Raw genomic sequence first — 50,511 nt, 5'->3', positions numbered from 1 at the left:
CATCCCAGATGACGTCGTCTAGGTTTTTCTAATTTTGCAAGTCTACTTAATTCCACGTAACCCATCCCTTTCTCAGGCTCATAAACAAGACTAAAACCTATCCCTTTCTCAGGCTCTTGATCCACTAAATCAAATAAATTTATTTTAGCCTTAACTTCTTTCCTAGATTTCTCATACTCTTCATCATCCGGTACAAGCTCATCATCAGCCAACTCATCATCAGATGACTCACCACCTAGAGGGAGGTATGTTGAATCTTCAGATTCATCATCATCAAAATCATCTTCCTACCCATCAACATCACCCTCTGCATTAGGTTCATCCTCCCCATCAACATCACCCTCTGCAATAGGTTCTTCCTCCCCATCACCACCCCAATCACCCTGAAACCTATTATCACTCTCATAACTTGTGAATTCTTCATACACCGAAACATCCTCACCATTTTCAACCAGTGACTTATTTCCCTCAGCATTCCCCTCACCTGCCTTACTACTACTCTCACAGGCAACTTTCCCCTCACCTGCCTTACTACTACTCTCACAGGCAACTTTCTTAGCAGAAACATCCACACTCGAAATAACCCCATGATCAACGTGAACGTGTAAAACCCTGATATATGGATTAAGGAAAGAAAGCATGTCCATGCAATTTTTATCATCTTCGAGGACATGAAACGACTGACTTCTAGGAATTACATAGCACAATCTCTCCCAACTAGCATATCCTAGATTTTTAACTAGTTCTTCCACATCAAAATACCCAAACCTATCTGGATCATGTTTGAAGGTTGCCTCACATTCCCCTCCCCCCAACATAAATGTCCTTACCATCAAAACGCACAAATCTACCACCATGGTGAATGTAAATTCTAAATGAAGTGCAAAAAATGAAAAAAAACAACAAATAAATCACTGTATACCCTAAAATCGACTACAGACGATAGAAACCCAAGCTAAAAAAATTTAAAAGCAGAAAAGAAGGGAATAAAGCCCTACCTATCCCCCCATCTCGCATTCACTATTATCCTCGTGAACCAGAATCTGGGACCACCACCACGTTAATGACGAAACTAGTAGAAATTTGAGGTATGAAGAACTCTACAACTATGGATTCCACCAATTTTTTAATCTGAAGACTGAGATTAGGTTTCGATTTCTGGAAAAAACGTCAACTTTGGATGCTCTACGTCGTGAAAAAATCAATTTAACGCCCTAATTACATACGACGTCGTTTCCTCTCTTGTTTCCCTCCCATCCCAGACGACGTCGTCTAGGTTTTTTTAATTTTCTAAGTCTACTTAATTCCACGTAACCCATCCCTTTCTCAGGCTCATAAACAAGACTAAAACCCATCCCTTTCTCAGGCTCTTGATCCACTAAATCAAATAAATTTATTTTAGCCTTAACTTCTTTCCTAGTTTTCTCATACTCTTCATCATCCGGTACAAGCTCATCATCAGCCAACTCATCATCAGATGACTCACGACCTAGAGGGAGGTATGTTGAATCTTCGGATTCATCATCATCAAAATCATTTTCCTCCCCATCAACATCACCCTCTGCATTAGGTTCATCCTCCCCATCAACATCACCCTCTGCAATAGGTTCTTCCTCCCCATCACAAGCCCAATCACCCTGAAACCTATTATCACCCTCACAACCTGTCAATTCTTCATACCCCAAAACATCCTCACCATTATCAACCAGTGACTTATTACCCTCAGCATTCCCCTCACCTGCCTTACTACTACTCTCACAGGTAACTTTCCCCTCACTTGCCTTACTACTACTCTCACAGGCAACTTTCCCCTCACCTGCCTTACTACTACTCTCACAGGCAACTTTCTTAGCAGAAACATCCACACTAGAAATAACCCCATGATCAACATGAACGTGTAAAACCCTGATATATGGATTAAGGAAAGAAAGCATGTCCATGCAATTTTTATCATCTTCGAGGACATGAAACGACTGACTTCTAGGAATTACATAGCACAATCTCTCCCAACTAGCATATCCTAGATTTTTAACTAGTTCTTCCACATCAAAATACCCAAACCTATCTGGATCATGTTTGAAGGTTGCCTCACATTCCCCTCCCCCCAACATAAATGTCCTTACCATCAAAACGCACAAATCTACCACCATGGTGAATGTAAATTCTAAATGAACTGCAAAAAATGAAAAAAACAACAAATAAATCACTGTATACCCTAAAATCGACTACAGACGATAGAAACCCAAGCTAAAAAAAAATTAAAAGCAGAAAAGAAGAGAATAAAGCCCTACCTATCCCCCATCTCGCATTTACTATTATCCGTGTGAACCAGAATCTGGGACCACCACCACGTTAATGACGAAACTAGTAGAAATTTGAGGTATAAAGAACTCTACAACTATGGATTCCACCAATTTTTTAATCTGAAGACTGAGATTAGGTTTCGATTTCTGGAAAAAACGTCAACTTTGGATGCTCTACGTCGTGAAAAAATCAATTTAACACCCTAATTACATACGAAGTCGTTTCCTCTCTTGTTTCCCTCCCATCCCAGATGACGTCGTCTAGGTTTTTCTAATTTTGCAAGTCTACTTAATTCCACGTAACCCATCCCTTTCTCAGGCTCATAAACAAGACTAAAACCTATCCCTTTCTCAGGCTCTTGATCCACTAAATCAAATAAATTTATTTTAGCCTTAACTTCTTTCCTAGATTTCTCATACTCTTCATCATCCGGTACAAGCTCATCATCAGCCAACTCATCATCAGATGACTCACCACCTAGAGGGAGGTATGTTGAATCTTCAGATTCATCATCATCAAAATCATCTTCCTACCCATCAACATCACCCTCTGCATTAGGTTCATCCTCCCCATCAACATCACCCTCTGCAATAGGTTCTTCCTCCCCATCACCACCCCAATCACCCTGAAACCTATTATCACTCTCATAACTTGTCAATTCTTCATACCCCGAAACATCCTCACCATTTTCAACCAGTGACTTATTACCCTCAGCATTCCCCTCACCTGCCTTACTACTACTCTCACAGGCAACTTTCTTAGCAGAAACATCCACACTCGAAATAACCCCATGATCAATATGAACATGTAAAACCCTGATATATGGATTAAGGAAAGAAAGCATGTCCATGCAATTTTTATCATCTTCGAGGACATAAAACGACTGACTTCTAGGAATAACATAGCACAATCTCCCCCAACTAGCATATCCTAGATTTTTAACTAGTTCTTCCACATCAAAATATCCAAACCTATCTGGATCAAGTTTGAAGGTTGCCTCACATTCCCCTCCCCCCAACATAAATGTCCTTACCTTCAAAACGCACAAATCTACCACCATGGTGAATGCAAATTCTAAAGGAACTGTAAAAAATGAAAAAAAAAACAATAAATAAATCACTGTATACCCTACAATCGACTACAGACGACAGAAACCCAAGCTAAAAAAAATTTAAAAGCAGAAAAGAATGGAGTAAAGCCCTACCTATCCCCCATCTCGCATTCACTATTAACCTCGTGAACCAGAATCTGGGACCACCACCATGTTAATGACGAAACTAGTAGAAATTTGAGGTATAAATAACTCTACAACTATGGATTCCACGAATTTTTTAATCTGAAGACTGAGATTAGGTTTCAATTTCTAGAAAAAATGTCAACTTTGGATACTCTACGTCGTGAAAAAATCAATTTAACACCCTAATTACATACGACGTCGTTTCCTCTCTTGTTACCCTCCCATACCAGACGACGTCGTCTAGGTTTTTTTAATTTTCTATGTCTACTTAATTCCACGTAACCCATCCCTTTCTCAGGCTCATAACCAAGACTAAAACCCATCCCTGTCTCAGGCTCTTGAACCACTAAATCAAATAGATTTATTTTAGCCTTAACTTCTTTCCTAGATTTCTCATACTCTTCATCATTCGGTACAAGCTCATCATCAACCAACTCATCATCAGATGACTCACCACCTAGAGGGAGGTATGTTGAATCTTCAGATTCATCATCATCAAAATCATCTTCCTACCCATCAACATCACCCTCTGCATTAGGTTCATCCTCCCCATCAACATCACCCTCTGCAATAGGTTCTTCCTCCCCATCACCACCCCAATCACCCTGAAACCTATTATCACTCTCATAACCTGTGAATTCTTCATACACCGAAACATCCTCACCATTTTCAACCAGTGACTTATTACCCTCAGCATTCCCCTCACCTGCCTTACTACTACTCTCACAAGCAACTTTCTTAGCAGAAACATCCACACTCGAAATAACCCCATGATCAACATGAACGTGTAAAACCCTGATATATGGATTAAGGAAAGAAAGCATGTCCATGCAATTTTTATCATCTTCGAGGACATGAAACGACTGACTTCTAGGAATTACATAGCACAATCTCTCCCAACTAGCATATCCTAGATTTTTAACTAGTTCTTCCACATCAAAATACCCAAACCTATCTGGATCATGTTTGAAGGTTGCCTCACATTCCCCTCCCCCCAACATAAATGTCCTTACCATCAAAACGCACAAATCTACCACCATGGTGAATGTAAATTCTAAATGAAGTGCAAAAAATGAAAAAAAACAACAAATAAATCACTGTATACCCTAAAATCGACTACAGACGATAGAAACCCAAGCTAAAAAAAATTTAAAAGCAGAAAAGAAGGGAATAAAGCCCTACCTATCCCCCCATCTCGCATTCACTATTATCCTCGTGAACCAGAATCTGGGACCACCACCACGTTAATGACGAAACTAGTAGAAATTTGAGGTATGAAGAACTCTACAACTATGGATTCCACCAATTTTTTAATCTGAAGACTGAGATTAGGTTTTGATTTCTGGAAAAAACGTCAACTTTGGATGCTCTACGTCGTGAAAAAATCAATTTAACGCCCTAATTACATACGACGTCGTTTCCTCTCTTGTTTCCCTCCCATCCCAGACGACGTCGTCTAGGTTTTTTTAATTTTCTAAGTCTACTTAATTCCACGTAACCCATCCCTTTCTCAGGCTCATAAACAAGACTAAAACCCATCCCTTTCTCAGGCTCTTGATCCACTAAATCAAATAAATTTATTTTAGCCTTAACTTCTTTCCTAGTTTTCTCATACTCTTCATCATCCGGTACAAGCTCATCATCAGCCAACTCATCATCAGATGACTCACGACCTAGAGGGAGGTATGTTGAATCTTCGGATTCATCATCATCAAAATCATTTTCCTCCCCATCAACATCACCCTCTGCATTAGGTTCATCCTCCCCATCAACATCACCCTCTGCAATAGGTTCTTCCTCCCCATCACCAGCCCAATCACCCTGAAACCTATTATCACTCTCACAACCTGTCAATTCTTCATACCCCAAAACATCCTCACCATTATCAACCAGTGACTTATTACCCTCAGCATTCCCCTCACCTGCCTTACTACTACTCTCACAGGTAACTTTCCCCTCACCTGCCTTACTACTACTCTCACAGGCAACTTTCCCCTCACCTGCCTTACTACTACTCTCACAGGCAACTTTCTTAGCAGAAACATCCACACTAGAAATAACCCCATGATCAACATGAACATGTAATACCCTGATATATGGATTAAGGAAAGAAACCATGTCCATGCAATTTTTATCATCTTCGAGGACATGAAACGACTGACTTCTAGGAATTACATTGCACAATCTCCCCCAACTAGCATATCCTAGATTTTTAACTAGTTCTTCCACATCAAAATACCCAAACCTATCTGGATCATGTTTGAAGGTTTCCTCACATTCCCCGCAACATAAATGTCCTTACCATCAAAACGCACAAATCTACCACCATGGTGAATGTAAATTCCAAATGAACTATAAAAAATGAAAAAAACAACAAATAAATCACTGTATACCCTACAATCGACTACAGACGATAGAAACCGAAGCTTAAAAAAAATTAAAAGCAGAAAAGAAGGGAGTAAAGCCCTACCTGTCCCCCATCTCGCATTCACTATTATCCTCGTGAACCAGAATCTGGGACCACCACCACGTTAATGACGAAACTAGTAGCAATTTGAGGAATAAAGAACTCTACAACTATGGATTCCACCAATTTTTTAATCTGAAGACTGAGATTAGGTTTCGATTTCTGGAAAAAACGTCAACTTTGGATACTCTACGTCGTGAAAAAATCAATTTAACGCCATAATTACATACGACGTCGTTTCCTCTCTTGTTTCCCTCCCATCCCAGACGACGTCGTCTAGGTTTTTTTAATTTTTTAAGTCTACTTAATTCTACGTAACCCAGTCCACAAGATTAAAGTAATTACACGTCATTAGAGATATCAGCTAATAATGACACGCAATTAAAACCCCCAAATTCACTTGGCCGGAAAAACACTGGGGATACCAATTGCAATAAATTGAAAGGTCGTTCAATTTCTTGCTACAATTAAAAATTTTGTCAAAAAACCGGAATTTGGTATAAAGTGAGGTATTTTCATGCAATTTGCCCTATATTTTTATATATATGTATATATATATATGTATTTATTTATATATATGTATATATATATATATATATATCTTTTATTAGGACGAGCTACCTTGTTTCACAATTTATTGGAATATGGATTCTACTTATCTAGAAAAGTATTGTAAGAATTCATTTTTAAATTCAGTAGGCTTCACATCATGTGAAAAGGCCCTTCATCATCAATTACGATTATAAAAGAAAAGAAAAAAAATAGATATCACTAGCGCAAAGCATCCGACAATCTATAATATTTTTTGCTTAACATTATTATTTATTTAAAAATATCTACCATTATTACTCTTCTTAATATTTTCTAAAATAAAAAAGCATTACAAGAAATTGCGGCTCTAACGACCTAAAAAACGATTATCCACCAGAAAATGGTCGTTAAATATTTTAACGACTGAAATAACGATCGTTTTCGGTGGTCGTCTTTTGCATCGTCGCGCTGGACACCAACGACCATTTTTTCGGTCGTTGACATTAACGACCATTCTTTTAATATTTAACGACCGAAATTCGGTCGTTAAAAACTCAAAATCATCGTGGAACGGGGACAAGACTAAAAAACCAACAATTGAATTTTCGGTCGTTAGCTAATGGCCGTTGGTAACGATCGTTGTCTTGACGATAAGTTAATGACTATTTTCATTTGGTCGTTAACTAACGACCAACAATTCGGTCGTAATGTGACGTTTTGGCGATTAGAGGGACCACGGTATACAACGACCATTTATATTTCGGTCGTGATTTAACGACCGAAAAAATGGTTGTTGTATACCGTTTCTTATTCTGCGACTGAATTTACGGTCGTTATTTTTTATTTTTTTAATATTTTTTCGCCAGTTTTTATATTTCCTGTTTTCCATAACAATCAAAATAATAAAGATGATATATAACAATTCGAACACATAAAATCTAATATGCTTCAAAATTATTAAATATGTCAACGAGTTTAGAAATTCAGTATTGCTAAAAGTAAGTAGTGTATAAATCAAAAGTCAGTGAAGATAATCAGAGGTCCAGATGAGTCGCATCAGACGCATCAGAGAAGGAAGGTGGTCGATATGACCGCATGAGCTGCGCGATCTGGGCCTGCTTCTTCTGTATAGTCTGGGTCACAACCTCCTCATTTTGTTTCATCACTGCTAACTCCTTCCTCAATGTGGTGAGCTCAGCCTGAGAAGTAGGTTGGAAAGCAAATTGGGAGGTGCTAGTGGACTGCGTGCTAGATCCACCATAGGGAGAAGTTACCATCCTCGACATCATCATACCTAATCCCATGACGCGCCCCCTCGAGTCAGGAGTGACAACCTTGCGGAAGACGCGATCCACGTCTTCGGGCGTACCCGCCTTAACCCACGCCTTCTTAAGTTTCTCCCTGTTAGTTTGAGTTTCATCCCAACAAAATGCAAATTGCAAATAAGAGAAAAATTAGTATTGTGAGTGTTAATTTAGAATAACACATAATGACATATAAGATGATCCTACCTCAAACTCATTGAAATATAGCTCCTTGATCGCTGAATCCAAATTCTTCTAATTCGTGCCACTAGCAAGTGGCATACCTTGAAAGCTATCAGTCGTCGTAGCTTGAATCGCTCCAGTCGGCCTCAAAATACTGAAATATTAGAAATTAAGATTATTAATGTATATAAAAAAAATTTAAGTAAATTGATACATTATCAAACGTACCTATGAGTGAAATACACCCATGTCCGCCCATCGTCAGCAACAATATTGACCTCATCAGGGTTACTAGTCGGGGCACCACCTGTGGGCGTCACCTCCGGATCATCGGCGGAAGGACCAGATTAAATACTGTTGGGAACTTAATGAAATATCCTAATCCTAGTTTTGATGATACCAAAGTCAATAGGTTTCAATTGTAAGAACTCAAGTGTTAGAGTTCTTTTTCTAATTTAGTTGTTGTTCTGAAGACTGAAGCCGGAGGACTGAAGACTGATGTTGCCGACTAATGTGACGATTAAGGCAAAGTCAAATACTGATATTTGACTAACCAGTCCAAGAATCAGTTACGACTGATTATTTAATGCGAGCCACGTGGATTCAGCGGACTGATGCTAAAGTCAGGTATCAGTTAAACATTCTTCATCAGACTGAAGCTCCAAAGCTTAAAGGAAGCCATGCACTCCAGAAGTACAGCCGCATTAAATACAGAGATTTCGAGGATCGTCCTTTCTCTACAGAGCCTTCCTTTCTGGTGATTAGTTTTTCAGAGACGTCGTATCTCCTGCTCTCAAAGTAACCGTTCTCACCAAACAAAGGAACCTCGAAGATTGAAGCCTCAGCAGAATTTAAATCTATCTCCAACGGATGAGTTCTTGAAGACCATTTCAGCCAACGGATCTATTCAAGACCTCTCCTATAAATAGAGCTCGAGGATCACTTCAATCTTCACCAATTCAACTACATAAGCTGAAACGCTGTCGAATTCGTCACTCAGCAATTTAAAACCATTTCAAAGTTTGAATCGAAGAAGAGAATCACAAAGCTAAAAATCAGTCACTGTTGATTACATACATTCTCTTAGAACTTAGGCAAATATTGTATATCCAAAGCCTAGGTATTACTGATTACAGAGAATCTGTTCTTTGTAATCTAGTTGGCAAGTTTTCGAACCTCTTTTCAATCGACCGAATTGAGAGTTTGAGTTGTAAGGAGTTCAGACCAGTGTTCTGACTCCAAGAGATCTTAGTCTTTGCGAAAAGGCATAGTTTTGTCTCAGTGAAGCTAAGAGTGAGAAATCCAACCCAGTGTGTTGGTACTGAAGATTGGATCTTCGGTTGTTTAGGTTTGCTGTGCACCCGTAAGCATAAGCCCAGTGAAGTTGTCAGTCTGATCAACTGACCGTGAATGTAGGAAGTATTTTTCGAACCACGTAAAAATCCCTTTGTTGTTTATCGCTTTCAGTATTAATCTTTCTTATCTGTTGGAGATAGATTTCTGAAAGAAAAGTTTTCTGCTGCCAGTAATATTAGTCGAACTGATAAATCTTCGGATAGTCAGTGAGATTCATATTACTCCTCTGTTTTACAAACTCGACTGAAGCCTAACTTGTATCAGTTAAAGCTTTTGACTTAACTGATAACTCCTTACTGAAGAGTATTCTGTATCAGTCGCCAACCTAAGTCTTACAAAATTCTTTTAACTAAAAAAGGTTGTGTCAGTTTGTTTTCGTTTGAAAAATAGCCTATAAGTGTATTCCCCCCATACACCTATTGAGACCCCAAGGGACCTAACAATTGGTATCAGAGCAGGTTGTTCGCAAGAACAATTTTGCTTTGACCAAGTTCTACTGAACTAGATCCTGTTCTTTAAAAGGTCTCAAAACCTCTTTCTTTTTCAAAAAAAAGGGTGTGCTTACTGCTTTTCTTATCTGTCTTTTTCTGCTTTCTTGTTTAATGGAAACTAACTACAGCAGAGCCGCTTCACTTCCAATGTTTAGTATTGAAAAATACGCAATATGGAAGTTTTGACTTGAGAGCTTCCTCACTGCTCTACATTGCCGGATGTGGGAAGTCATCACCAAAGGACCCATCATCATTACAGAAGTTATCAAAAGGGTTCCTTTGGACCCAACAAGAGATCCTTTTGATGAAGTCCAGATCAAATCAAAACCAACTTCACCACAGAAGAAAGAAAGCAAGATGAGCTCGATAACCTCGCCAAAAGCACCATCTTCGGCACAGTCTCAGATAAACACGTCATAAAGATCATCAAGTGCAGGACTGCAAAGGAGATGTGGGGCATTCCTGAAGGAATGTGCATCGAATTAGAGGAGATAAAGTAGAATAAGCTATCCATAGCTTGTCAGAAGTTCGACTCCTTCCTCATGCTGAAAAACGAATCTATCGACGAGATGGAGCTCAGATTCAATTAGATCCTAAATGAAGTCCAATCCATCTCGAAGGACAAATACACTCAACGAGAGATCAACCTGAAGATTCTACGAGCACTTCCTCGAGGAGATTGGTAGATCTATGTTGTTGCTCACCAGAACAAGCCAGGATTCAACTAGCTCCACACCAACAAGCTTTTCTCGGATCTCGTTGTGAATGAATTCGACATCTAGAGAAATCTTGAAATAAAGAAAGTTGGGGGATCATACGAAGATGCTCCATCAGCATCAAAAGGAGTAGCGCTGAAAGTTTCAGCAAAGGAAAGCAAGAAGCAGTCAAAGGAACCGACTGAACTCAAACCAAAAGACTTCTTCAGTCAATATGCTTTGTTGACTGAGAGGTTCAACAAGATGGAATCCAAATTTCGCAAGTACAGGAAGTTCCACAAACAGCACTACAGGGGAAAAGAAAGAGAGAGAGAGAGCAAGTCCGGATATTCCATCGCTAGAAGTGGAGAAAGAAAATCATCCGCAACTGATCTAAAGGACGTGGAATGCTACATATACAAGAAGAAAGTGTACTACAAATCAGAATGCCCTGAATTGTCACAAGCTGAGCGCAAAGAGATGAAAGCTAGGAGGGATCGCAAGTTTGCGAACAAGAAAGCGATGGTTGCTGATGATGCAGGATATTCTGAATATACATCAGAATCATCCGTCTTCAACTCCACCAGCTCAGATGATGAGAGCCAAGCCCTCATGGCCGAGGACACTGAAATTGTGGCTGACAACACCGACAACAACTACGACAATGGAATGAATGGGCCAGAGGTAAACTCTTACTCAAGAACTCTTAATACTGATAACTCCTTGTTGTTTACAGGAGACAATTCAGAATTTGGTGGTAGTTCGGTCAATGAAGCCGACGAATATGATCAGCTCATGACTGATCACTGTCAGTTAAAGAAAATGTTCGAAGATCTCCTGAACCAAGAATCAGACAGTCATCTACTTCCCAGATGAAACCTATCTTGATGGACTAATCATGGAGAACAGTCGACTGGAAGAAAAACTCAAAATATCTACGTCAGAATGTGAGAAAGCTTCTCATGAAATCAAGAGGCTCAGCCACAAACTGGAAGAAACAATCAAGGACTGTATGATGAAGTCTCCCATGATTACCAACTTTCCATCAAAAGCTCTAGTGGAAAGTATCGGAGGAAAAATGGTTCTTGCCGACAAGGGAAAAAATATCATGATCCAGGAGGTGACTGATACATCTGAAGACAATGCTTCGGAAGAATCAATGGATAATGACATGGAGGAAATCCAGAAGAGAAGACTGATGGCAAGAAGAAATGTTCCTCATCCACAAAGCTACAGACGAGCCAAGGAAGCCCCCAACCAGTTCTTCCTACTGAGAAGACTGGAAAGCAGATTTCAGTCAAAGTATGGGGAAGAAACATCTAGACTGAAACAACAGCATCTTCCTCACCAGTCCAGGGGAAAGAACAACAGGAACAATCAGAAACTGAAACCAGTTCAGTTCCAAAGAGAGCAACAACCATGGAGACAAAACAACGATAAGTTCAGACGAGCTCGATTTCATTCACAACAGTATGCCACTGGACATCATCAGCCTCATGTTCCACAGCAACAGTCAATGACAACTCCTGTGTCTCAAATGATATACACAATGGAGCAAAACAGACCACAACACTTCACCAGACAAAGCTACTACAAAACGAAGGCTCCAAAGAAGAAAGCTCAACCGAGAAAAACTCATGTGCCAACTGAAGCACTAGCCATTTCAGTCAGACAACCAGCTTACCGCAAAAGATCAGCGCCAAGACCAGTTCTGAAGCAGATATGGGTTCCAAAAGGAACACAAACTGACATTGAAGGACCCAAACATTGATTGGGTACCTAAATTAACTCTTCCTTGTAGGGCAAAAACAGTAAACACAAAAAGAAGGAAGAAGTTAAAACTTCAATCAGAACATGGTACCTGGACAGCGGTTGTTCGAAGCACATGACAGGCTACAAAGAATATCTCACTTAATACGTTGAGAAAGCTGGATCAAAAGTTACATTCGGAGACAACTCAATTGGTGAAACAAAAGGCTATGGTGTACTCGACATGGGTAACGCCAGTATCAGTAATGTTAGCTATGTTTCTGGACTAAAACATAATTTGTTGTCTATGAGTCAATTTTATGACAGCGGATTCGCAATGAAGATCAAGAAAGATGAATTCACTGTGAGAAACAACCAGAAGAAGGTGGTGCTGAGAGGAATTAGGCAAGGAAGTTTCTAGGTCGTATCTTGGAAGATAGTCCACCTGAAACCTACCTCTTCAGCAAAAGCAACTCAGAGCTCAACTGGCTATAGCACAGAAGACTCAACCACCTCAACTTCAAGACGATCAACAAACTTGTTAAGCATCAACTGGTAGAAGGTTTACCTTCTATTGTGTTCCAGAAGAAGCAAGAATGTGAAGCGTGTCAAAGAGGAAAGCAAACAACGACGTCATTCAAGTCAAAGACAGGACACTCATCTGAAAGGATTCTCCAACTGCTTCACATGGATCTTTTTGGTCCAATATCTCCCAGAAGCTACAACGGTAGAAAGTATACCTTAGTTTTCATAGATGATTACTCTCGATATACAACAAGGGAGAAATACTGCTGGAACTGCCGAAGTTGTTGAAAAGACTAAGCATTGAAAAGGAAGTCAACATCATCAGCATCAGATCAGATAGAGGGACTGAATTCCTCAACGCAATCATTCGAGACTACTGCGAAGTGCGAAGAATCAGTCATTAAACCTCTGCAGCAAGAACTCCACAGCAAAATGGAGTAGCAGAAAGAAGAATCAGGTCTTTGAAGGAAGCAGCAAGGACGATGCTAACCGAATCAAAACTCCCTCTGAAGTTTTGGGCTGAAGCTGTCAATGACGCGTGCTACACACAGAACCGCTCCTTCCTCACTCAAAGACATGGAAAAACTCCATACGAACTATGGAAGAACATGAAGCCAATAATTTCATACTTTTATGCTTTCGGTTCTCAGTGTTTCATTCATAACAATGACAAAAGAAAGTTAAACACATTTGATAGCAAGGCTGATCCAGGAATTTTTCTTGAATACTCTGGAACTGAACGATCCAGCAAAGCCTATCGACTGTTTAACTCTCAAACTCTTTGTGTGAAAGAAACACCTCATGTTATTTTTGACGAGTCTATTGATAATATCAGGAAATAGGAGACTACAGGAAATGCTGAGAACACTGAAATTTCCAATACTGAAAGACAAAGCACCGAACCCTCTACAGTGTTGGTGTGGGGACCAGAAAAAGAAGAGGATACTGAAAAACTTCAATATCAGAAGATCAGTCAAAGAACTGAAGGTCCAACTGAAGAAGCTACAGAAGGTATCAGTCAAGGGGGAACTCCAACAACTGAAGAACAAGTTGAACCTGCTGCTACAACACCAGTTCAACACTCCCCTGCTCCAGAAGCAAATGAAAGACTCAGATCAATCCTGACTAAAGAACCTCCACCCTGACCAGAAGAAGTCAAAAAGTATCAAAGATGGTTTGAACTCCACTCAAAAGACAACAACATTGGAGAACCATCAGATGGTGTGAAGGCTCGAAGATCAATGTGTAACCTCGTCTACGACATCAACCAGAACTGCATCAATAAAGATGAGCATTTCAGCTGTTTCTTGTCAGACACTGAGCCCAAAAACATTGAAGAAGCACTGAAGTCCACTCAATGGGTTATCGCAATGCAAGAAGAACTCAATGAATTCAACAGGAATTCAGTATAGGAACTAGTGGATCGCCCAGATGATGCAAAGGTGATTGGATTGAAATGAATTTTTAAGAACAAGAAGGACGAAGGACACGTGGTGAGAAATAAAGCAAGGCTAGTGGCCAAGGGATACAGTCAAGAAGAAGGAATCGACTACGATGAAACCTTTGCCCCTGTTGTAAGACTGGAAGCAGTCAGACTCTTCCTAGCCTTTGCTGCTCACAAAGGATTCAAAGTACACCAAATGGATGTGAAGTGTGCATTTCTCAATGGAGTGCTCACTGATCAAGTCTATGTAGAACAACCTCGAGGGTTTGAAGTTGCTGGACCCAAAAGGTGTATAAGTTGAAGAAAACACTTTATGGATACAAGAAGGGATTCAAGAAGGGATCAAAAGCTCCAAGAGCATGGTATGATACTCTCTCTGAGTATCTGGTTGAACAAGGATTCAAGAAGAGATCAGTTGACAGAACCCTGTTCACACTCAAAGAAGAAGAAGAACTTTTACTTGTTCAAATTTATGTCGATGACATCATCTTCGAATCCAAATCCGAAAGGATGTGCAAGAAGTTTGCTGACATTATGACGAACAAATTCCAGATGTCAATGATGGGAGAAATGAATTTCTTTCTAGGACTACAAGTGAAGCAGACCAAATAAGGAATACTAATCAACCAGTCAAAGTATGCCAAAGAACTGATCAACAAGTTCGGCACTCAGCATATGAAATCAGTCAAGATTCCAATGAACACCAACTGGAAGGTGGATCCAGGATTTGAAGAAAAATCTATATCTTCAACCAAATATAGAGAAATCATTGGATCACTACTCTATTTGACTGCTAGCAGACCAGACAATGCATTTGTAGTCGGAGTTTATGCGAGATATCAATCAGATCCCAAGGAAGCTCGCATGGACGCTGCAAAGCGTATTCTAAGATATCTCAAAGGCACACCCAACATAGGACTTTGGTATCCAGCTGACGACGACTTCAAGCTTGCCGGATACTCAGATTCAGATTTTGCAGGATGCAAAATTGATTGGAAATCAACTTCAGGAACTTGTCAGTTCCTAAGCAACAAGCTCATTTCATGGTTTTCAAAGAAGCAAACTTCAGTCGCCACTTCTACAACTGAAGCTGAATATGTTGCTGCTAAAAGTTGTTGCTCACACCTCCTTTGGCTAGTCCAACAACTAAAGGACTATAGGATCGATAAAAAAGAAGTTCCTATCTATTGCGACAGCTCCAGTGCTATTGCAATCTCTCATAATCCAGTTCACCACACCAGAGTCAAACATATCGCAATCGGTCATCACTTCATTCGTGACCATGTGGAAAAAAAAAGTCTCTGTTGAATGGATTCCGACCGCAGTTCAGAGAGCAGACTTGCTGACCAAAGCTCTTCCAGAATATAGGTTCAACAAACTTTGTGGAAGGATCGGCCTCATCAACCCCGAAGATTGATGCTGCTGTTGATGCAGTCACGACAACTGTTGTTCAGTCAACAGGTGCTCCTCAACTGATGAAGTGGCAAACAAAGAAGATAAGCCTTCGTCTGAGGGGGAACCTCTTCAGAAAAGTCAACAACCATCGTGGTATTGACTGACTACAATGATCAGTCGACCAGTAAGTATCTCTAACTTACATTGACTTTTTATATATCAGTTAAATTCAGTTATGAGTTTTTAAAATCTTTCTCTAACTGATCAGTTGCTTTTAAAACGCTTTAACTGATTGTTGGAAATGAAATATCCGAGAAGGACCAGTACCTTTATGTTTAAAAATATTTTAACTTGTCCTGATTCTTTATTTTGATCAAATCCAACTATTATGCCTCTGAAAACTTTCCAAAAGTTGCTGAAAACTATTGTTGGAATATCATCCATAGGCGTGAGAACACTTTCCAAAAGTTGCTGAAAACTTTCGTTCCGACAATGGAGAGATCAATGACAAAACAGTCATGGAGTGGATGAACCATTGTTGGAATATCATCCATAGGCGTAAGAGATATTCTGCCTCTGACTTCAAGGCAAAGACATTGTTGGAAGTTCAGTTGTGGAAACTTCAACAACTGGCCTTACTTTTACATTATAAGCAACCAACCAATTTCTTCTATTTGTTATTTTTACTTGGATAGAAGCAATAATAAACTTATGTAGCTTGATTGCCGAGGATAAATGGTTCATATTTGGGATAACGATGGCTCTTGTGCACCGAAACCAAATTGAAGTCACGATCAACTTTAGTTCCATTTAGAATTTGAGGGTCAAACCACTCACATTTGAACAATGTGGTTGTTTTCATTGGTAGCCCAGGATACTCTAATACAACAACCTCTAACAAACGACCATAGAAATCTAACTGGATATCGTTCATCACTGAACCCTTAACATACAATCCACTATTATCAGTTAATTTCTTCGAGCCATAACCCATTGTATGAAATTTGAACTCATTGACAAAACAAAATCCTTAGTATGTAGTAACTATTTGCAAAGGTCCCAATGAAATTAACTATCCGATTTGTTGGATTTGAAGCGTATTATTGAAAATAGTTAGTAAAAAATAATTGAAATATGAGGAAACTCTTTATTTAGTAATGTACGAAGAAAAAACTCACATATGATTTGAACCATGAGGAAATTCCTTATCAAGTTTCATCTAAAGTTCATTGGATGAAAAATGGGGAAACTTGGATTTAATTTCATCCACAAACAACCTACATAGAGCTCATAAGTTAATGGATATTCAAATTAATGGAAAGATGTAGAATAACTGAATATGTACCCTATATAGGTTTCTGTAATCTTGATCCGTGCAATTGTTTAGCACATACAAATGTGTGGCGTCGTACTCCTTTGGTTCAAGAAATCTAGTTGTCATATTTTCAAAGGGTCTCCCAACATACTTGAATACAAACAACATGTCAGGATGAACATCAACGCCACTAGATGGCCCATTCCCTCCAAAGTTACATTTCGCTGCTTTGTCTTAACATGGTCTTCAAAGTAATAAGAACAGAATGATGTAGCCTCTTCCACAAGGTAAGCATTTGTAATTGGTCCTTCAACATTGAGGCCCCACTCTGATTTGGGGATTTCCCCCTTTGATTTTTCAAAGCCAGCGGCGGCGTTGATTCTCGCCTGACAATCAAGAAATTTTTGGATTAGAAGAAGTTATGCTGAAAAACACTGAAACATAAGAAGAGTCATTAGAATTTGCCAAGATCCATATCGAGTAAAAAAATTGGGGGTTTTCCCCTATGCCAATAGTCGACAGATCATGTTTCAATTTTAGAGAGAGGAAGGCAATGGATCGGCGACATGCGCCGGTTAAGCAGACAGGATAGACAGAGCCGCATTTCAAATAGAGGAAGAGAGAAAGGACCATGGCTGTAGGAGCTTCTCCTAGAAGCTGCGCCGAAATTCAGTGATGCGTCAGAGCTTCTCTTCTGAAGCTACTCCTCAGTCGGCGCGGCGGAGTTTTGGGACACAAAAAGATATCCAACCTCATGGTTTTGATGATATCAAAACTATAAGGAAACTTCTCTTACTTGTATTTCTATAATGGGCTTAAGTGTTTTAGTCCTCACTAGTTTAGACTGAAGCAACAAAGACTGAAGACCAACAAACTGAAGACTGAAGGCAGCACAACTGAAGCGTATTAAACTGAACTACTGATGGATGCACCCTAACTGAAAATCATCAGTCACCAGTCAGAGATACTCATGCAATTCATGTCATAGTCAAATTGGAGTTCAAATCAAGTACCAGTCGACACCCTACATCGGACTGAAGTAAAGAGTATCAGACACGCCGCATTAAATGCCGAGGATTTGGTGATCATCTTTGCAAGTACCAGAATTCCACTTTGCGTGTAAAGATGCAGAAACACCTTACTCCAAGGATAAGATGATTCAAACAAGGAGTATTTGAAGATTGCCACCTCAGCCCAAGAAGTGACATTGTCTCACAAAGGCAGAAATCCTGAAGACCATCTCTCAAACGGATCTATTCAAGACTTCTCTTATAAATAGAGCTTGAGGAACTCCTGCAATCTTCACCGATTCAAGACATACGCTGATGCTTTGTCAAAATAACAAGCCAGCCCTTTCTTAGATATAACCTTGAAACGAAGAACAGAGTACCCAAACGTTGTAAAATCAGTCTAGCTGATTACCTTAACTCTCTTAGTCTAGCTGATTACCTTAACTCTCATAGAAATCTAGGCAACCATTGTTTTATCCTAAGCCTAGAACAAATTACTTGAGAACCTATTCTCAGTAGTCTTAGTTGGAAGAGATCAAACTCACTTTTCAATCGAGCGAAAAGAGTGTTTGAGAAGAGCGGAGTTCAGACCAGGGTGGTTCTGACTCCAGAGATCTTAGCGAAGCGCTGTCCGGGCATGAGTGTGTCTTAACATGCTAAGAGTGAGCGAGAAATCCAACCCAGGGTGTTGGTGGGTTTGTTGTGCACCTTAAAGCATTAGCCCAAAGTGTTTGTCAGACTAATCATCTGGCCGTAGATTAGGAACGTTGTGTCCGAACCACGTAAAAATCCTTGTGTTCTTTATTTGCTTTCAGTTATTCCTTATCTGTGCTAAATTTATTTTCAACTGAACTGGATTAACTGAAAAGTGTAACTAAGGATTTTATAAGTGACAAACCTCTTTAAAAGGCTATTGGCGTTAAGTTTAATTTTCCGCTGTTGAGTTATTAGTCTAACTTATTAATCTATTGATAGTCAGTGAAATCAATAACTCTAATCTGTTTTGCAAACTCTTGACTAAAGCCTTTCGTGGATATCAGTTAAGCTCTGTGCTCGACTGAAGTCAAATTACTGAAGCCACTTCAGTATCAGTCTTTGACCATCTTTCTAACTGAAATTCGGTTAGTTTGTTTTATGCCGCAAAAATAGCCATCAGGTGTATTGCCCCCCCCCCCGAATACACCTGTTCAGTCAATCCTACGGGACCCAACAATTGGTATCAGAGCAAGTTGTTCACAAGAACAAGCTGCTTTGACCTAGTTCTTACTGAACTAGATCCTTTTAAGAGGGTTGTCTCCATCTCGTACTCCTCTCGCTTATGCGTTGAGCTCTCTCAATCAACATCATCCATGTTCTGTCATGAAATAATTGATGCAGGATATCCTTCTTGTTGATGTCCTCATTGATTTACTTGAGATGTTAAAGTTCCCCTTTTAAGAACTCTCACACATCACATAACAAGGAATTATCTCTTCTTCAACGACGCATCGAGCTGATTCAAAGTCAACTTTGAAAAGGAAGCTCAAAAGGGGCGCTCTGGAAAATCAGACTTCCAACTGCACAGGAAGCATCAGTTTCAGACAAGGAACGGCAATGCAATATCTTCTTGTAACTGAAACCGATACCCACACCGTCAACAAGAGTAATGCAGTGCTCCTGTGGAGTGAGGATTTGGAAACCATCCACCTCAACCCTCTGACGTTCAGCGACCTTGCCAATCTTCAAACAAAAAGAAGGACTACCTTCGATAGTCTCCCAGAAGAAGGCAAGAGTGTGAAGCATGCCATCAAGGAAGGTTCTCAACACCATTCATGTCTGGCAGGACTCTCCTCAGATTGGTGTTTACAAATGCTTCACACTGATTCATTCTAAAAAAGAATGAATCACCGAAGGATTTGCCAAAGTAGATGAAGAAGTCAGCCAAGGAAGAACGAACAGGCTTCATCAACAACAGATAAATCAGAGGAACTGAGCTCGGGAACTCAGAACATGGACGATACTGAATTTTGTCAATTGGAGTTCAGTCAACTGAAGTTTCCCTACTGAAACTATGTCAACTGAAGACTTGAATCAACAATCAAGGGGGAACAGACAGTTTCATTATAACTGAAATGTTGACAACGACTGACTACAAGGATCAGTCGACTTGTAAGTATTTCACATCAATGTTAGAATGTAATATGATTATGTCTTATATGCATGTGTCTCTGTAATCAGTTGTATTCTTGTGACTTAATGATTATGTAGGAAAATAATTGTTGAGTAACTGGAAAGATTTACCAAATGTGCAGTTCTCTTTCATTCTCATTTTTGAAGTTTGTTTGATAATGTCCTATCTGTGATAGTTTTTCTTGTTGCATAAGTATCTTGCTTACATCAGCAAATCATTACAAATCTCAACTGACTCAACTAGAAACACCTCTAGATTGACTTGCAATAGAACAAGGACATCCTAGTAGTGGTAAGTTAACCCAATGTCGTCTCTCAAGAAAGATCTTAAAGGGCTTTTAATTATGTCACGAGAAAGCAGTAAACGTTGATTTATTAAACTAAAACTTATAAAGTAAACTTAACGTGAAATTAAACTTGTAATTAACTAGGCATAAAAGAATAAAGCTAAAAACGCAAGCATAAAGAAACTATAAACCCTAGGCAAGATTTAAACACGACTAAAGTAACTTAAGAATTTAAATACTTTAATTAAAACTTCTAATCTACTAGGCATAAACTAAATTGCATAATTGAAATTGCAGAATTTAAAGGAAAGCATAAACATAATGAAATTGCAGAATTTAAAGCAAAGCATAATTTAAAGTGCAGAATTGAAATTGCATAATTGAAATAGCATAATTAAAAGTGCATAATTGAAAATAAAGCATAAACGTAACAAAGCAAGTAAATTGAAATAAATACTAAAATACTGTAAACGTCACAAAGATGAAATTGCTGTCACTCAATCCCAATCTTCGAAACAAAACTAAAGTAAACTAAACTTGAAAGTAAACTAGAACAAAAAGTAACTAAAACTTAAAGAACTAATAAAGCTTGTAAAACCTAAACTTTGGCTACCTAGCGGAACTAAAGATTAGGGCAAATGATTGGTTCTAACTAAGTGCCGGAGGCAGAAGAATTATCTAACTAAATGTTGGAGGCAGGAGGATGTTTTCTTGATTCACGTTCAAGCCCCTTTTATAGACTTCCTTTCAACCCTAATTATCATCAAACTCGCCTTGCAAAACTAGACTCTTAAGGAAATAGAATCGTGCATTCAAAGGCAAGTCCAGCTGGCAGCGTGCTCTGCAAGTAACCTTAGCTCTAGCGAGAAATCGCCAGCTCTGGAAACTTAAGCGAACTCTGGCAAGATATGGCAGAGCTGGAACTCAGCTCTGGATATGTTGACTCTGGCAAAATAGTCAGCTCTGTTGAGTTTAGCTCTGCTCTGGAGATTTCAGCTCTGATAGTGAAGTTCAGCTCTGGAGATGGTCAGCTCTGACTATGAAGTCAGCTCTGCTCTGGTACAGATCCATCCGCGCAGCTCTGCTCTGCTCTGGCGCGGACTTTTAGCTTTGAACACCAATTTTGCGCCTAAGTACACAATTTTGACCCAAAATCTCCAACATCACACTCTTCCATCTATTAAATCAGAATCTCCTACAAATCATAAAATAAACCATAAACGCACCAATTTCAAGGATATTTAACTTAAAATACGCACATGCAAACCCCCAAAATACGAACATTTAGGCATAAATCAACCCCCCCACACTTAGCCTTTTGCTTGTCCTCAAGCAAAATCAGTATGAATCCTAGGAAGAGAGCGTTTCAACGATGCTTATTTCCAACCAAACATTCAACAAGGTCAATTCAAAAATTTTCAATCAACACACATCTCTCGATCATGCAAGTAACTTAAAGTTTACGAAGCAAAAAAATAGTAATGCAAGTAATTCGATCATACCCAATTCTCCGCTAGAAGTGAATTCCCTAATGTGATCGCCTTCATAATCAGTATCTCCATTTTTCACACTTTGTGTGCTTAAGTTTTCGACAGTTGAGCCATAATTCATGAAATAAAAACCATTTGGATGTAATCCAAAGTCTTTTCACGTGGTTTCCCATGCTCATAGTTAAACTAGAGGAGCAGAGACTCAGAGCTGTCATTTTCAAAGCTGGCCAGATGTTTCAGAGCTGGCCTTTTCAGAGCTAGCAATTCGTCCAGCATTTTAAACATTTCACAGATAAGGATACGATCGTAGGCAATCACAATGACAACACTCCTTCTAGCATCTACCGGACAAATCACGTTTTACTTACTTACAATCGTGTTGCAACAAAACTCATAATTCTTTGCACAATCAAGAAAAACATATATCAAGAGCAAAACAAGAATAACCATTATTCACACACAAACCCGAAAATCACATCGAAAACCATCTTCTCTTCCACAAATTCATAAAAATTAGCTAGTATCAAAGAACAAACTAAGAATAAAGGGACCAATCGCCCAATCGAAAGCATAAGTAAAACAAAACACCCCCCCACACTTAAAGCATGCCATGTCCTCAGGGCACAAAATAAAGAGAGTTAGAAGACGTCCCTGATCATTGGCGAAGAACGACCGAAGAGCTATGGGAGGCGGCGAAAAGTAGGGTTTGCGGTCTTTGGCAGAGTAGAAATATCAGCGCTGGTCTTTTCAGAGCTGGCCCTTTCAGCGTTGGCATTCTTCAGCGCTGGCGGCAAAGTCAGAGTAGAATTGCAGCACTGGAAACAAAACATTAACACACAGAATCAAAGCATCCGCACAAGCAACCAAAGTCAAGGAAAATATAAAAAACGAAAAGCACAAAACAAGAAAAATAAAAAAAAAAACAAACCAACAGTGGGTTGCCTCCCACCAAGCGCTAGTTTTAAAGTCGTCGGCCCGACGTAGAGGAACCCTTAACCAAAATCACTATGAAACGTCAGCTGAATTAGTCCTTGTGAAAGCACGTCCTCCTCTATTTCAACTGCGGGTCCTCTTAAAGAGCAAGCAGTGCTCATCACATTCATCACTCTCTCGAACCAAGAGCTAGATCGAGAGATCTCCTCTTTCTTCTTCTCCAAAGGCGGTACACTCTGCAATCCTTGCACGATATCGTCATTGCATTTCAGCACATCAGCCTGTTCGTGAGGGATTATATGCTTATTGTTATATTCATGTATGTTTGAATGTGCTTTTAGTTCATGTTTGTTTATACTTGCTCAGATACATGTCTAGATACATGTTCAGAATATCATGTTCAAGTATATGATCAGAAACGCAGAATCTCATGTTCAAGTACATGATCAGAAACAATCAGAATTAAGTATATGTGTATGACAATGTGAATTATTTTCATGTTTATGCGTACGTGAATTTTTGCATGGTTCTTCACTGAGTATATTTTCAATATGCTCACCCCCTTATCTTTCAGTTTTGCAGTTTTGGAGTCGAGGTGGCCATGGAAGTCGAGAATGACTAGCGATTTAGTATTTCCATAGAAATTTAAGTTGAACATGTCACATTGTTTTAGTTTATCTTTTTCTTCCATGTTACTACTTTAGTTTTGACAAGTTGAATTTAAATTGGTTTAAACTTTTATAATTCAAGAAATTTTATTTTATCTATTAGTTTTTCAAGGATTTTATATTGAAAAGTTTATGAAAATTGGGGTGTTACATAGTGGTATCAGAGCGGGTCTACGTTCCTGTAGACTCGTGCTTTAAAAAAAATGTTTTGCTTTTAAAAAGGTTTAAGTAAGCTTAAAAGGTTAAATAAGCCTAGTCATTCGAAACTCATGTGCTGCATCGACTCCAAGGTATGTGTTTTAATTGTTCAAGTATATGACCGTTATATGTTTTAGCTAGATTACATGTAATACATGATATTTTTTCATGATGCTTTCATGTTCTAGTATTATTATGTTTAGCTTCGTTAGAAATAGGTGTAATTGTGAATTGTTTAGATGGCACGAATGAGGTATGATTAGAAATTTCGAGGACGAAAATTATTTTAAGTGGGACAGGTTGTAACATCCCAAATAATTAGATTATTATATAGGTTTAATTATTAGTAATTTCTTATATAGCTTTTTTTAGATAATTACATGATACATATAGATATGCACCATTAATTTTATCTAGACTATTATTATTATTATTATTATTATTATTTTTATTATTATTATTATTATTATTATTATTAGTATTATTTTTGTTTCCTAATAGAACTAGAACTCTTTAAAGACTAGTATAAATAAAGGCACAATTATTACCCTAAATCACATACACATATACACGCAAATTCTGTCAGCCGGTGTCTTCTCTCGAATACTTTCAATCGGTATTGAATTTCTTCACCTCTTTATTTTTTTTCACGTAAGGTCTTGCTAAAATGTCCATTTGGGAAACGATGATTTCACAAATAGTCTTGATTTCAATAAACTGGTAAAATTTCTTATTTGGCTATGATTTTCGTGTAAACTATTTGTTTTGATTTTATTAAATTATAGTTAATAGTCATCATATGAATATATTTCTCTATCTCATGATGGCCTGCGAATTTGACCAATTAAATGACTTTAAATTACTTTAGTTTTTTGATGAAGTCAGAGCCAGATTATATTATATATGGTTAGAGTTTTAGATATACAAGTTTGAAGCAATTGATAGATATATTAATATATAAGGAAAATAGAGATTTCTGAATATCTTGTTTTGAACTCATACTGTTACAGTTGTATTGATAATTTGATTATTGTGGAGTATATATGGCGTCTGGTTGTAGAGTCAGGATGGGGAAGTGTTTCCTTTGTTTTTATTTTTCTTTATTTTATAATTTTTATTATCGTTTTTTTTTTAAATGATTAAAAGTTGTAATTGTTAACAAGTTATAATTCTTTTAGTTTACTACATAGCAGACTTCGTGTTTTCTTTTTAAGTATATACGATTATATATATATTTGGATATAATATTTTAGATTAAGGTTTTAGTTAGGTCCATTTTGAAGTAATTATATTTTATGTGATTAGGTGCGGTGCTATTAAGACCCTCATTCCGGATTTTATTTAATTGCCTACGACTTTAAGGTGAGGGATTATATGCTTGTTGTTATATTCATGTATGTTTGAATGTGCTTTTAGTTCATGCTTGATTATACTTACTCAGATACATGTTCAGAATATCATGTTCAAGTACATGATCAGAAACACAGAATATCATGTTCAAGTACATGATCAGAAACGCAGAATATCATGTTCAAGTACATGATCAGAACGCAGAATATCATGTTCTAGTACATGATCAGAAACGCAGAATATCATGTTCAAGTACATGATCAGAACGCAGAATATCATGTTCAAGTACATGATCAGAAACGCAGAATCTCATGTTCAAGTACATGATCAGAAACGCAGAATCTCATGTTCAAGTACATGATCAGAAACAATCAGAATTAAGTATATGTGTATGACAATGTGAATTATTTTCATGTTTATGCGTACGTGAATTTTTGCATGGTTCTTCACTGAGTATATTTTCAATATGCTCACCCCCTTATCTTTCAGTTTTGCAGTTTTGGAGTCGAGGTGGCCATGGAAGTCGAGAATGACTAGCGATTTAGTATTTCCATAGAAATTTAAGTTGAACATGTCACATTGTTTTAGTTTATCTTTTTCTTCCATGTTACTACTTTAGTTTTGACAAGTTGAATTTAAATTGGTTTAAACTTTTATAATTCAAGAAATTTTATTTTATCTATTAGTTTTTCAAGGATTTTATATTGAAAAGTTTATGAAAATTGGGGTGTTACATAGTGGTATCAGAGCGGGTCTACGTTCCTGTAGACTCGTGCTTTAAAAAAAATGTTTTGCTTTTAAAAAGGTTTAAGTAAGCTTAAAAGGTTAAATAAGCCTAGTCATTCGAAACTCATGTGCTGCATCGATTCCAAGGTATGTGTTTTAATTGTTCAAGTATATGACCGTTATATGTTTTAGCTAGATTACATGTAATACATGATATTTTTTCATGATGCTTTCATGTTCTAGTATTATTATGTTTAGCTTCGTTAGAAATAGGTGTAATTGTGAATTGTTTAGATGGCACGAATGAGGTATGATTAGAAATTTCGAGGACGAAAATTATTTTAAGTGGGACAGGTTGTAACATCCCAAATAATTAGATTATTATATAGGTTTAATTATTAGTAATTTCTTATATAGCTTTTTTTAGATAATTACATGATACATATAGATATGCACCATTAATTTTATCTAGACTATTATTATTATTATTATTATTATTTTTATTATTATTATTATTATTATTATTATTAGTATTATTTTTGTTTCCTAATAGAACTAGAACTCTTTAAAGACTAGTATAAATAAAGGCACAATTATTACCCTAAATCACATACACATATACACGCAAATTCTGTCAGCCGGTGTCTTCTCTCGAATACTTTCAATCGGTATTGAATTTCTTCACCTCTTTATTTTTTTTCACGTAAGGTCTTGCTAAAATGTCCATTTGGGAAACGATGATTTCACAAATAGTCTTGATTTCAATAAACTGGTAAAATTTCTTATTTGGCTATGATTTTCGTGTAAACTATTTGTTTTGATTTTATTAAATTATAGTTAATAGTCATCATATGAATATATTTCTCTATCTCATGATGGCCTGCGAATTTGACCAATTAAATGACTTTAAATTACTTTAGTTTTTTGATGAAGTCAGAGCCAGATTATATTATATATGGTTAGAGTTTTAGATATACAAGTTTGAAGCAATTGATAGATATATTAATATATAAGGAAAATAGAGATTTCTGAATATCTTGTTTTGAACTCATACTGTTACAGTTGTATTGATAATTTGATTATTGTGGAGTATATATGGCGTCTGGTTGTAGAGTCAGGATGGGGAAGTGTTTCCTTTGTTTTTATTTTTCTTTATTTTATAATTTTTATTATCGTTTTTTTTTTAAATGATTAAAAGTTGTAATTGTTAACAAGTTATAATTCTTTTAGTTTACTACATAGCAGACTTCGTGTTTTCTTTTTAAGTATATACGATTATATATATATTTGGATATAATATTTTAGATTAAGGTTTTAGTTAGGTCCATTTTGAAGTAATTATATTTTATGTGATTAGGTGCGGTGCTATTAAGACCCTCATTCCGGATTTTATTTAATTGCCTACGACTTTAAGGTGAGGGATTATATGCTTGTTGTTATATTCATGTATGTTTGAATGTGCTTTTAGTTCATGCTTGATTATACTTACTCAGATACATGTTCAGAATATCATGTTCAAGTACATGATCAGAAACACAGAATATCATGTTCAAGTACATGATCAGAAACGCAGAATATCATGTTCAAGTACATGATCAGAACGCAGAATATCATGTTCTAGTACATGATCAGAAACGCAGAATATCATGTTCAAGTACATGATCAGAACGCAGAATATCATGTTCAAGTACATGATCAGAAACGCAGAATCTCATGTTCAAGTACATGATCAGAAACGCAGAATCTCATGTTCAAGTACATGATCAGAAACAATCAGAATTAAGTATATGTGTATGACAATGTGAATTATTTTCATGTTTATGCGTACGTGAATTTTTGCATGGTTCTTCACTGAGTATATTTTCAATATGCTCACCCCCTTATCTTTCAGTTTTGCAGTTTTGGAGTCGAGGTGGCCATGGAAGTCGAGAATGACTAGCGATTTAGTATTTCCATAGAAATTTAAGTTGAACATGTCACATTGTTTTAGTTTATCTTTTTCTTCCATGTTACTACTTTAGTTTTGACAAGTTGAATTTAAATTGGTTTAAACTTTTATAATTCAAGAAATTTTATTTTATCTATTAGTTTTTCAAGGATTTTATATTGAAAAGTTTATGAAAATTGGGGTGTTACAACTGCGGCCCCTTTTAAGGGAATCAGAAGTTTTTTCACTGCATTAACTTCGAGTGGTAGCTTGTCCCAAAATTCTTCTTCAATGGCCACCTCATCTAGCAGGTTGTCAAGAAAATCCTGTATTATTTCGTCCTCTTCCGGGCTGGTGGTCATCAGTTTCTCCTCAGCAACATTTTGGAAAGTGCTCGTCAGAGCTGGCGGACTGGGCAGAGCTGGGCTCGTCAGAACTGGGCTCGTCAGAGCTGGCGGACTGGGCAGAGCTGGCGAAATGGTCAGAGCTATAGTACTGGGCAGAGCTGGCAAAAGACTGTTAGCACTGAAAATTTCCACTTCTTCCACATGGTTAGAAATCTGAACAAAAGTACAGATATGCATTGAAGAATTAGAAATAACAGGCTTCTTATCGAAAACTGAGAACGTTACCGATCTACCTGACCCGGCCTACTCAAAGTTCTAGAACCTACATCAATACGCGTCTGGGTAGTAGCCATAAAAGGCCGGCCAAGCAGAACAAGCTGGCCGTTCTCTCCTGTAATACCTTGCCCTGCCTCGAGCACCACAAAATCTGCCAACACCGTGATTGCTCTCACCATGACTTCGACATCCTCTAAAAGACCACGAGTGCTGCTAATTGATCCGTCAGCTAGCTGAAGTCTCGTATTCGTGCATTTAAGCTCATCTTCCTTCCTGTCCAATTTCTGAAATATAGCAAACGGCGTCAAATTGACTGCCGCGCCCAAGTCTAACATACCCGAGAACTCTCCAGCTCTACCCAAATCAATACCAAGAATGAAACTACCTGGATCTTCTTGCTTCAGTAGTGGTTGGGTTGGATCAACAATCGTTGGTGGCATAGGCGGGCTGATTGCACCGATGTAAACCCTCATACTCCGCGCCATCCTCAACGTATAAAAGTCTCCTCATCCTCACCCGGTCGCCATTTTCGGCCTCTCCAAGTTTTTTACGCAGTTTTCCGACCGTTGTATGCTTCCACCGTTCTCCCGACGACTCCTCGATGTTTTTCGATCTTTGCTTACTCCCCTCAGTTCCCGCAGCCCGATTTAGGTATTGTTTCCCTCTTCTTCTCCTTGAGTTGTATTTCTGTGAAAAATCGTTGTCATCCCCTCCGTTTTTAGAGAAGTGGTAAATAGGATCATCTTAGAAATTATAGAGATGTCTTCTTATTTTGTCCCCTTCCTCGGTCATGATTGTGAGAGAGATGAAAAGGCTGGAGAAAGCCCTACGGGGACCTATCCCTGGATTAACTTTCCGCCTCCCCGATAATAAATCCCTCGAGGGCCTCTCTAACTTAAGAGAGAATAGCATCCCCCTCTGGGAGCAGCAGGTGGCTGCAAGGCTGCGCTTGCCCCCACCTCCCTTCCTTGTAACAATCTGCAATCATTTCCGCATCCCCTTCTATCAACTAGCCCCTCAGTTCTGTGGCGAGCCTTTCTTCCATATATTAGTGAAATATCACGGCTTCCAAGATACGACAGAGCTATTTTTTCAAACCCAAGTCCTCAAGAAAACCAACACCCATTACAATTTTTCCACCAATAAAAAATATAAAAACCACTTTTGTGAGTAAGCTGCCATCTACAGACAATTTTTTTGTAAATAAGTATTGTATAGTTTCTACTGATAAAGGAACCCGGCATGCCTTTGCTGAGGTTGCTGATGTGATCTGGCACCCGGAGAGGCATACCCAGCCACTCCCTTTCTCTACCCCCTCCTTCTGACCAAAACTTAGATATTTTTGATCGGTTCAACATCCTTCACTCTAATCAGCCCTTTCATTCTCGGCGCTTAGTAGAAAACAACTCAGCGTTGGCGGTGAACGGGTTGTTCTCCCATTTTCCCAATTCAAGAATAGGTATTTGTTCGTTTATTGTTGTTGTTGTTTCTCTTCTCTATCTTTCTTTTTTTTACGTGATGGTAAGACATGTTTGATGCTAACCCTCCCCTTACTTGTTTCAGAAATGGATTGGATGGTTAACTGTGTAGGCCTTCTCCCAGCCCCTGAAGTCGAGGACCAGGACAGGGTTGAAACTCCTAGGGATGACACCCCCAGAGCTGCTCCTTCCGACGCTGACACGTCGAAGATGGTCAGTGACACACAAGAATTTGGGGGCCCAACAAACATCCCTTCCGCCATTGACATCCCCCTAACTGAGGGTATCTCCTCAGTCCCTATTTCTTATACTTCATTCCATCCTGGCCCTTGTCGCCCCAGCCCTGTCTTGGAGCATGTCACTACCATCTCCACAATCCTTACCGGGCTCCGAGATAAGATGAGGAGGAACCGGTCGATGACAACATAGAAGTCCTTGACGCGGAACCTGTTTCTTCCCTTCATCCAGGGGCTTCCAAGACTGCCCCAAAGAGGAAAAGAAAAGACCCTCTTATGGAGAGGGTGGAGGCCCTGGCTGGCAAGAAAAGGGCCATTTGCCTGGGCAAGTCGGTAGCTCAGGAGCCAGAGCTGTCCAGAGGTGGTCCCGAAGACCGGACCACCGTCCTGATATATCCCGTCTCTACCATGGAGAGACGGGAATATTATTATCAGATGCTAGCCCGGGTCCACCTGGACAATCAGGCCATTGCTCGTAAACTCTCGGGCAAGGCGTTGGTTAAATCACTGAGTAGCACCTACATGACGGTATACTTTTCCCTCCTCCCTTGGTCTTTTTGCATTTTTTTTTACCTGTTTACTTAACCCTTTGCTATTTCTCAGGAGGAGGCTCAAAAGGCTGAGGCTCTACGCAGGGTGGAGCTTTTTGATGAAGTAGAGAGGAGCCTGCACCAGGCCAGGGCTGCCTTAGCCCTTAAAGAGGAAGAAGCCTCCCAAGCGGTGGCAGCACTGGATCGTGCTCAAGCCAGGCTTACAGAGCTGGAGGTTGAGAAAAACTCTTTGGAGTCTGCCCTTCAGGAGGCCAAATGGGAAACCCATGAATTGGGTTACAGATTCAAGGAGCGCTACTCCAAGGAGTATGACGAATCCAAAAGGCGGTGGAAGGAGGCTCGCATCAGAGCCCATCGGGAGGGATATATCTTTGGGGCCCGTGGCCAACGATTAGAATTTTTCTTATCGCCCCAAGGTCACCAATTCATCAAGCTCCTATTCGAGGGGACGGTGGATGCCTTCTGTAAAACTCCTGACTTTCTACGGAGATTTGTCCTTGCCTGGCTTACATGATCACAGAAATCAGCCGCAAAGGAGCAGAGATGACTAGGGCCACCCATGAGCAAGTGGCCAAGCTGGACTTGAGGGCCTTGATGAGGTCTTTGGACAACAACACTATGTGCGCCAAGCTGGATATAGACCTTAAGGCCCTAGCCAGCCCCGACTGCTGGTCTCCAGTATTGGACCGGGCCCTGCAGCAATTCACGGTGGGACTTTGCTCCTAGGAGGTTCCAGAGGCACCCCTGTATTCCAGCCCTTTCCTCGAATTTCTTCGAGAGTTCGTACAAGATCTATCTGGGGACAGCGATGCACCTCGGTCCTTTGCTGAATTTGGGTTGTATCCTCCCCCACCAGTGGTGTTTGATCCAGCCTACCTCCCTTCTTCCCGAGAGGATGTCCTGGCGGAGTTGGCCAAGCTCTATAAGGATGAGGCCAACTTCACACGCTCTTTGGTCGGGGATTTGTCCAAAGATCCAGACCCCTTCCCTGACGTCGACGCCTCTAGGTCCTTGCCCATTTTCAATGAAGGCCCTGCTCCTTCCGCTCCCAGCTCTGGCACCTCCGGCCCTGCTCCTGTACTTGTCTCAACTTCTTCTCAGCCTGAAGCCCCTTCTTCTTAGATAGGACATATGTATCTTCTTTCCAGATTATCTTGTATTTGGATATCCCTTTTGACTTTGTAAATGTGCAAAACTTATTATCTCGTATGAAATGCTTATATTTCAATTTGTTATTTCCATGAGCAAGTTACAGATGATAATTTCATCTCTCCCTTCACTCTATGTTGCTTTCTCATTTTTAGACGAGTATTCCAATTAGATCATTTTTTGAAAATTTGACCCACTCTGTATGTCGTTTTGGCATTTTAACTTTCTGAGCGTCCGTGCTAAGACAGCTCTGGGAGCTCGTGCTTAGGCGGCCCTTGTAATTCTTATCCTTCTTGAATGTTTGCATTAAACCAGCTCTAGGAGCCTTGATTTGGGCCACCTTTGAAGTATCTTCCCCCTGGATGTCCGCGTTAGGGCAGCTCTGGGAGCTCATACTTAGGCAATTTTTGGAATAACTTCCCATTTGATGTCTGCGTTAAGGCAACTCTGGGAGCCCGCACTTAGTTAACTTTTGGAATAACTTCCCATTTGATGTCTGCGCTGAGGCAGCTCTGGGAGCCCGCACTTAGGTAATTTTTGGAATAACTTCCCATTTGATGTATGCGTTAAGGCAGCTCTGGGAGCTCGCACTTAGGTAATTTTTCGAATAACTTCCCATTTGATGTCTGCGTTAAGGCAGCTCTGGGAGCTCGCACTTAGGCAACTTTTGGAATAACTTCCCATTTGATGTATGTGCTAAGGCAGCTCTGGGAGCTCGTGCTTAGACAACTTTCAGGTCGTACGTGCTCGCGCTACTACTATCATTGGGATCTGGTGTAGGTAGCTGCCCTCACTAAAGCCAGCTCTGGGAGCTCAAACTCAGGTGACGTTCTAAAAAATTTTTTCCACTTAATGACCGTGCTAAGGCAGCTCTGGGAGCTCGCACTTAGGTAACATCTAGGTCCTATGTGCTCGCGCTACTACCAGCATTGGGATCCGGTGTAGGCAGCTGCCCACACTAAGCCAGCTCTGGGAGCTCGAACTTAGGTGACGTTCTAAAAAATTTCTTCCACTTAATGCCCGCGCTAAGGCAGCTCCGGGAGCTCGCACTTAGACAACATCTAGGTCCTATGTGCTCGCGCTACTACCAGCATTGGGATCCGGTGTAGGCAGCTACCCACACTAAGCCAGCTCTGGGAGCTCGAACTTAGGTGACATTCTAAAAGTTTGAATTTTCTATCCCTAAAAAATAGGATATGTATTGCGGTGTAGCAGGCGTATACGGGATATACACCCCTACTCTCCCCAGTGTCGTGCGCGTACTTTTAGAAGTCAAGGACGATTATTTTTCAGCCCTACGATTCTTGGTTGGTTAAAGACAGATATCATAGTATAAATGAGAAATGTTGTAAGACACGAGTAATTATCCTAAAACCAAGAATCTCATTTTATTAAAGAAACTTGGTCTCAAACCTCATTAAAACCCCTGTGGGGAAAAAGAGTATTTGGTCTACAAAGATAGATTCATATTGTAAACCCTTTAGGCATAGAACTTTTTCAAAGTATTAATGTTCCAAGGCCGAGTGAGAGGCCTCCCTTCACCGTCAGATAGGTGATATGCTCCGCCGCCCAGCACATCTGTTACCACAAAAGGGCCCTCCCAGGTAGGATCAAACTTCTTGGTTGGATGCAGCGCGCCCATCCGCTTTAATACTAGATCTCCCTTGTTAAATTTCCTGACTGTCACTTTCTTATCAAACCCAGCTTTGATAATGCTTTTATACTTTGCAGCCATGAGAACAGCTACATCCCTGTTCAGCTCTATGAAATTTAGGTCTAAGCGCTGAAGTTCGTCATTCTGTATGGGGTCGTTATGCAAGACCCTATGTGATGCCAGGCGTACATCAGCTGGTATCACAGTGTTGGAACCATATACCAATGTGAACGGTGCTTCCCCCGTAGCTGTTTTGGGACTGGTACGATGAGCCCAAAGGACCCCATCCAACTCTTCCGCCCATTTGCCCCTACTCTTTTCCAACCGTTTCTTTAGCTCTTCGCATATTGTGCGATTAGTAAGTTCCCACTTGGCCATTAGCCTATGGGTGAGCCACAGATACGAAGCGTTGTATGATGTCTATTCTATGATAGAAGTCCTCTATGCGATTCCCCATGAATTGCGTCCCATTATTCGAGACGAGGACTCTCGATGACCCATACCGGCAGTAAATGTTGCGCCATATGAACCTTTCAATGGTACATTCGTCTATCTTTGTCACAGCCTCGGCTTCCACCCACTTAGAGAAGTAATCCATAACGACTATGAGAAAATATTTTCCACCCGGGGGCTGTAGGGAGTTTGTGATAAGATCCTTGCCGATCGTATCGAACAAACACGCTAACGGAAGACTTGATAAACAAATTAATGAATGATAAAAGATGGAAATCCCAAAACTTCTAAATCTAACCCACGAAATGATCTAGGCGAACGAATCCCTAAATCCCAACGTGTAGTTGATGCAGCAACTCGGGGACGATGAATGACACCCGACAAGGGTTGGTTGAACTCGCCGTTACGTCGATAAATTAAATTCGCCTTTGGCAAAATCAAGAAGAACTGGAAGCTCTCAAGAGAGAATAAAACTCACAATTTTTATAAAAGATAAGATATATGAACATGCAACAGCCTTATTTATAGGCAAAACAAAACCTAATCTAATGAAGGAAACAAAAGAAAACTTGTTCAGCAAGTTTTGACAACTCTGGCGAGAACGCCAGCTCTGGAAAACGCCAACTTTGGAAACACCAACTCTGGAAACGTAGCCTACTCTGCTCTGGACGCCATCTCTGGAAATTATACTTTGCTCTGGAAAGTATACTCTGCTCTGAAGATTTACTCTGCTCTGGCATTCTACTCTGCTCTGAAAACCTACTCTACTCTGGAGATATACTCTGCTCTGACATTCTACTCTGCTCTGACAGAACGACTCTGCTCTGGCATTCTACTCTGCTCTGAAGACCTGCTCTGCTCTAGCATAACGACTTCAGCTCTGGCGAGCTTGGCTCTGTTCTGGCGCGAGCTTGGCTCTGTTCGGGCTGCATCATTCCCCTCCTCTTGAAGAGGATTTGTCCTCAAATCCAAGTCGTCTATGCAAATGCCTGGATCAAAAACCAAATCTTCGTTTGTTGCAAGAAACGACTGTTGGACCATAGCTTTTCTCTCTTGTCCATCATTCGTCTTGCCGGGATCAAAAACCAGATGCTTCGGCTCTAACTTTGATTTTTCTTGAACCTTGAACATGAAGAAGTTGTTGTTGAAAATACCGCCATGCTTTACTTCTCTTCCGAACAGCCATGGTTGCTTCAACCATTTGTATGTAGCGTGCATCAGCGCGTCATCACAATAGACTGCACTGTTATACTTGTCTATTTGAAATGAAACCTTCACCAACTTCATCAGCTTGGTATCTCCAATATCATTCATCCACTGCAGCTTTAGTTGCTGTAATAAGATCATCCCTAACTTATCGGCAACATCGCATCGCTGCTCCTTTTCAACGCCCTTAGCTTGCGTCAAAGCCTTTGCTTCCAAAGTAGATGGAGTAGATTCCTCACGCACTTCCTCACGTGAAACCTTCAATTCCCGCAACTTGAGATTAGACTCCTCATCTTTGATAGCAACAACCTCTCTATCGATTTCCACCAACTCCTTTGGATTCAAACATGCCTCATCTTTGATAGCAACAACCTCTCTATCGATTTCCACCAACTCCTTTGGATTCAGACATGCCTTATCTTTTATAGCAATAACCTCTCTATCGATTTCCACCAACTCCTTTGGATTCAGACATGCCTCATCTTTGATATCCACCACAACTGCCGCTTCTTCGTCGGACCCCTCCAATTTTGGCATATCGGGATCGGTCTCCTCACCAGCAGTCACCACCTTCCGATCATCTCTCATGAGCATAACTTGTGTGTTCGAACTCTCACTCATAATATGCCCGCATCCCTGATACGTGAAACACTTTTTATCTCGATTGCAACCATCGGAAACTGTCGGAGTGCCCCGATTTGCTAAACTCACACCCTCTGTCTGAGACCTAAAGAACTGCGGCGCCTCTTTTTTCCATGGATTTCCTATTGACGAGGAACCACGAGAAACTGGTTGAGACTGCCTCCAATGGCCCTGACTCTGGCGCCGATTGCTGTTGTTGTTGGTGCCATAAAAGTGTCGACGAGAATTCTTGAAGTCTTCATCCCAATTATCCCACTCTCCTCCAAGATACGATGGATGATGGTGTTTCTTTTGGATGGATGGATTATTTTGCCACTTCATATCCTCACGATCCCTTGCTCTACTTCGTCTTGTCTTGCCACCATAAAATTGTCAACGAGCATTCTCGAAGTCGTCCGCGAAAGATGTTTCTTCTTTCATAAGACCCCTTTGAAAATTTCGAGCCGGTCTTTGGTGATATTGCAGAAGTCGATCTAACCTCTCATGCATAGGCTTAAATGCATCCTTCACCATTCTCCGCACCTCTTCCTTCATATACATCAAATCGGCGTCAGTAATACTCCAGTCAGATGGAAATTTCTTGTTAGGCATGGTCGAAAATTCTCACAGAAAGATATAAGAAACCCTAGAACACCGAAACATGGGAAAAAATATGATAAAACCCTAGAAACGTCTACCCTTGCACGAAGATAGAAACGAAACCTGGATAATGATACCAAATGATATGAACCTGGTCGATAGATGGTTCAAACACAAACACGCTTACATAAGACCCCTTCGAAAAACACGCCTACAATATCAATTCTCCATTTGTCAAAAGGACAAGTAGCGTACATGGTTCCCATAGTCTCCCCCAGGACCTTGATGCGCGGGGCGTATTTCTGACAAATTTCACATTTCTTGACAAATTGCTTGGCATCTTCTGCCATTGTAGGCCATGGTGAAACATGAGGGTTCTAAGATCCTCGGCTCCAAAACTGATCGCTGGCTCCTTCGCCGCACTTGTAATTCCCATTACTTGGTTAGGGTAGTACCCTGATTTCACAGCGCGCACAACTTGCTTTTTGGCTCTATTGGACGTTGGCGTCCCATTCTCCCCGAAGATCATATGTACCTCCCTCGGGTGCGGGAAAGGAGGTTCCCGTCCCTGCGCTGGCTCCCTCCTGTTGTCAGGGTTATCTTCCTGCCGTTGGTCTCGATTATTTCTTTGATCCCGATGATCCCGATGATCCCTGTGATCCCTCTAATCATTTCCCTGATTCTGCCTCTGGCCCTCGTTTCCTCTGGCGATGAATTGATCGAGGTTTCCCTGACGTACTAGTAGTTCCAATTGGTGCTTAAGATGTCCGCAAAATTTGGTATGATGTCCGTAGGTGTTGTGATACTCGCATAGCTTGTTGTTAGGCCCCTCCTGTGGCGGGCCATCCTGGTAAGACCCTGGTGCCCGAAAAAACGGTTGGCTCTTTATCAAGTGGAAAATCTCCTCCTGTGGTTTGTTCAGGGGCGTGTACTCAGTGAATCGTGTGACTTCATTCACCGTACGCTGTTGTCGGGGTGGCATATCTCCCTGGGGTGGCAGTACCCTTGGAGGCAACCCTCTGAATGGTGCCCTATCCTGATGTCGCAGTCTCTCTGGTGCTTCCTCAGCTCTTTTGGCTTTGTGCTTATCATTTTCTGCTTTCCGGGCCATCCTGGCATCCTCCAACTGTAAGTACCCCGGTAGTCGAGACATGATGTCGTCGAAGTCCCTGGCCGGCCTAATTTGTAGTTCGTCGAAGAATAGGCCCGGCTTTAGTCCTCTGACATAAGCGCAATTCTTAATTTGAGATTCCGCCTCTGGCACCTCCAGAGCGGCTAAGTTGAATCTGGCAGTATATTCCCGCAGCGTTTCATTCTGGTCCTATTTGATATCCATCAGGGACAGAGCTGACTTCCCTACTCTTCGCGAGCTCGCGAACTGCTGTAGAAAACGCACTTGTAACTCCTCAAAAGAGTGGATGGAATTTGGGGCGAGCGTCCCAAACCACAACTGGGCGGGGCCAGTCAGCGTGGTGGAGAAAATCCGGCACTTGATGCCCTCAGTATACATGTGCAAGGTAACCAATCCCTCAAACCGGTTGAGATGTACTTCCGGGTCAGTGGTACCGTCATAGTCCAGAGAAATAGGTTTATAGCTTCGCGGCAGGGTATCCGCTAGGATGTCATCGGAGAACGGACTGCGATTGTTGATGGGGTGGAACCTTGACGTTTTAGCCCTCTTGTCCTCCTTATCTCTCCCATGTTCCCGTCTTTCCCTCGGGGAGTCGTGAGCGTGGGGGCGCTTGTGACCCTTACGCCCTGGTCTGCTAGAGGAATACTCCAGCACCCGTTCCTCTGACCTCTCTGTATGATGTGATTTCTCTGAACGACGGGATCTCTCTGACCGATAAGATTTCTCTGCCCTATGAGATTTTGCTGACCTCTGGGCTCTGTCGTCCCTCTGGGACTTCTCCCTTAGTGAATTCTCCAGATCCTCAAGCTGGTGTTTCAGTTGCGACACTTGGTTTTTCAGTCGTGCATTCTCCCTCGGCCTTTCCTCCTCGAACACGAGCGAGACGGATTGACTATCAGACTCATCAACCCCCTCCCGTCTAACAACACTATTAAGCCTGATTCGACTTCCCTCTGGCCTTTTCTCCAATTCCTTGTCAGCAGGAACCCTTTGTATCTCCCTAGGCAGCGGGGCCTGTGCATCAGTGAGTTGGTTGTTCATCTCCTGAACAGTGAGAGGCGGGGCTTCAGTACCCTGTGGAATGAGCGCTCCTGTCAGCGGAGCCGTGGGGGGAACAGCGGACAGCAGCGGGGTCCCCAGTGCCTGGCGCACGGTAACATAGTTGAGTAGAGCCAGCATCTGCTCTGTCAGCCCGAAGTTCAGCGGTCCACCACCAGACGTGGGGACCAAGCTTGGTGCATCAGTACCCGGCGTCATTAGAGCAAATCTCTGGACACCCACATTTTGCCCTGTCGGCGGAGTGGCTGAGACAGCGTGAAAACCCGGCGGCGAAGTGAAGATGGTGCTGGTGGGCAGCCCATTAAACAGCGATGTGGGCACCTCAGTAGTGTGGGCAGCAGAGCCAGACCCCACGTTGTCGAACTCCTTCTCCAGAATACGGCGAGTTTCAGAGGAACCCATAGTACCTGCACATAAACAATGTGAGAAAAATCCAAATAACAAATGAATCAATCCTCCCTTAATGATCAAAATTCCCGAGATAAGAAATCCAGAATACCGGTGCGGAGACCGTTAAAAAAGTTCCCCTCAGGATATCCCTATACGCTGGGAAATAAACCCAGGGCATAGATCGAAATAACAGAGTACGAATGACAGAGATTTTCCCTTTGAACTCGTATTAGGATCCAGCAGAAAAAACGAATTATCAGGCGAGCTAAGTAGAGAAACCCCAGGACAGATGTAATCAGATCAACAACCAAGAAAATCGTTAACGGAATACGTTAGGCATGATAGGAAATGAGGATTATGCGAGAAAACACGAAAGTCACAACCCATAAATATCACGAACGTGTATTGAAATAACCATGTACCCCAAAAAACAACAGAATCAACACATCAGCCAATCAGATTGTTAGTGAAAACATATTTAGACATGCTGCAAAGCGAAGATTATACGAGAAAACATGAAAATCACCCCTAATTGTGACGCTTATACGTAAAACGCCCGTAAATTAACAGCGAAAGACCCAGGACAACAAAAACAGAGTGTTAATCAACATGTCACCGGTGCAAAACGTTAGATCCGTAATGAAAACAGGCATTAAGCGAAAAATCGGCATAGCCACACACAATTATCGAACTGATTCGTAAGATAATCGAAAATAATCACAGATCTCCCAATTTACGGCCTCCACCACCTTTCCCCATGCACAAAAAATACAATTAAACACCGATTTCCCGGATCGGCAAGTGGATCGGCGTAAAAACATGAAAATCGAGCTAGAATGGCTTGGGCATTCCTAACAACGACGCAATCGGGACTTGCGCATGCAAATCCGGCGGCGATTCCAGATCTGCATGCGCGGGGGGCGAAATTCTCACATCTTAGCTCATGTTTCCCACAGACGGCGCCAGATGGTGAAACATGAGGGTTCTAAGATCCTCGGCCCCGAAACTGATCGCTGGCTCCTTCGCCGCACTTGTAATTCCCATTACTTGGTTAGGGTAGTACCCTGATTTCACAGCGCGCACAACTTGCTTTTTGGCTCTATAGAACCCAGCTCTGACAATTTTCCTTATCAGATCCTTATACCCGGCATGATTCCCGCAGAAACCTTGGTGAACCTCTCTTAGGGCAAAATGCGCGTCTTCCGGAGATAGACATTTCAGCAGTGGGTGAGTAAAGGACCTTTTATACAATTGATCGTTGATAATACAATACCTGCCATATAAGCAGCACTGGGAGATAACCAGGTCTAAATGTTCTCCCGTTCGCAAGAAATGAATTATCGGGGTACGCCAATCCTCCTGTACTTCCACGCTGAAAATACACTGCCTGTTTTCTGTACTAGGCTCAAAGAGCAAAGTCACTGAATCGGTCCAGCTATGCTCAACCGCGCTGGCCATCCGCGCTAATAAGTCAGCCCTATTATTTTGTTCTCGTGGTATTTGTTAAATGAGACAGTTCTAGAACTTGGACATCAACTCCCCTGCTTTGACATGTTATGCAGCCATTCGGCTGTCCCTGATATCATATTTGCCCAACAACTGATGCACCACCAATTGCGAATCAGACTTCAAATGCATGGATTCAGCCCCTAATTCTGACAAAATAAACAAGGCCCTGGCGAGATCTTCATACTCAGCCTCATTGTTCGACAAGCGCTGCTCATATTTAATTGTAAATTGTAAATCGTCAATAGTGGGAGACTGAATATAGATGCCCACCCCACATCCTTCCTTCGTGACAGAACCATCCATGAATGCCCTCCAGAGTTTCTATTTTTCAGCCCTGGTAGTTTCTTGTATAAAGTCTGCCAGAGCCTGCGCTTTGATCGCAGTTCATGGCTCAAAATCCACGTCGTATTCACTCAGCTTGATTGCCCACTTTACCATCCTCCCCGACAGATCCGATCGCCATAAAGTCTGCTTGAATGGCAATGATGTGCGCACAATGACTTTGTGTGCCAGAAAGTACGGTCTTAGCCTTCGGACCGTTACTAACACAATCAGCGCTGCCCTTTCAGTTTCGGAGTAGTTCAACTCTACCCCCTTCAACATTTTACTGACAAAATAAATCGGCATCTGTTGCCCCCGTTCTTCTCTGATAAAGACGATCCCAAGGATTCTGTTCCCACTGCTATGTATAAATATAAGGTTTCTCCAGCCCTCGGTTTTGTCAGCAATGGAAGTTTCGCTAGATACTGCTTTAACTATTCAAAAGCTTGTTGACAAGGTTGAGTCCACTCGAACTTCGTTCATTTCCTCAAAATTTTGAAAAAAGGTAAATTTCGATCTGCCAATCGAGAGATAAATCGCCCGAGTGCTGTGAGTCTCCCATTTAATGTTTGTACCTCTTTGATGTTCCTGGGTGGCGTCATGTTTACGATAGCCTGTACTTTATCCTTGTTTACCTCAATGCCCTGCGGAGTTACTCGATAGCCTAGGAATTTTCCAATTCTAACACTGAATGTGCATTTCTTCGAGTTCAGCATTAGTCTGTGCTGTCTAATAACCTTGAACACCTCCTCCAAGTCTGAAGGATGAGAAGTGGCAGCCCTGCTCTGCACCATCATATCGTCAATGTATACCGACATGATGCGCCTAATTTGATTCTAAAAAATAGTATCCATCATGCGCTGGTACGTAGCTCCAGCATTCTTAAGCCCAAAGGGCATTCTTGCAAACCCAAAAACTCCACAGCACACTGCGAATGTTGTCTTTGCTATATCCTCCGGATGCATGCTGACTTGATGATAGCCCTGAAAGGCATCCATCATGGACAACAATTCACACCCAGCTGTGGAATCATGATCGATACTAGGTAAGGGGTAACAGTCCTTTGGGCAAGCGGCATTTAAGTCCCTTTAGTCTATACACATTCTCCATTCTTTCTCCTTTTTTTCAACCATTACGGCGTTGGACAACCACACTGGGTACTATACCTCCACAATATGGCCTGCTTGTAGCAAGGCCTTAACATGTTCCCTGATTTATGCATCCTTCTTTAGCCCAAAGTGTCGTGTCTTTTGAATAACTGGCTTCCTTGTTGAATCAATATTTAGGCGGTTCTCCGCTAGTGTCCGATCAATCCCTTTTAAATCAGTTGTAGTAAAAGCAAACACATCAGCGTTGCGCCGCAAGCGTTCTATCATCTCTTTCTCCAAGGCTGGAGGCATCTCGGTGCCCACGCGAGTGGTAAAACCTGTCTTTCCCAGAAATAATTCGACCAACATACACCTGTCGTCCGTGGAGATCAGTGGTTGTTTATCTGGAGATCTCCCAATTTCTTCTATCTCAGCTCATTCTGTTGTGTTCCCAAAACTACCCTCCATTCTAGCAATCTTCTCCGCTGGCCCTCCCTGGAAACTTTGTGCTCTCTTACTCCCGACCTGTGTCATCAAACTTTTGACGAAACATTCTTTTGACGTGATCTGATTCCCTGATACTTTCCTGACTCTGCCATTTTCAAGTGGGAATTTCATCTTTAGGTGGTACATGAAGATCACGGCTTGGAAGGCGTTCAGCGTTGGCCCCCCGATGATAATGTTGTAACTTGGTTTTGGGAAATCCACTACCAAGAATTTGAGAATGCGAGTCCATGAAGCCCCTTCTTTTCCCTATGTCATGGGCAACTCTAGAGAGCCCAGCGGCAAAATAGATTTCCCCGTTAAACCAAAAAGTGGATTACCCGGTGGCTTCAAGGTGGCGTCCAAAGCCATCACTGTCAAACAGTCCTTGTAGATTATATTTACAGTGCTGCCCGAATCGACGAATATACGGTGTACCGTACAATTTGCTATGTCTGCGGAGAAAACCATGGCATCATCATGCGGGTGTACCAATCCGGCATGATCCTTTGGCCCAAACGAAATGTGTGGTTCTCTCGCAGCGCTGCGAATACTCATAACCTGACTAGGCAAAATGCCAGCCCTGCACGACCGGATGGTTTGCTTTCGCGCCCTATTAGATATAGGCTCATTTTATTCCCCAATGATCATACGCACCTATCTTTTTTCTTCGCAGTTCGGAGCAGCTCTACGATCATCTCCTTGATTCCCTTGTTCACTTCCAGCTCTGGGATTATAATTGTTATCCTGCAAGTATGGGGGTGGTGTTAGTTTTACGAATTGATCAAGCTTACCCTGTCTGACCAATATTTCCAATTGATTACGCAAATGCCCATAATATTCTGTAAGGTGCCCATAATGATTGTGGTACTGACACAGCAATCCATTTGGTCCTCATTTGGGAGCCCCCGCTGCGAAATCCCGTGGAGCCCTGAACCATGGTTCATTTTTTATTAAGTGGAAAATCTCCTCTTGAGGTTTATTCAAAGGGGTTTGATCAGTGAGTCGGTTGACATTATTCACCCATCTATAGGTTTTCTCATTACGAACGGGCTGGTATACCACTGTGCTTCCCCTGGCAGCACTCGGGGGGGGGCAATTCCCTGTATGGTGCTCTCCCTTGATGACGGGTGTCCGGTGTCTCAACCTTATTCTCCACTTTCTTGGGCTTCTTGCCACTGTATTCTGTCTTTCTAGCAGCCCTAGCTTCCTCCAGTTGTATATACCCAGGGAGCCGAGCTAAGATATCATCAAAGTCCCTTGGTTGTTTTACCTGCATATTGTCAAAGAAAGCCTCAGATCTTAGCCCTCGTACGAAAGCATAGCCCTTAATTTAATATTCAGCTTTGGGCACTTCCAAAGATGCTTTGGTGAAACGAGCAGCAAACTCTTTCAAAGTCTCTGTGGGTTCCTGTTTTAAATCCATTAATGACATAGTTGTCTTCGCAGCGCGTTTAGAACTAGCAAATTGGCACATGAAGGCATCATGTAGTTGTTCAAATGAATGGATAGAATCAGGCTCCAGAGCTCGAAACCATTGTTGGGCCATCCCCGTCAGCGTGGTAGAAAATATTCTACACTTGATCCCTTCTGTGTACTGATGTAACGCGATCATAGTTTCAAACCTGGCCATGTGTACCTCCGGGTCATCAAATCTGTCGTATTCCTGTTAATGGGTTTATAGTGGTGAGGCAACGGATCTGCCAAGATATAATCTGAGAATGGACTTGCCCCCGTCCTAGTAGTAGTTTCAGGATAATACTGTTTGCGGCGGCTCTCACCCTCGCCCTCCCTCAAGCAGTGTTGACTAGCATGTTTGTGCCTACTTTCACCAGCTCTACTGGCATGCTTATTTTTCTCCCGGAGATGGCCGCGCCAATCTCGATGACTCGCAGCCCTGGAATGGGTAGAACCCTCATATCGCCCCCTTTTTCATGAGACAGCCTTACTTTTCTCTTTTTCTTTCTCCTCAAGCATTTCCTCCAACTCTTGGAGGTGTCGTTGCATAGCCGAGACCCTCTCTTGCAAATGAGTTGGATTCTCCGTTGGTGGACCCTTCTCTCGCCTTTCAGTGACAGGTTTAGTCTGGCTAGAAGTATTCCCAACATCCTCAATACCCTTCATATCCCCTGGGAACAAAGGTCTCGGACGGCGCAGATCTCTGACTTTTTCAGCTCTACTCCCTTCGGCTACCTTTGAGGGAATGACAATGGTGCTTTTTACCAGAGGTGGTGGATTTCCTATCGGGAATCCCCCAGGAATGTTTTGAGTCGGCAGTTCTGAGGTCCCCAGCCCTGCCCCTGCTGGTAGCCCTAAATTCAGTGGTGGTGTAGATGTTCCCAACACTTGTCTCATATAGGTATAGCTCAGAAAAGATAACATTTGTTCAGTTATGGTAATGTTAACCAGCCCTGTTCCTTGTGCAGTTGAACCTTGCTCAGTTGGAGTCACTTGCAGCCCTGACAATATGGGCCTAAGTGGGCCAGTAGGTGTGGAGTCTTCGACCCGAATTCCCTCATTGGTGACAGTAGCAATTATATTAGGAGCAGGAGCCCTGCCCTCTCTCGCGAAGTCCCCCAGTAAATTTTTGATGATATTTGTGTCTTCCATGACCTGTTGAAATAAAGTTAGCAAGCATAAAGGGAAAGTATAAGGTGGAATCCCCGAACAACGTATGTTTCCATTCACATAGAAGGCAGCCCATAATTTCATGAAGAATTCCCCTAAGAAGGCCCATCCCACTCGATATAGAGATCATGCAAGAAAATTTCTAGAAATTCAATGGATACCACGGATCTCTACCACAAATAAAGCAGCAGAAAGCCATATCCCAAGAATTCCATAGATCTGCCAGCAAGAAACTCCCAACACTCGAAGAAACTTAAATTTAAACAAAAATCAGCACAACAAGCAACATAATAACCAAATAGATACGTCAAATCTAAAATCACGTAGAAGGCATGCGAAAATACGAGAACCTAGGCAAGCACCCCACAACAAGATCGATTAAAACCCCCAAAAACACACGCGCACAAGCGTATGTGCCCATCAACCCGAATCCTTGGCAAAGATGTATAGCTTGTGCCAGGAAATTCGGCCGAGTAGAGTCCATGCACAAATTTTCTTCACGTCTTGAGCTCGATCCGCAACTTCCCACAGACGGCGCCAGTTGATGAATCCGATAATTTTCACCCTTTGATTATGAGGATAGTAATTCACCTGTTGTGCGTTGGTAAATTGAGAGAGAAAGCAAGAACGACAAAAGTGAGAAGAGAGAATTTGTATATTAGAATTCGGATAGCATGTGTGTACAATGGCAAACATTTCTTCTATTTATATACGCCTAAAACAAGGGTAAAATAGTAATTACACGACTGATAGTGACCTTGGCTGTTAGAGAGAATCTTTCTGAGGTCGTTGTCAACCAGTGGGACCGCCAATCTTCCCAGCGCTGCATCTATCTTCCAGCTCTGAAATCCCTCTCTTGACCACGTCCACTCTGCTTAGTCCCCAGCGGTGCTCATTTATTTTTTTCTTCAGCACGCGTAGTGCCTAAATCCCCTCCGAATGACCCTGATGCTTTTATCCTTCATATTTTTTCCCAAAAACATTATGTGAGCCCTTTCTTACGCCTCTTGTTCCAGCGCTGACTAACCCGATGTTGTCGGGTTCCGCTTTTACATATTTTTCTCCTCATCATTGTTTATAACTGAAACTAATTAATTGCAACTAAAGAAAACCAAGGAATGAATACTGATCAATCAGTCAAAGTATGCCAAGGAACTGATCAACAAATTTAGCGTTCAACACATGAAATCAGTAAAGATTCCTATGAACACCAATAGGAAAGTGGATCCAGGAACTGAAGGAAAATCTGTATCATCAACTAAGTATAGAGAAATCATTGGATCACTACTTTATCTAACAGCAAGCAGACCAGATATAGCATTTGCAGTTGGAGTTTGTGCAAGATATCAGTCAGACCCCAAAGAAGCTCACATGGACGCTGCAAAGCGCATTCTAAGATATCTCAAACGCACACCCAATATAGGTCTTTGGTATCCAGCTGACAACAACTTCAAGCTTTCAGCATACTCAGACTCAGATTTTGCAGGATGCAAGACTGATCGAAAATTAATTTTTGGCACTTGTCAATTCTTAGGCAACAAACTTATCTCATGGTTTTCAAAGAAACAGACTTCAGTTGCCACCTCTACAACTGAAGCTGAATATGTTGCTGCGGGAAGTTGTTGTTCATAAATTCTATGGCTAGTCCAACAACTGAAGGACTACGGGATTGAAGAAAGAGAAGTTTCCATCTACTGCAACAGCTCCAGTGTTATTGCAATCTCACAAAATTCAGTACATCACACCAGATGTAAGCATGTCGAGATACGTCATCACTTCATCTGTTATCATATGGAAAAGAAGGATGTCTCAGTTGTGAAGATCCACACAAGCATTCAACGAGCTGATTTCCTGACCAAAGCACTTCCGAAAGATAAATTCAATGATCTATGTGGAAGCATCGGTTTACTAAATCCTAAAGATTGAGGCTAATCAAAGAAAGCGATGCACTGAAAAGAAGATTTCTACTAAAGTCTCAACAACTGAAGCCCTCAATTGATGACATGGCAACCTAGGAAGATGTATCTTCTTTTGAGGGGGAACTATCTTTCAACAGTTCAATTGAGGACGTAGTATCGACTAACTACAATGATCAATCGACCAGTGAGTACTTTCAATTTATGCAGCATATCAGTTAAATCAGTTATGAACCTTCATTTTGATAAAAAAAATTATAACTGATAAGTCACTTAAAATGTGTTAACTGATTGTTCGAAACTGAAACTGAAAATATCCTTGCTAGACAAGTATGTTAAGTTACTTTTTATATAAAAAAATTTAAATAGTTCCGCCTTTTTCATTGCCTTTGCAATAAAATCTTGCAAATTTCACTAATTTGACATGATAAAATGATTAGATTCTTTCTACTTTTGAGGCACACGTCTCCTGCAGAGACGGCGGATGTGAAGTTTTCCTTTAAAATTGGTTTAAGGCACAAGAATCGAACAACCCTTCGTCTTCTCACTTCTTTAGTATTATAAATGTCTTAAGTCTTGAAACTTTTCTTCATCACAACTTAACATCTTCCACAGACTTCACTATGAGAATACCTTCTTTTACAGAAAATCTTGTTCCGACCATGAAGAGACCAATGACAAAGAAGTCATGGAGTGGGAAAATGATGCTCGCCTACCTGGTCTACACAGGACCATTCAACTGGATTGGTACCCTTCTCCGAAGTTAAGTTCTTTTCTTCTCTCACTCACTTGTATCCGGAGATTTGAGTGTTTTCCATCATAATGCCTGGCGCAAAGAAGCTTCTAAGCTTCGGGAGGATAAAAGTTGAGGTAACAAATTCCAATAGTTACTTCAATTGGTTATCAAGCTTATCTCTTGTATCTTGCACACCTCCCATAATGGCAACAACAACGAGCCCTCACTCGTTGTCCGTCGGCACCTCTTGCCGCACAAGGTCTTCTCAACATAGACCTAATGCAGGAAAATCGACAGTGTTAGTCCTCACGACTATCACTGATTCGATATTTCCCTCTCACACCCATCCCACATACTCTCCCTCTTTCTCTCTCTTAAACTCTCTTCCCATCCTAAGGTCCGTATGCATAGCCACTCTTTCATAGTTCTTGTCTCAATAGCTATGCATACGCACCGATATCCCCCACTTTCACCTCCACAAACACTCATCTTCCCCTCCTCCCACATCATCTCCCTCACCCACTGGCGCATTTCTCTTCTGAGTCACTTCTACTCAAACTCTTCTCGAATCTTCTCACGAGATTCTGAGAAACAGAGTTGGGTATCGTCTGATCACTGCTTCCAAAATCAGTCATCCTTCCTTTTTGATGTTGCCAAAAAGGGGGAAAGAAGGCAAAGAAAAACCTTCAGAGACTGAAGCTGGTAAAGCAAAAGGATCACCAGAAGATCAGGAAGGAAACAAACCAGAAATACCTCGAGTCAATGGAGAACAAGTGTGGAAGAAACAAGCATAGGAACATGAAGATGAAGATCAACAAGAAGATGAAGATGAAGATCAACGTCAAACAAGCAGACTGATGGAGTGCAACACTCTGAATTTTGTGTTTGTGTTTATTTTCTTTGGCTTTGTTTTGATCTGTATCAAACTGATATCTCATCAGTTATTTTGAAATGAAAATATTACTCCTTTTGATCTCAACCTGAAGACAATGTCTTTTTGTCCAAGCTCTGATTACTTATTTCAGTTATGTCTTCGTTCTATTTTGTTTCTGTTCTATTTTTCCTCTGTGTGCAAGTTTTTAGGTTATCTTGTTAAGGGGGAATAGTATTCACCATGTTTAGTAACTTGCCTTTTTATTTTCTGTTGCTTCTTGTCTTAGAACTGATTGTATGGTTTTGGCAACATCAAAAAGGGGGAAATTGTTGGGAACTTGATGAAATATGATACCAAAATCTTTAGGTTTTATCTTGTAATAGACTAGAACTTTTCGAACTCAAGTGTTGGAGTTCATTTTCTAGTTTATCTAGTGTTCTGAAGACTGAAGACCAGAGGACTGAAGACTGAAGACCTCAACTAAAGACTACTGTGAAAAGGCCAAGTCAAATACTGATGTTTGACTGATCGAGTTGCTTACTGAAGAAGCAGTTATGGCTTAAGTAATAATACAGGCCACGTGGATTTAGCGGACTGATACTAAAGTCAAGTATCAGTTGACATTCTTCCTCGGACTGAATCTCCTGAGTAAAATGGAAGCCACGTATCTTCAAGTACAACCGCATTAAATGCAGAGATATTGAAGATCGTCCTTTCTCTGCAGAGTATTACTTTTTGGTGACAACTTTTCAGATGAGCCTTACCTCCTGTACCTGAGACGTCGTCCTTCACCAAATTAAGGAATCTCAAAGATTGAAGCCTCAGCCAAATTCAAATTACTCTCACAACGGATGAATTCTTGAAGACCATCTCCGCTAATTGATCTATTCAAGACTTCTCCTATAAATAGAGCTCGAGGAACACTACAATCTTCATCGATTAAAACGCACAAGCTGAACCTCTGCCAAATTCGCGACTCAGCCATTCACTACCTTCAAAGTTTTGAATCGAAGAAGAGAATATCCAAAGCCAAAATCAGTCTACTGATTTCATACATTCTCTTAGTCTCTTAGGCAAATACTTTGTAATATCCAAAGCCTAAGTTCCCGATTACAGAGAGTCTGTTCTCTGTGATCTAGTTGGTACTTCGAACCTCCTTTCAACTGAGCGAAAAGAGTGTTTGAGTAGAGAGGTGTTCAGACCAGTGTTCTGACTCCAAGAGATCTTAGCCACCCGCTGGTAAATGCATTGTTGTGTCTTAGCGTGCTACGAGTGGGCGAGAAATCCAACCCAGAGTGTTCTGACTCTGAGAGATCGAGCTTTAATCGAGTCGAATACAATGCCGAGCCTAATCGAGCTTTTTAAATTTAAATTTTTATTTAAAATTTTAGTTATTTTCCTAATACATAAGTTAATTTTTAAATGTATAAGTTATTTTATTCACAAAAATATAATATATTTACTATTTTCTTGTAAATAAATGATGTTAATTGGATACTTAATCTAAATATTACTAATTATAGTATAAAATATAGTAAGTCATTTAATGAATAATCTTATGTTTTTAAGATAAATCACTTAACGAGGTTGTTCACGAGCTAACGAGTCGAATATCGTCATGCTCAAGCTTGGCTTGTTTAGCTAAACGAGTTGTTCATTAAATTACCGATCGAGCTTTTATCGAGTCGAACGTCGAATAGCTCACGAGTAGCTTGGCTGAATTTACAGCCCTAACGGTAGTTAGTGTAAACCGAAAACAAAAAAATTATTTAAAATGAAATTTTTAACGACCGTTAACAACGGTCGTAAAATTAAAATTGAATAAAAAAATTAAAATAATTAATTAACGACCGAAATACGGTCGTTGAAACGGTAGTAAGACGTTAACGACCGTAATTTTCGGTCGTTAACAAAAAAAATTAAAGCCAAATTAAATTAATAAATTCGGTTGTTATTGTTTAGATTTCGATCATTACTCTCGCCTTTTTAGCGATCAAAAATTTCGATAGCAGGAGACGTGTTTTCTTGTAATAAAGGACTAGAGATTAAC

General features: G+C 40.8%; 2 long non-coding RNA genes across 2 annotated transcripts; both read left to right on the top strand.

Annotated features, from left to right (window-relative positions):
- Positions 1-24,322: 24,322 nt before the first annotated feature.
- Positions 24,323-25,691, top strand: LOC131019884 (uncharacterized). The gene is made up of 3 exons (XR_009100527.1): positions 24,323-24,367; positions 25,057-25,113; positions 25,591-25,691. It is a non-coding gene; the product is annotated as an uncharacterized LOC131019884 (long non-coding RNA).
- A 759-nt stretch (positions 25,692-26,450) lies between these two features.
- LOC131019885 (uncharacterized) lies at positions 26,451-27,819 on the top strand. Its single transcript, XR_009100528.1, has 3 exons — positions 26,451-26,495; positions 27,185-27,241; positions 27,719-27,819. It is a non-coding gene; the product is annotated as an uncharacterized LOC131019885 (long non-coding RNA).
- The last annotated feature ends 22,692 nt before the right edge of the window (positions 27,820-50,511 follow it).

The sequence above is a fragment of the Salvia miltiorrhiza genome, chromosome 4 (genome assembly GCF_028751815.1).
Source record: "Salvia miltiorrhiza cultivar Shanhuang (shh) chromosome 4, IMPLAD_Smil_shh, whole genome shotgun sequence".
Classification (NCBI taxonomy): Eukaryota; Viridiplantae; Streptophyta; class Magnoliopsida; order Lamiales; family Lamiaceae; genus Salvia; species Salvia miltiorrhiza.
The sequence above is the reverse complement of the archived record's forward strand: the minus strand, read 5'-3'. Positions and strand labels throughout refer to the sequence as shown.